We start from the raw sequence: 71,805 nt of genomic DNA, 5'->3' as shown, positions 1-71,805 counted from the left end.
ATGCCTCCTGGACAGCCATCAAGTCTCAAGTGCTAGCTGATTTCATTATTGAGTGCACTGAGGTCCAAATGCCACCAGCAGTCATCGACTAGGAGTACTAGATGATGTACTTCGATGGATCGCTGATGAAGAAAGGCGCCAGCGCAGGGCTGGTCTTTGTTTCGCCCCTTGGGGTACTCATGAGGTACATGGTTTGCATCCATTTCCCCTCCTCCAACAATGTGGCTGAATATGAGGTGCTCATCAATGGCCTACGCATCGCCATCGAGTTGGGTATCCGATGCCTCGACGTCCGGGGTGACTCCCAGCTAGTCATCGACCAAGTCAAGAAGGAGTCAAGCTGCCACAATGCCAAGATGGCTGCATACTATCGAGAAGTCTACCAGCTGGAGGAAAAGTTCGATGGTCTCAAGCTGAAAGTGCATCTAGCCCTTTAGTGGGTTTTGGATGATTGAATGACAACGTGATTAAAGGACTAACCCGTTTGCTAAGTGTGAATAGGTAATAGGTTATCTCACAGGTACTTAATGAAAGCCAAAATGATGTGTTGTTGTATAAACAATCTAGTTCAAGCACAAGACAACAATGCAAATGGAATTCATGTGAAGGCTTATTTCTTGTGGGATTTCCATGTACTATGTGAAAGCAAGCTCATGATTATTAGTTAATGAGACATAAGGGATTGCATATGGAATGGTCTCATATTTGAAGCTTGCTAAATTAAAATGAAAAAGATAACAATACATATGAATGGATGATTCAACACAAGATGTGACTTGATGGCTTGAGATGGTGAAGATAGCAAGGAAAGGCTTCGAGGTACTAAGCAAGGGTGAAGGGCAAGCGACGGCTTGGCGGCCGAAGAACCTAGCTAGGGTGAAGAAGAAAGTACTTGCATTTAGTTGAGGTACTAATCAAGCTAAGATGGTCATATTGATGTGAAGGATCAAATCTATAATGAAGTATTTGATGGAAGTGACTTGATACATTTGGGATTATTCAAACTTGATGAATGGAATCAAGTCACATGCTCAAGATGGCTATGCTCAAGTGAAAAGATCAACATCAACATGTTAGCACCCTTACTTGATGAAGATTGGAAGGGACGGCATCAATTCAAAAGAACAACTCAAGTGGTACAAATTCATATTTCCGTTTATCTTGAGTTTAATAGGTATGCCATACTATTAAGAGGGATGCATCATGTTGATAGATAATGTTTCATAAGTGCTCAAGCCAACCCATGTGAGTTTTGAGAATTTGAGCGACAAAAGAGCTAACTGATTTGTTGCTGGTCTGGCAATACTGGACGTGTCCGGTATTCATACCGGACGTGTTCGGTATTTGTCTAGCAGCTGTAAATTTGTTGTTCTCGGGTTGGTTAGTCGGGAGTTCCGACATAGATCGGGAGTTCTGATGGTCGGGAGTTCCGACGTGTCGCACTTCATCTAACTTGGAGGGTTCACTGTCCTGGTCATACCGGACGTGTCCAGTATGGATGACTAGAAGCCAACGGCTAGTTTTCAAAAGCCATGAGGGTTGGGAGTTCCGACGGTCGGGAGTTCCGACATATGTCGGGAGTTCCGACATATGTCGGGAGTTCCGACACCTCACTAACTTTAACTCGGTTACATATTTTTCAAAATTACTGAGGGTCGGGGGTTCCGACTTGTGTCAGAAGTTCCGACGGTCGGAAGTCCCGACGTTCTTTGGGAGTTCCGACGCCTCACAACTTCACTGTAACTTAGTTACCGTTGGCGCAGTATGAGTCATACCGGATGTGTCCGGTATGAATACCGGACGTGTCCGGTATTGCAACGACTATAAAATGGCTAGTTTTTCAAGGGGGCTATAAATACCCCCAAGCCTCCACCTTTGGAGGTTGCTGATTCTGCTGAGATAGACACACGTTTTTGAGCCTTGCCAACTCTCCTAAACCCTCTCTTAGTGAGTGTGTGATCCAAATTGCAAAATCAATTTGTGGGTTAAGAGAGAATTTGAAAAAGAGAGCAAGCCACCACTTGAGCACTTGTGCATATTGTCAATCTCGTGATTCGCATTTGTTACTCTTGGACTCTTTGGTCCTAGACGGCTAGGCGTCGCCGGAGAGCAACCGAGAGATTGTGGTTGCTTTGGAAAGTTTGTAACGGTCGATTCCGCCGCCTCAGAATCATTTAGTGGAAGGAGGAAAAGGAGTTGGAAAAGACTCTGGCTAGAGTGACCTTCGTGGTATCCTCTAGGGCTGACCTTCGCTGGGTCGCCCGCAGCCCCCTCAACGGAGAGTAGGACTCAAACGAGTCCGAACTTTGGTAAAACAAATATCGTGTCTCAATTCGCATTTCATTTGATATTTGTGTTGCTTTAGCTATTCTGCAGATACTCTGTGTGTATTACTATCTCTAATAGTTTCCTGCAGTTTGGATTGAAGATAGAAATCAAAAGGAGCAAATTCGGGGCTGTTCCACTGAAGTCGTGAATACCGGACACGTCCGGTATACCTACCGGACACGTTCGGTATTAGCCCCTGCGCCAAACTGAATAGTATTGTGTTCTAACTTTTGGTTGCAGGTGTTTGGCTCCTAGATTCTTTTAGTTTCTTTTATATACTTTGTGGCTAACTTGTGAGGGGTGGTAGTACTCTTAATTTGGAGTTTCCATTTTGGAAACTCCCCTTTCTAATTGTTTTCACTTTTAAAGGTGTTAATTTTCAGAAATGCCTATTCACCCCCCTCTAGGCGGCATCCTAGGTCCTTTCACAAGCTCAATCACATCTCGAGGAAGCCAACACGCTGGCGAAAGCGGTGTCCGACCGAGAGCCGGTGCCGACAGGTGTCTTCGCCAGCGATTAGTGCAAACCCTCAATCCCCAATGAGGAGCCAGAACAAGCTGATGATGGGCCACCTACCTTGGGCTCAGAGGCTAACTAGCCATCAGCTCCATCTGACCCTAAGGTCATGGAGCTTGACTAGGATCCAGCAATAGAGCCCGACCCTCTAGCCGACTGGAGGATGCCTTACCTCAACTACCTTCTCCATGAGGCACTACCGATGGACAAGACAGAGGCTCGGTGGCTCACGTGTTGCACCAAGTCTTTTGTCCTTGTTTAGGGATCCTACAGCACTACATCCCCATTGAACAAGGGAAGCGGTTGCTGAGCGATATCCATGGTGGGATCTGGGGTTGCCTTGATGCGTCTAGAACCCTAGTTGGAAACATATTTCGTCAAGGCTTCTACTAGCCAACCATAGTAGCCGATGCCAAATAGATTGTGCGCACCTACAAAGGGTGTCAGTACTACGCTCGGTAGACCCACCTACCGACCCAAGCACTCTAGATGATCCCCATCATATGGTCATTCATGGTCTAGGGGCTTGATCTGATTGGACCTCACAAAAGAGCGCCTAAGGGCTATACCCACTTACTTATCACTGTAGACAAGTTTACAAAGTGGATAGAGGCCCGACCGATCTCCGCGATCAAGTTTGAGCAAGCCATGTTGTTCTTCCTTGATATTATCCATCGCTTTGGAGTACCGAACTCCATTATCATGGACAATGGCATGTAGTTCACCGGGAAGAAGTTCTTCCAATTCTACGATGAATATCACATCCGCGTTGATTGGGCTGCCGTAGCGCACCCCCGCACAAATGGGTAGGTCGAGCGCGCAAATGGCCTGGTCCTATAGGGCCTCAAGCCTAGGATCTTCAACCATTTAAACAAGTTTGGCGGACGATGGGTCGCAGAGCTTCTCGTGGTGCTCTAGAGCCTGAGGATGACCCCCGGCTAGGCCATCGGCTACACACCATTCTTCATGGTCTATGGTTTCGTGGCTATCCTCCCGACCAACCTCGACTATGGAGCACCAAAGGTCAGGGCGTATGACGAATAGGGAGCTGACTATGGACCAGCTAGATGAAGTGTGCGATGTTGCCCTCCTCCACTCAGCCAAGTACCAGCAATCATTACGCCTGTACCATAGCCATCGAGTGTGGGGTCGGGCCTTCAACATCGAAGACCAGGTCCTTCGCCTAGTCCAGAGCAGCAAGGACCAGCACAAGCTCTCTTCACTGTGGAAGGGACCATACATCATCATGGAGGTGCTCTGACTGGGCGCCTACAAGCTCAAGACCATCGACGGTAGAGTCTTCATCAATGCCTAGAACATCGAGCAGCTATGTCGCTTTTATCCTTAATAAATGCACACTTTCTCTTATCAGTTTTGTTATCTAACTCCCTGACCTTTAGTGACACCCGACCCCAACAATGGTGGGGGGTCGGGCCTCACTCGAGGGCTAATAAGAGCGTACCTATACAACAGATATTCTCTATGCCCGACCCTTTCTCATGCTACGGCGCCTTTGCTGACCAGCTTGATCAGAGTTTTTTCCACACCCTAGGCTTTTTTGGCCTTAGTCATGAAAAGTGTCGGTGCGCATCTAAGAGTTTATCCACCTAGCCAACTTTCTCTGTGCCTGACCCCCTATCACATTAAGACCTAGGAGCTAGGGTTGCGGGAACAAGCTCTGAGGATAACTGGTTAGACTACGAGAAACTTACGCTCTAGTAGCTACGGCGCCTTTGCTCACCAGCGTGATCAGAATTTGCACACCCGCATCCCGAGCTTTATGACCTTAACAACGGAAAGGGTCAGAATGCACTAACCTTTTTATACAAAAAGGGGAGAAGGGCTAAAAAGTTGTTTGGCTGTAACAAAATTTAAGAGCTTAACCATTTATTTCAAGTTCACCACCTGGCTTATCTGCCTAACTAAATTCTTGCATGGGATATTCTCATCCTCTATCTCCACAGGTAAGTCCTATCCTAGTGGGGCAATACAAGTTGATCGGTAGGGAGCAGTAGGGTGCCCCACGTGGGTTATGCCGACCTCGTTATGAATGACGGACATGAATTCCGCTCGAATATATCCAGTAAGAGCTCCCTGAACCCGTCACTTGTGCCATTGAGGTAAGTCCTGTGCCAGCGGGCCACCCAAGTCAATCAAACAATTTGGGCCGCTGCCGAGAGATGGGTCACCCTTACTTTATGCGCATTAATTTCGCTATCAAGCCCCCGACCCCAGCAACGATAAGGGGTCGGGTCTTGCTCAGGGCTAGCAAGAGTGTCTATTTGGTAGACATTCTCGATGCCCGACCCCTTTCTCGCGCTAAAACCTAAGAGGCAAGGTGTGCAGAAACAAACTCTGAGTAAAACTGGTCGGACTGCTAGAAACCTACGCCCCAGCGGCTATGGTGTTTCTACTCATCAGCGTGATCAGAGTTTTTGTCCCCACATCCCAAGCTTTAGCCTTCGCCTTCCTTGGAATTATTTAGAGGGACCCACTGGTGGAATCTCCATCGAGGAGAGGCCGACAGGTCACCTAGGTTGGTCGGATGGCTTGGTCCACTACCGAGAGACGGGTACAGAGAAGTGGGATGCCCATGTAGGTTATGCTGGCTCCATCATGAATGTCAGACCCAGACCCCACATAACATATCCGGTAAGAGCTCCCCAAACCTGTCACTTGAGCCATCGAGGTAACTTTACCGACCCCCACTTTTCTTTTCCATTGCATGATCATTCATTCATCCATTCTCATGCATGCAGTCATACATTCATTCATTCATTCATCCATACATTCATCCCATATCCAAGCATTGCATATGCAATTGTTGCATCATAATGCTTCGCGTCGCGTCATAAAGTGGTAGTCATCTCGCATCAAACAGAGCTAGGGGAGAACAATTTAGATGAGCCCTAGCGGCCTTGCTTGACCCCGCTCAGAAGCAGACAAGGACATCTAGACCTTTCTTGTTCGATCCTAACCTCGAGCAAGCCCATAGAATCTCCATCGAGGAGAGGCCAGTAGGCCACCTGAGTCGCTCTCTAGAGTGACACAAGCATCTACCAGGAGGCGGGTTAAGGAGCAGTGGAATGCCATATGAGGGCTATCCTGACCCCATCAGCGAATAATGGACCCGAATTCCACTTGGACATGCCCATCAGCGAGCTCGCCGAGCACAACACTCAAGCCATCAAGGCAAGTGTCATTAGCTTAGCCCCTCCGGTTGCAAAAACCATGGATGGGCTGACGCATGAAACACGGCCGACCCCCACTAAGCCCCATAGGGCTCAGGGGTTCGAGCCACCCGACCCGAACTCGGGAATCCACATGACCGGGGTTTGAAGGCCAGCCCACGAAGGGATCGAGGCTACCTCGCATCAAACAGAGCTAAGGGAGAAAATGTAGATGAGCCCCAGCAGCCTTTGCCCGACCAGCTTAGAAGCGAACAGGGTCATCTCGACCTTCTCGTTCGATCCTTCCCTCGAGCCAAGCCCACAGAATCTCCATCGAGGAGAGGCCAGCGGGCCACCTTAGTCGCTCTCTAGAGTGACACGAGCATCTATTGAGAAGCGGGTTAAAGTATAGTGGAATGCCACATGAGGGCTATGCCAACCCTATCATGAATGATGGACCCGGATTCTACTCGAACATGCCCGATAGCGAGCTCACCGAGCGTGTCACTCGAGCCATCGAGGCAAGTGACGTTAGCTCAACCCCTCTAGTTGTGAAAACCACGGACGGGGCAACAATCACAAAGGCAAGCTGACCCTCGACCAGACCACTGCTACATGTGGGGGCTCGAGGAAAGTTGGACTCACAATGAGACCGAATGTGTGGTCGCAGAATGATGGCTCAGATCCTAGGGAGGGGTACGCACAAAAACAAGAGATGCTTTCTCCTACTAGTTTTGCTATCCTCTCCTTGATCTTTAGTGACACCCGACCCTAGCAATGGTAAGGGTCAGGTCTCACTTGGGGGCAGATAAGGGTATACATACACCCTTTTTTAAATAGTCACCGTGCCCGACACCCTTCCTCATGTTAAACCTAGTAGCAAGGTCTATGGAAATGAACGACTAAGCAAAGCTGGTTGGACTATGAGAAACCTATGCCCTAGCGGCTACGACACTCTTGCTTACCAGCATGATCAGAGTTTCTCTCCTACTCCTCAAGCTCTATGGTCTTAATAAATGGAAGGGTCAGAATGCATGAACCCCTTTTCACACATAAAAAGGGAGAAAAAACAAATCCGTTCGCACCAAAACAAAAGAACAGACTTGATCAAACAAAACAAAATAACAAGTTTGTTTAAATGATACACAAGGGTCGGCACTTGTCCACTGATTATAAGAATAATTGACTGACCTATTGAACTAACTAACCCCTCTAGGGGAGAACTATGCCTTCGATCTTGTCCGCTAGGTCCTACGAAAGGGGAGCCACCACCACTTCCATCTCCTAGAGCCATGGACTTCATAGCCAGACGCGAAGCCATGGCTCATCATCTCTAGATCGATGTTGTCCCCATAGTGAGAATGAGCAATCACGAAGGATTGATTGACTCTAGCGCGAAGGGCATTCCTCTTGAGCTAGCGCACCCGCGCCGTGATCTCGACAGCATATGCCACGAGTGAACAGGTCCCCTTTGATCATACCACCTCAAGGTCATCATAGACCACTCCAAGGGCAGCACTTAGGATACTGAGCTCGTTGCTCTCTGCCTGAAGATTCTTGCTTGCCTCGGCGAGGTCCATGGCTAGCCCAATAGAAACACTTTTGGCCTCTAGCTTCTGGGTTGTCACGTTTCTAAGCTTGGCCTGGTAGGAGCTGACCTTCTATTGTGCGTCGTCGCACTCTAGGTAGGCCTGATCATGCTCTTGGAAGGCCTGGTCACACTCCTTATGAGCCACACCGCGTTCCTAGTAGAGCCTCTCCATGGATTGGAGCATCTCATCCCACTCCTTGCGTAGCCAAGTGATCGCCATGGCATCTAGGCTCGCCTTCTTCTCTAGGGTCGTGAGCTTCTCCTTAGCCTCTAGCTTTAGCTCCCTTTCCTTCTCAACCTTGGCCAGAAGGTCGAGGATCCGCTAGTGGGTCTCAGCGTCCTTATGGAGTACCTCATCCTGCTCCTTCCTGACCTTGGCAGCTTTCTTGTCGTCCCTCTGTGACCTCGTCGATAAGGCCTCGAATGCCTTCTCGGCCTCGTCAGTGTCCCGATGGACCTCGGCCACCTGTGATTGAAGACTGTATGCTTCCTTGGTGAGGAGAGTTAGCTCAGCCACCCTCTTTTGGGCGACAACAAGCTAAGCGGTCGCGTCCCTATGTAGCCGCGCCTCCTCAACGAGGCGGTCCGACATCTCCTTCTATTGACGAAGGAACCAAGATTTCTCTGGGCTGAGAGCTATGAGGGACTGCATGGGAACAATGGTTAGAATACAAAAAGTATATAGAGAAATAAAAGGGTAAGAAGCATGATTAGGTAAATACCTAGCTAGAGGGAATGACAACGTCATGCAAGGCACCCCTGGTGTGGTCCAAGGCTTCCAGCACAGACATGATCCCCACATCGAGGCTCTCCTACTCCATGCTCTCTGCGTCATCGTTGAGGGTGAAGAGCATTGATGCCGGATCCTATATACTTGTCTATCAAAGCTAGGGCTAACCCCGCTCGAGTGAGTTGCTGCCTATCGATGTCAGGGCTAGGGACGACTCCCCACCAGTCCCAAGCACCACTGACCCCTCTCAATGTGACGTCCCCACCGAGGGACCCCTTTCGGTGATCGAAGGGGTTAACGGTGTGGACATCAACCTCGCTGCCACCACCATGACTCCCGGGGACCCCTCGGCCGTGTCTCCCTCCATCTGGCCCAAGCCAGGCGCCATTGCTTGGGCCACCGATGGTGTACGTCGCATCGATGCCTCAGGCACCACTGTGGTTACGCCTGGTTGTGACCTGTCTGTCATAGCCGCTGCCACCTCCACCTGCGTTGGTGAGGCTAAGACCAGCTGCATCATGCCCGCCATGGTCGACGCCACGAGCGCGGTCGGCAGCTCCGTCCACCCCATCGTCGATAGCAATATCGCAACCATCACTGGCTGCTCCACGACCTCCAAAGGCACCCTTTGAGCTCCCAGGTCTACCTATCCCACCGAGGGCGCACCACCATGGGTAACATCTGATCGACCGATGATGCGGTCACACTGGTGCCACTCCCACCCAAAATAGGTGCGACACCTACCGACGGTTGCCACCTCAACTGGAGGGTGACACTATTCTTCGGCGCCAGTGCCAAAGGATTGCATTGCCTGCCGATGCTAAAAGTGACAAAAAGCATAAGTCACAACGAAATCTAACTAAAATAGGAAAAAAACAGAGGAACTGATAACTCACCTCCGCTCCATTGGGTGGTAGATACATTTTGGGGACAAACCCCCCAACCTCTGCTCCAACTCATTGGGGCGAGGCCATTTCAAGCCTGCCCCCTACTCTTGGGCAGAGGGGCTGGCTCCCCTTGACTCTTAGGGCATGACAGCGGAGCCGCCCGCCTACGCCAACATCTTAGGCACGGTAGCAGAGCCACCCACCCCCATTGACTTCTGAGGGAGGCCGACGGTACGTCCTACCTCCGTCGACTCCCTAGATGTACCCTCCCCTTCATGGAACGGGAAGGTTCCCGACTCCTACAAGGACGAACCAATACCTATCAGCGCATCCTCATTCTCTAGGATGCCCCAATCAACATCATCGGCTACCTTATCGTCATCACCATCATCATCGTCGTCGTCGCTATCGGTGTCCTCCTCCCATTCCCACACCTATAGCTTCTACGGCCTCTTTCTCTTCTTGTCCTCCTTTGCCTTCCTTAGTCGCTCACCCTCGGCACGATTCGCTGCCCTCACGGATGAATCCCTCGGCAATGGTGTTGGGTGATCCATGAAGATGAGGTCCCTCGGTTGATCCTTCCCTCTCAAAGTTAGTATCAAGAGGTTAGGAAATCTATTGAAGAGAAGGCATGAGAAGGGTAAACTTATGAAGACGACGTGGCCTAGTTCTGACCACATCGAAGGATGTCCTAGCATCGGGTAGACAAAATCGAGGGAGGCGCCTATGTCATTCCATGAGAAATCCATTGCCTCCTTGATGCGTTGCGTGATCTCGGAGTTGGGGAGCACCCCCTCGGTGAGCGCCGTTCCATCCACCGATGCCTTAGGCGCCATTGTGTACAGCGGGAGCATGTGCGTCATCAACGCCACCACCCTCCTTACATGGTAGGCCCCGATGATGCCCGACCCCTTTAAGCCGTTCTCCTTGAGGCTATGGATGGCGGTGATGTGGTCCCAGATCTTCTTATTGTCCTTCTCTAGGACGCTCCACTTCCTCTATGACTCTAGGGCCTCTTCAATCAGGCACCCAGTGAACTCCGACAGAGGGGCGGTGGTGTCATTCTTTAGGTAGAACCACTGCGAATGCCGCCCCTTGTTGGACGTTGATAACTACATCGATGGGTATTCACCGACCCGATTGTTCTAGAGCTAGATGTCGATGCACCCCATCGGCATGTGCAACTCTTGCCTGCCACTCTTCTTCTCTTCTTCTAGAGGGTGACGGCAAAGAAGTATCTCCACAAATCGAAGTGGGGGCTGATAGCTAGGAACCCCTCGCACAGGACGACGAACTCTGCCATGTGCTGGATCCTATTGGGATTGAGATGTTGTACTTCGATCTTGTAGTAGTGTAGTAGCCCCCAAAGAAATCTATGGGCGGGGGTTGTAAACCCACGCTCGTGGAAGTGGGTGAACGACACCACATAGCCATCGGGCTGCAACGGCACGTCCACCTCTTCAGGCAACAACCACTCCTCGACCGCGATCTGCACGCGAAGAAGACCATGATAGATGAGGCCCTCCATGCACTGGAAGGTGATGTCAGAGTGGCTCCATGGATCCATTGGTGGTGGGGGTGGGTGGATGCGAGCTCGATGGTGGCGGGGATGCGGAGACAGAAAACCTGAGTGATTGGCGGTGGCGGTCGTGGCTGCGAAGGCAATGATGTAAGGTATGGAATCCGGGGGGCAAACCCTTTGGTTTTATAGGGGTGAGGGATGTGAGGAAACCAACTACCCACCTAGATCTCCACGCCTACCATGATATGTCGCAACACCTCGCCGTGGGACATGCGCATGCAATCTCTGTTCGTTCTATTAGAAAACTCACCGGACGTTTTGCCTCTCCGGACGGGCCACGACTCGTCACGAGTAAGACAAATACGGATCTAAAAGCACCTCTACGGCCTGACAGGGCCCAGGAGTTCATAGGTCAACCATCGATGGGTTTGACAACCGCTCCGGGCACCTTTAGGGTGAGAGGTAGAAAGGGATGGGCCCGCTAGTGGCCAGTACCTAGGTGCACGAGCGCCGTGGGCACTCCAGCCCATGTTCAAGTCTTGGGCGGTTATGATCCATGGTTTTTTCAAAGAAAGGTACATGGCCCTCTGGACCAGTCGAACGGACCCGAAAACTATATGGATTGACCACTGAGAATCTAGGGTCAGTCACCAAGCTGACCCAAGCCGGATCCCCGTGAACGGGGTGCCAGGGGCCCCACTTAGACTAGCCCTTTGACAACTCACTGGGTGCCATGATTCATCCTTAGAGGAAAATCGTGTCATGGCTCGGCCCCTCCATTTTTATCAGAACAAAACGCTTGAGGGAAGATAATCGCAAAGATGAACCGATCCTCGACTAGGCCCCTGCTATAGGAGGGGCTCGAGGAAAGGGAATCACCGCCCCCAAGTCACATTGTGGGAAACAAAAGAAGGCCGAGGTCCTTGGAGTCCTTCCATTTAGAAAAGCCTCTGAAGGAGTATTCTACTCCTCCATAGGCTCGAGGGCTACTGTCGGGGACCAATACTAGGATACCTGAAGAGGAGGAGCTAATAACCATCAATATTGATTCATCTAAGTAGTTAAGAGCATGACTACAGCTCCAACCGACCCCTAGGTGCACAAGCTCTGCCTCGCCCAGCCTCTAGGGGCGGGCTCCGCCTCGCCCAACACCGAGGCCACGAGCTCTACCTCGCCCGACCTATGAGGGCTAGCTCCACCTCGTCCGGCCTTTGAGGGTAGGCTATGCCTCGCCCGACCTCTGAGGATGGGCTCTGCCTCGATCGACCTCTGAGGGCAGGCTCTGCCTCGCCCGACCTCTGAGGGTTGGCTCCACCTTATCGGGACTCTAAGGGCGGGCTCTACCTCGCCTAACCCTTGGGTTTGCGTTCTACCTTGCCCGGTCTCTAAGGGTAGGCTTCACCTCACCCGACCCTTAGGGGCGGGCTCTGCCTCTCCTGACACTATGGTCGCGGGCTTTGCCTCGCCCAACACCGAGGTCGCGAGCTCCACCTCGCCTGACCTTTGAGGGTAGGTTCTCTCTCGCCTGGCCTCTAAGGCCTGGCTCCACCTTACTCGGCCTCTAAGGGCATGCTCTACCTCACCTAACATCGAGACCACGGGCTCTACCTCGTCTGACCTCTGAGGGCTGGCTCCACCTCACCCGACCTCTGAGGGTGGGCTTCGCCTCACCCGACCTCTAGGGGCAGGCTCCGCCTCGCCCTACCCTTAGGTTTGTGCTCTGCCTCGCCCAGCCTCTGAGGGCGAGGGGGGCAGGCTCCGCCTAACCCGACCTTTGAGGGCAGGCTTCGCCTTGCCCGACACCGAGGCCATGGGCTTCGCCTTGCCTGACCCCTAGGGGTGGGCTCTGCCTCACCCGACACTGAGGTCGTGGGCTCCGCCTCACCTGACCTCTAAGGGCTGGCTCCATCTCGCTCAGCCTCTGAGGGCTGGCTCTGCCTCATCCGATCCTTGGGTTTATGCTCTGCCTCGCCCGGCCTCTATGGGGGACTCCACCTCGACCGACCCTGAGGCCGGGGGATCCGTCACGCCCAATAGAGACCTATACTGCCGCCAACCACTCCAAGTCTATGCGAATGGGTCTAGATCAAAGCTCTAACACCAGGGAGGTGACCGGGATGCCCCGATATAACCCGTGGCTGTGATGGGCCATACCTGGGGATTCACATCAGGAACAGTGTGGTAGAACCGCTTGAAATAACATGCTTATGGAGGTGCTCGCCTTCCACCAAACACTAAGCACCCCAACAACAGGCTACAACGGGCGGTATCCGTCGGGCACACCCTAAGGGAGAACTCAAAAGATCCACATTTTTCCCAAGGATCCAATAATGAGAATGAGTTACAATACTGGTCCATTTCATACATCAGAGTTTCTTAAAAAGTACATTATTACATTACCAAATGTCAGAGTGCGGAATAATAAACAACGAAATTTAAAAATAACATATAGCGATAAGGGACGAGGATCCGTTTGAGCCCACCAAAAGAATCCTCCACATAAAGGTACTTCTCATGTGTTACCTGCAACAGGGGTAAATAAACCCTGAGTACACAATGTACTCGCAAGACTTATCCAACTAGTGGGAATAAGTTCCTGGCTCCAAAGAATATGATAAGCTTTATGGTTTGCTAGTTTCTTTTGGCAAAAAGCAATACTAATAGTGTGTCCTTATTGTTATTATTAGCAGCCATATTAAGTTATTACCTATCCAGTCTATATAAGCACCTATTCTACTTTTAAGCAAGAGTTGAGCAATCAGTTCCATTTCATCATCTTTCATCTTTCAGTTCTTACTATGATGCTAGAGTTAAGACAAGCCGTACCGACTCGGCGGCGATTCATGAATCAATGTCCCTAGCTGGGTGCCTCAAAAACACACGCCCCGCTTGTACCCCCAGCACAAGCAGGACTAACCCATCACCCTCCTATCCTGGGTGTCTAGGTCCCCATCCAAACTTGGACTCCAAGCCCCCACTCCTAAGTCCCGGACTCAGTGCGGTGCAAGGACCTCCACCATCTCTGCCTCTAATCAGTCGGTCAGGAAAGAGCCGGATCCACGATAAGAGAGCAACAAGTATTCCCTGCGCCCATATCCAAGTATGCGCTCAGGACAATAGATCTGTGACTTGCCTAGTGTCCGTTGCAACGATCGGTTCTTAATTGACACAGACAGGGAAAAAGTATAACTGAGTTATGCCCTGTTGGCCATAGGACACAACCCTTTACACCCACTAGTACCCAAACCATATCCCTACCCAGTCACCATTTTATCATGAGTGATCATATTTATCAACTATTTGCGAGTAACGGCAGGTTACTCATGCTACCGATATCCTGAGCATAGCAACTACTAGACCTATACTAGTAGGATTCATGGGTAGATATATTTATGCATGTAGTTTTCATAAAATGCCTATAACTTAAATGCACATCATATATATTTAGTGATCATAAAATAGGGGTTATGCATCGGGGCTTGCCTTAGGCAGGTGACGGGTCAGTAAGGTCAACTCCAAAAGGCTCCGGGGCTCCCTCCTACACAAGGATCTCCTCCTCGTACTCCTCAATGACTTCGTCGTACTCCTGTTCGTCGACAGGCACGAATTCTACCAGCTCATGATCTACATACATGAAATGATGATGCAATGCTTAGTAATATAGCAAGAACAACTCTTAAAATAAAAGTACATATGCCTAACTACTAAGCTAGTGCTACCGACTATGGTACTAAATTATCTATTGTTACCAATAACAAGTATGAAGTAGGGCAGACATTATTAGAGCAACTACAGGTATTCTTACTCCTAATGCTGATTTACGCTATATATGATAAATCAAGTATAATAGCTACTCTATTTATCAACTTACTCTAGGGCAACAAAATTTACAGCAAGTACATAATAATTTAGTGAGACTACTGTAAAAATTTCATAACTATAGCTATCACCAATCTACCAAAAAAATTCCTACAATTATTAATCTACATAATACTAAGCTCTTTAGTTTGAATTTATGAACCTACCATTGTCACAGCTAACTGTAATCCAACTACACCAACAAGTAGATGGTATTTTTGCGAACCTAACAAACTTGGTTTCACTATTTTAGGACAACTACATAATTTACTACAATTTATCAAAGTTCATCTAGAATTTATATTGAATAAACATTGGTAATTCGCTGGAGAATTGAAAAAGGAATTCTACCACGCGGCCCAACTCTTCGGCTTGGCCCAAACCGGCACGACGCGTGCATGTACACGTAGCGCATGGTGCGGCCAAGCCTAGAGCGCTGATGGCCTGCAGCGGGGAGGACCCACGTGCGTCGGCGAATATGCCAAAGAAACCCTGAATTTTCGCTAAATGACTCCGTTGTCCCTCCTACTATTCTACTCTTTCACTAACACTCGCATTTATCTCCCTGCCTCGTCTCAAATTTACATTCCAACAACCTTAGCTGGATTTAACAGACGCCGCGGCGCTTTTGGCCAACACCGGCGAGCACCGACCCTCTCGGCCACAGTACTTGCCAGTGAGACACTCCTCGATGCAACCCCAGTTGAATGAGGTATCTAGCACCGCGATTGGTGGCGTACAGAGGCATGGCCATGCACCACGGTGAGGTTTGGCCATGGTGACGCTGACGCCGACTAAACGTCCTGCCTAGCTCTACCACTACCCCTAGCCTCCATACCTAGAGTACCCATAACCCCTTAGAGGTTCTAGACATGGCCATCCTTCTCCCAATTCAATCGGCCACGGACATAGTGATGACACAGCATCCGCCGACGGTGGCCACGCACTTCGGTGAGCCTCGGCACCAGTTGACTCACCCAGCTATCCTAGGAGTAGGAGGGCCTTACCAGCGACGTGTAGGATGGCTTGGACGAGGTCGCAGGGCACAGCAAGGCAACCGGTCACATGCACGGGGTTGCTCTGGTTCCTGGCGAGAGCAGCGACAACGTTCCTAGTGACCCGCGGCTCCGCCAGCGAAACCACTGCACGAGCGCGATCACCAAATCAATCACTACACAATGCACAGCCTAATTGAAACCACGAAGCACTACACGACGCCCTAGCCATGTGCCCGCTCCGGCGGCCATGGCGGATCGCCGCAAGGCGAACGCCCCGCCTCACCTCACTGTAGGCCGAACGAACGTCGGGACGACTTCACTCAAAAGCTAACTATCCAAGCTCGTAGTGTGCACAGTTAATTAGAAAACGGTGGTGTGTTGCGAGGCCAATTTGTAGGGCGACGCCTACGGACTTATGGCAGTCGACGACGGCAAAAATTCAAATTGGCGCCCCTCCCTTGTACCACCGCAACAGTGGCCGGTTAGGCCCGACGCTGTCCTTCCACACGACCACCAAACGTGCTCGATACAAAGAAAAGGGGCCAACGCATCGGTTAGGCTTTGGCACGGCTCGGTCGGCCGGTGACCTCCTAGGCGACGTGACGGGAGCCTTTGGCGTGGCCTCGCATGCAAGCGTGAGAACGAAGCAAGCAGGGCAAGCCCACGCGCGCGCACAGCCAACGTCAACGGGAGCAGTGGCAGGACGACAGCGCCTGACGGTGCGCAATGCGAGCGACGCGACGCGACAGCGAGCAGCAGCCTCGAGCAGACGCGCTGGAGGAGGGGCAGAGCAGCCAGGCATGGCCGGGCCTAGCGAGCGCGCGTGCCGTGTGCCAGAGCACGACAGCAAGAGACCTTGGCCGGCAGCGCGGAGCCATGCGCGGGTGTGCGCGCGCAGGCGCGACGGTGACCGGCGCGGCAGTGCCGAGAGCCATGCGGTGACCGCACCCCGGGCGTTGGCATGGCTCAACCCGTGGCTTGCATGCTTTTTAAAGTCATTCAAAAACTCAAACCTAATGATTCAAGAGTCAAACCAGCTATTCAACACTGAAGAGGGTACCTAGGGCTATCGAACTAAACCAAAGCATCATGCCACCTCTTAACCCGATCGCTCTTCAAAAATTGCCGAACATGGCTTCGTCGACCTATTCATAGACTTACGCGAAATGACTAAACTTCGAACGGTTTCGCGTCAAACTCCATTTCCGAGCCACTTGATATACTAGCTAACGAACCTCATCCTCGACCGCACGTATTTCATCGTTGCCTACGAAGTTCGTACTATAAACTTTATCAAAGTTCGCATAAACGCTCTATAGCATTTTTGTTCGATAAAAATTCACTTAGAACCCTAAACGATATAAAGAGACATGAAATGTAACATTTGTTTCTTGTTTTAAATGAACATTTCAAGTTCCGAAAATCGATGTATACCCTATATTACACACATTTACACACGCGTTTGATGCCCATGCAGTGTTTTAGCAAAAACCGTATAGTGTAACACCGAGGGTGTTACAAACAGCGCCGGGTGTACCGGTGTTGTTCTGCCTAACCCTCGTACGAGCACTGATAGGCGCGTCAGTCCACCACGACGTCCGCCAGGACGGAGTGGAGCGCCACGACCGGGAAACGACGCCTGCACAAGGTGCCAGTGACGGACAGGGCCACGACGTGGAGCTGTCTCTGTTGACGTCTAAGGGGTCAGCGGGACCTGCGTGAAGGAAAAGAAGGACCCATTGATCCTAGAGGACTTCTCCTTCTCTTTCTCCTCTTTTCCCTCCACTATAACCTGTGCTTTTCCTTGGCCTATAAAAGGGAAAGCAGAGTGTCTCATAAGGGGCATCGCAAGACATCGCATCAATTCGGACTCGAACCCCGAACCGATCAGAACACACAAGCATACAGCCGGGAAGCGACCGAGCCCTCGGCACCCGTTCGCTCCTCTTGCCAAAGATTTGAGACCTATCCCTCTCTCGACCGTTTGTAACCCCTACTACAAACTTTCAGTGCTAGTAACACGAGCAGCAGCAACGAACTAGACGTATGGACATTCTATCCGAACCAGTATAAACCTCGTGTTCTCTTAGCACATCATCCAAGTCCAACACGTAATATTAAAAATTTACTAGTCAGTGACAACTCGAAACACCGACGCTAAGCTAACCAAACCAAAGGTAGCCAAACTTGCGCTTTGCTTGCGCAGCGGAGAGAGGAATATAGCAGTAGACTAGAAAAGGCCAAAAGAGGGAGGGGAGTGGGAATGGCGTGAGCCGTAAGCGAAGCCGAAAGCTTCGCCATCTCCAGAGTCCACTCCACTAGGGTCCATGGACCAGGGCCGTCTCCGTCTGTATGCATTTGGCCATTTGCCGATCGGCTGTCAAGCAGGGTCGCGACGGCGGCGCGCCTGCAGCCCGATCGCGATCAGTTTGCTCCGGGCGGGCCTGGCTGGATGGGACCGCGTGCCGCGCCCATGCGCCGCCGCCCCGACGTGCCACTTGGTACGTGGGAAATGCCATGCAGATACAATGCAGCTCGAGCTCGACCGCTCTCCACCGGCCCGGCGGCCCCGTCGCTTTGCGTGCGCTGTTCCGCCCGGAAGCCGGAAGAGGACGTGCGCCTCGGCTCCACGGCACCGGCACGCCCCACCGACCGATCGTGCGAGATGGGCGCCGCCGCCGCTGCGCCCCGCCGATATACGGAAACAAGGCCCCATGACAAACCGAAGCTGCCAAACCATGCATGCAAGCTGCGTGCGATGCACATGCACCGCACCGCGCTTTATTATTATTTTTACACGGGTGAACTGCAGCGTACCCGAGTATCGTCACGTACTACTCATCACACACACACATCACCACCAACAGGCAGCACGGCACACGTACCGGACCAGAATGGCGAGGTAGGCCTACCGCTGTCCCAGCTCTTCCCTGCTGCTTTTCCTTTCCTTTCCTCTTTACTCCAGCTCTTTGACTTTGCCGACCAAACGACCCAGATGAGCTCACTACACTACTGCAGCTGCAGCCCACCTAAAATTCTGCATCGCTCATAAAAGACCACCAATGCGAGCGAAGCGAATCCAAGGTCTTGTTTAGAATGCAAGTTTTTTCGCTCTCTCTCCATTACATTAAATCTTTGGACACATGCATAGAGTATTAAATGTAGATAAAAAAATAACTAATTACACAGTTTAATTATAAATTACGAGATGAATCTTTTGAGCCTAGCTAAGCCATGATTGAACAATAATTATCAAATACAAATGAAAGTGCTACAGTGCTCCCCAATCTAAACAAGGCCCAAGAGAGAGGGGACTTCAGCATAACATGGTGCATGCAGAGGTCCACGTCACAGTGCCCAAACAGGCCTGTACGAGTACTGCATCTGCTTCTACAGCGATGGAGTCGTACCGGACCTGCCGTGCCGTGCCGTCCACACCAACGTCAGCAATTAGTATTCGTTTAAGAATAACATGATTTTAAGTATAGCATCTTGAGTTTGACTATTTTTTTAAAAAAATGTATCAATATTTATGATTATGATGTACTCTAAATAAGTGGAGATAGATTTACTAGTAGACATATTTTTTCTATAAATATAGTAATTTATGCTATAAGTTCTAATATTATGTCCTATAAATTGGTCAAACTAGTAAAACAAGAATCGCAGGCTTTTATTTCATTATTAGTTATAGCGAGCTTTCACTCCTAACTAATAATTATTCAATTTCTATATATACACCATTATATTCACATTGAAAGCTACTTATTTAGGGTTAAACTTCTGTATCATCACAAAATAAGCATATAATAAAATAACCATTAGTACCTCTCTAATAACTATATTGGCAAAAGGCTTGTCGTAACGAAATAAAATACATCTTCCATTAGTAGACAGAGAGTTAGTATTGGCCGGCAATCTAATCACGAACTGCCAATTTTACTTTACTTTAGTGTCTTATGCAATACCAAACCATAGCCTTACTGGTGTTTAAGGATCTGTTTGGTTCACTACAGCTAATAGTTAGCTGCTAACTATTATCTGAAGATCTTTTTAGATCCTCAATCAACGAGCTCAACTAATGTTTAATCTATCAGCCAGCTGGCTATTTGGCTATTAGATGCAGATCTATTTACATCCTCAACTAATAAACCCAACTAATGTCTTACCTTTTCCTAAAAAAAAACTAATATCTTACCTATCATCCAGCAAGCAATTAGCTATTACCTGAGGATATGTTGAAATCCTTAGCTAAAAAACTCAGCTCAACTTATGATTTACCTATTATCTAGCTAGCAACTGATTTTTTCCGGCTAACACAACTAATAGTTAGCTGGTGGACAAAGAGGGCCTTAAATAACTATTGCGTATCATAATCGATAGTTTTCAGGTACTCTCTCCATCTGGGAAAAAAACACAAATGAAACTACTACCGAATGAAATTATTTTTATTTTTTTAGCAAAATTATATAAAACCCAATATTTATATAATACTATATATAGCCATATAGGTATATCATTAGATTCATCAAGAACATATTTTTATAGTATATCTGTTTTGTTTATTATAAATTTTTAATCTATTGTATAAATTTGTTTAATTTTTAAGTATTTCGACTAGATTGGGTTATATCTTTCTCATTTACTAAAGGCCCGTTTAGTTTCGAAAATTTTTGGCTTTTGACTATGGTAGCACTTTCGTTTTTATTTAGCAAAAATTGTCCAATTATGAACTATTTAGGCTTAAAAGATTCGTCTCACGATTTCTCGGCTAACTGTGTAATTAGTTTTTTTTCGTTTACATTTAATACTCCATGCATATGCTACAAGATTTGATGTGACGGGGAATCTTGAAAATTTTTTGTTTTTGGCTCGGAACTAAACGGAGCCTAACACAATCTTGAAGAACACTCTGGATATAATCGCTGATGAAAAACTGCGGTGTAGTACTCGCACGTCTGTCGCCGTCGCCTTGACTCCACCTCTGTGGCTCTGTGGCGTCACTCTCCGTCCAAACTCCAAACAACCGCCCACCACTGGGGCGCCAGGAGCATTTATTATTTTCAGCACGCTCCGTTTGATCCGCGTCTGCCCACCCATTCCGTCCACTGGTTTAAACGCCTGCCTCTTATTAATTGCAGCCGAATCAAACGCACAACTAGAACCGGTGCGTCTACCATGTCCGTCGATGTCTGTCTCGATGAGAGAGAGAGAGAGAGAGAGAGAGAGAGAGAGAGAGAGGAGAGCACGAGAAAGTATGAGAGAGAGAGAGGTGTGTGTGGAGAGGAACAGAAATTGGATCTCTCTGAATAAAGAAACGCAAGCGAGCAGAGGGAAAGATAAACAAATCCGATCCGCACTGCTGAGCGCATCGGAGTCAAATCCAACCGTCCCTGTCTTTCCTCTGACTTTCCCCACCACTTCTTCCCTGTGATGTCGTCGTCCTCTTTCGGCGCCTCTCAATCCAGCGCGGACCAAGCACAGCAGGGATGACGAGGTCGACGAGATCCTCCTCCATGCAGCGCTGCTTGCGCTTGTTTCTCCTCCTCTGAGCCTGCCACCTGTCCTCTTCTTGGGAGCTTCTGCGACGACTGCTGTTCTGCTCTCGTCGTCATCGCCGCTCCTGTTCTTGGTGCTCGGTCGATGCATGCAGCGGCAGCGTAGCAAGGTGGTGTGAGTGAGCTCCAGCGAGAATTGCCTGCTTCCCTTGCGGCGCTCGCCGTGGTTCATGCCCTGCGGGAAAAGAGCCTCCTTCCCGGATCCCGCCGCCGCCGCTTGTCGCCGGAGATGGGAGGCTCCCGCTGGCTGCTCAACTTCCTGCTCGTCTCCGCGCTGCTCCACGTCGTCCATTCCGGCCGGTCCCTGGAGTCCCAGGCGTGCGACCCCGCCGACCTGAAGGCGCTCCTCGACTTCTCCGACGCCTTGGACAGCAAGCCCGCCGGGCTCGTCGGGTGGGGCCCCGGCGACGCCGCTGCCTGCTGTTCCTGGACGGGCGTCGCCTGCGAACTCGGGCGGGTGGTCACGCTGGATCTCTCCAACAAGAGCCTCCACGGCGGCATCTCCTCCGCGGTCGCCTCCCTCGACGGCCTCGCCACGCTCAACCTCTCCCGGAACGCGCTCCGCGGCGCCGCGCCGGAGGAGCTGGCCGGGCTGCCGAAGCTGCGGGTGCTCGACCTCAGCGCGAACGCGCTCTCCGGCCCGTTCCCGGCCGCTGCTGCCGCTGCCGGCGGCGGCGGCTTCCCGGCAATCGAGCAGGTCAACATCTCCTTCAACAGCTTCGACGGGCCGCACCCCGCGTTCCCCGCCGCGGCGAACCTGACGGCGCTTGATATCTCCGGCAATAACTTCTCCGGCGGCATCAACTCGTCCGCGCTCTGTCTTGCGCCGCTCGAGGTCCTCCGCTTCTCGGGGAATGCCTTCTCCGGCGAGATACCCAGCGGGTTGAGCCGGTGCAGGGCGCTCACGGAGCTCTCTCTCGACGGCAACTGTTTCACGGGGAACATCCCCGGCGACCTGTACACGCTGCCCAACCTGAGGAGGCTGAGCTTACAGGAAAATCAGCTCACCGGCAACCTCGGCAATGACCTTGGTACCCTCTCTCAGATCGTGCAGCTTGACTTGTCCTATAACAAGTTCACAGGCTCCATCCCTGATGTCTTTGGAAAGATGAGGTGGCTAGAGTCCGTAAACTTGGCCACCAATAAGTTGGATGGTGAATTGCCTGCTTCCCTGTCCAGTTGTCCACTGTTGAGGGTAATCAGCCTGAGGAACAACTCGCTGTCTGGTGAGATTGCTATCGACTTCAACTTGCTTCCGAAGCTGAATACTTTTGATATTGGAACCAACAATCTGAGTGGTGTTATACCTCCTGGCATCACCGTGTGCACCAAGCTGAGGACGCTGAATCTTGCAAGGAACAAGCTCGTGGGGGAGATACCAAAGAGCTTCAAGGAGTTGAGATCCCTGTCGTACCTCTCATTGACAGGGAATAGCTTCACGAACCTCGCATCGGCATTGCAGGTCTTGCAACACCTGCCCAACCTCACAAGCTTGGTGCTCACCAGGAATTTCCGTGGTGGCGAGACAATGCCAGTGCATGGCATCAGTGGGTTCAAGAGCATGCAGGTGCTCGTCCTGGCAAACTGTTTACTGACAGGCGTAATTCCACCTTGGCTGCAGAGCTTGGGAAGCCTCAATGTGCTGGACATTTCATGGAACAAGTTAAATGGGAATATCCCACCGTGGCTAGGGAAGCTGGACAATCTCTTCTATATTGACCTGTCAAACAATTCTTTCAGTGGTGAGCTTCCTATGAGCTTCACACAGATGAGGAGTTTGATTTCAACTAATGGCTCGAGTGAGCAGTCACCAACAGAGGACTTCCCGTTATTCATCAAGAGGAATTCAACTGGCCAAGGTTTGCAGTACAACCAAGTCAGCAGCTTCCCACCATCACTTATACTCTCAAACAATCTGCTTGTTGGGCCGATCTTGTCAAGTTTTGGTTATCTTGTGAAGCTTCATGTCCTGGACCTGAGCTGGAACAACTTCTCAGGGCCAATCCCTGACGAGCTGTCAAACATGTCGAGCTTGGAAGTGCTGAATTTGGCCCACAACAATCTCAATGGGACAATACCTTCGTCTCTAACAAAGCTGAATTTTCTCTCCAAGTTTGATGTGTCGTACAACAATTTGACTGGAGATATCCCTGCCGGTGGGCAATTCTCCACATTCTCACCTGAGGATTTTGATGGTAACCCTACACTCTGCCTTCGGAATTCTTCATGCGCCGCGAAGGATTCATCTGTGGGAGCTGCGCACAGTAAGAAAAGCAAAGCCGCCCTTGTTGCCCTTGGACTGGGAACTGCAGTTGGGGTTCTCCTCGTCTTGTTCTGTGCTTATGTGATCATGTCAAGGACTGTTCATTCAAGAATGCAGGAGCGCAATCCAAAGGCTGTAGCAAATGCTGAAGACTCCGAGTCTAACTCTTGCCTGGTGCTGCTTTTCCAAAACAACAAAGAATTCAGCATTGAGGACATCTTGAAGTCCACCAACAACTTTGATCAAGCTTATATAGTTGGATGTGGTGGTTTTGGCCTTGTCTACAAGTCGACACTGCCAGATGGGAGGAGAGTTGCAATCAAAAGGCTTTCAGGTGACTACTCTCAGATCGAACGGGAATTCCAAGCCGAGGTGGAGACACTTTCACGGGCTCAGCATGAAAACCTTGTCTTGCTGCAAGGTTATTGCAAGGTCGGCAATGACAGGCTGTTGATCTACTCATATATGGAGAATGGTAGCTTGGATTACTGGCTTCACGAGAGGGCTGATAGTGGGATGCTGCTGGATTGGCAGAAGAGGCTACTGATTGCACAGGGTTCTGCAAGGGGGCTGGCATACCTGCATATGTCTTGTGATCCCCACATACTGCATCGAGATATAAAATCAAGCAATATCCTTCTAGATGAGAACTTTGAGGCCCATCTGGCCGACTTTGGCTTAGCAAGACTCATCTGCGCATACGAGACACATGTCACAACAGATGTGGTGGGAACCTTGGGGTACATTCCTCCTGAATATGGGCAATCACCAGTGGCGACTTACAAGGGTGACATATACAGCTTTGGCATTGTTCTGCTCGAGCTACTCACTGGTCGGAGGCCTGTGGACATGTGCAGGCCGAAAGGGACCAGGGATGTGGTGTCATGGGTGCTTCAGATGAAGGAGGAGGGCAGGGAAACCGAAGTTTTCCATCCAAGCATACATCACAAGGGCAATGAAAGCCAGTTGATGAGAATCCTTGACATAGCGTGCCTTTGTGTGACTGCTGCTCCGAAATCAAGACCAACATCGCAGCAGCTAGTCGCATGGCTCGACAACATCGCAGAGGGCGGAGGTATACTGCAATCCTAGTTCCCAGTGGCTTTAGTTTGCTTGCTTGAGCAGGATCAGCCTGATAGCTTCTTAAGAATGATTAGTTGTGTACATAATATTTTACATAGAGTGATATGCCGAGAGTAATCTTGTCTTGCTATGAACATCTTCTTTTACTTCATAAGGTGGTTGCAAGATCACCAGAGTGTAAAAATGCTTTGTAGGCTTACCCTAATAATCTAGCGTTGATATGAGCAGCTTTCCTACAGGTTTGTGGCATGCCTTGTAACTTCAGTTATTCGTATGGGACAGATTTTGCAGTTGCAGCAATTTTCTTGTATGGTCCATTAACCCTGCATCTCTTCGTGTTCATGCACGTCTTCTTTGAATCTTTATTGTTTGCTAAGCATGTTCCATTAGCACTGCAAATAGTAGCTCTAGAATATTGTTCAATGAGAATGATGAGTTTGTACAGCGAACACTGGCCCAAAAAGTCTACAGAATTGTATCACCTACTGACTTCTTGCGTTTTATTGTTGGGCTTAGGGTGCTGGTGTGTGTTTTGTTTTGTTTTTAGGGAAAGGGCGCTGGTGTGGTTGATGCAGGGAACCAGTGGTGCAAATATGTTTTTTTCTTTTTCGCTCTGCACTCTACAGGGCTGTATTTGTTTTTCTTTTTCACTCTGCACTCTACAGGGTTGTACTTTGCTTGTAGTTTGATGGTCTGATCCTGATCCTCACCGAGTTGCCTGACGTTCTCTAGCAGAATAACATTCATAAATACACATGTGAAGGCTTGAAGGCACCAGCCAACATGCTCATTATCCCCTTTTTTAGAAAGAAAAGTAGTTTGTTGGTCTGATCCTGATCCTCTCCGAGTTGCCTGACGTTCTCTAGCAGAATAACATTCATAAATACACATGTGGAGGCTTGAAGGCACCAGCCAACATGCTCATTATCCCCTTTTTAGAAAGAAAAATAGTTTGATGGTCTGATCCTGATCCTCACCGAGTTGCCTGACGTTCTCTAGCAGAATACCATTCATAAATACACATGTGAAGGCTTGAAGGCACCAGCCAACATGCTCATTATCCCCTTTTTTAGAAAGAAAAATAAGGGCCCGTTCGCTTGCTCCGGAATGGTCTCCCGGAAGAATTCCTAGCAGAAATTATTAGTTAATTTACATTAGTTTTCATTAGCTGGAATATTTCCTGGTATGATGCTGCGTTAAACGAACGGGCCCTATAGGTCGCTCGATCATGATGGCATTGACTGGTAGTATAGTATCATCATCACTCCCCGAATCCATAGGCCCAAAAGCCAGGCCAGGTTTTCTCTCCTTTTTTCTTTAACTTGTGTGACATAGGAGCTGAAACATGTTTACCTAGAAAAGCACGTGATTTGGAATAGCAAATAATATTTGAGCAGCCAATGACAATAACGAACCAACTGTTTGAAAGAGGAGCTGCAGGTAAGTCGTGGATCCACATAAATAAAATTTGAACATCAACAAATGCTAGTAGCACATCTTTGGATAATTCAGGTTACAAAATTCAATGAACTTCAAAGGAAAAAATAGTTTACAAGAATCACATTATTACAGCACTTGTTTGTAATTCCTAATGTTCATTGGTTTCTTCAGGTGCAGCTCTCTATCACAAAGGCAAAGCATATCCTATATCACCAAATATAAGAGCAAGTCAGGCCAGGAATACAAGATGTAATATCATATGCTGCCATTATATCAAACGGAGTAATTGTGCACACCTAAAGAAAAACCGAGGCATTTTTATTAAGTAATAAGTACTAGAGTAACTCTGAAAGGCACATCGAATAAATTCATTATTCATCACTGCATACATAAAGCAGTGGCGGATCTAGGATTTCGATCATGGGGGTACGGACCTAATTGATGTAAAACTCTAACGATATATAATACAACGACCTGATGCCAATAAAATGGTTAGTGTATGGATCTAAGAATACAATTTGCCAATATTCATCCGTGAGTACACAAAAGTAGTCGTCGCCAAGGTCTTAATAGCACATGAGTTTCTTGCTTCTTTGGCATTCTTAATGAGTTGATTCAGAGTAGATGATCTTTTGTGCTTTATTGAGCAGTCCATAAAAAAGATATATCCTTATTGTTCTTAATGTCATGACGATGTACAAAAAGTGAAATTAACTATTTATTGAGATACATATGGGTGATTTTTCCCAAAATTGACTGATTATTAAAAGTCAAGACTCAAACTTCACAAATTTGAAACTACAATGATTGTTTAGAAGAGAAAAAAGAGAGTCAACTTTACATATTTACTTTTCCGAACTCATTTCGTTATTTTTATATTGTACTTGTGCACTGATTTACTTTGTCTCCTATACTTTATTAGAAGAAAGTGTGGTAGCATGGGATTGTAACGCTATTTTTCCTCACGGATGAGCACTTTTTCTTAAGAGATTGCTATTTGATAAGGGGTTCTAAATATATAATGTATTATATGTATACAAACTTAGTATTTGTACATAAATTTTGGGGGTACAGCTGTACCCCCAATGCACCAACACTACATCCGCCCCTGACATAAAGATCCCTGTAGATCAATTTTTATTAATATTGCAAGAAACAAAAGGTTATACAAAATCTAAGCCACTATGGGAGTTCATAAGTTTCCAAATAGACATGCGCCATTTAACACTGACAGCCAATAAGTAAAAGAATGAACACACTTACACAGATAACTTTGGTAGTGGACCAGTTAAAACAGCTTCTTTCACAACCATACACATCCACAGTATCCGAAGTTCGAAAAGGCTAATGGCTTACTGCTAAAACAGTGGGCAATTGGACATAGATGTAAAACTAGCTCTGTATATGAACAATCGAGCACAATTGAAACTAATTGTTACTAAACCCAAAATAGAAAGGAAACATGAACTTTGGGAATTTCATCAGGACAGCATGCTATTCATATGTATTCATCAGTCATTTGCTTTGGGGATTGAACTCATAGGTGCAAAGCACAGCTGGAAGGCACACTCGTTTCTAAACTAGGAAGTTCAACTCACATGACTCCTTCTGTAACTCGGTTTATATGGGTATATAAGTAGAACAAACCAACGAGTACTGTGTAATGAGCTCAGTTGAAGAATTGATTGGTCCACTGAGGAATTGATTCGAGAATGGTGGCAAATGCTTAAATTAGCGATCTGACAGGGCTTGGACCTTTTATTTCCCTCGTTCCGAAAATGCACAATCACACGAAAATGTTGCAGAGCATGCAGCACCAGACAACTGATCAAAATATTTGACAGCAAGCCGTTATCTCCTCAAATGACAACAGCCAGAACAAACGGTCACCTTGTGAGAGCGAGCACCAGCAGGAGGAGTCAACGGCGATGCAGGACCTAAGCCGCGCGGCCGCCACCGCGCTGTGCAGCGGCATGAGCGTCTCCAGCCCCGCCGACGCCGCAGCCGCCGACCTGCACCGAAACCAAACCGCCGACGTGAGCGGATGCGCCGAATCCCAGACGGACCAATCGCCAGGGAATCGGTTGGCTACCTGCGGAGGATTCGGGCGGACCGGGCAGCGGAAGGCGAGGCAAGAGAAGGCAATGGCGCGCTGAGGACGCGGCTGGTAAGGGGCGCGGAGCGGGCCGCCGACCTCACGGCAACGACGGCGGCGGCGGTGGTGCGGGACAAAGATGCCACTTCCTCTCCCCCTGCCTTCTCGCGTCTGTGTCGAAGCAAAACCTCGTGGAGTTGGAGACACTAAACCCTAGACGCTACTTGGTTTGGGCCGACCGGCCTTAATCAGGAAGACTTTCTATGGGCCGGAGGAGAGAGAAATTTGGGTAGCCCATGGATGGATTAGGGCCTTGTTTAGTTGGCGAAAAATTTGGGGAAATGATATTGTAGCACTTTCATTGTTATTTGGCAATTAGTGTCCAATCATAGTCTAATTAGGCTTAAAAGATTCGTCTCATGAATTTCGTCTAAACTGTGTAATTAGTTTTATTTTTTATTTATATTTAATGCTTCATGCATGCGTCCAAAGATTCGATGTGACGGGGAATCTTGAAAAATTTTGCAAAATGAAGTGGAACTAAACGGTACCTAGCGAGAGGTGACAACAGATTTGTTCTCTTTAGGGTGGCTAAAAACCACCTTTCAAACTACCCAAAACCTAAAAAATATGGGAAATACTAGCGTTCGGACTTCCGGATATAAACAATTGATCCGGACACTTTCGCTCTACCCATCCCACCCCGACGCTTCTTCCCCTTCAGATCCAGAGGCTTCCACTACGTTCCTTCCCTTTCAGGTCTAGAGGCTTTCGCTCTACCCGTCCCACCCCAGCGCTCATCCTCTTTCGGTTCCCTCCTTTCTCCTTTGATGCAATAGTAAACCACGGTAATGGTGGTTGCGCTTCCTATAGCGCTGGTAGACACTGCACCATGCCATAGGTGAGTGAGAGAGATGAAAAGAGAAACAAATGGATCAGATGTTAATCATTGCTTGTAATATTCAAGAACAAAGGTATGCAACTATCGGCACGAAAACGTGTCGCGTCGACACACGAGCAAGCCGGGAGGGTTTGCTCGATGGAGCCAGGGATCCATCTGACTTCAACGCAGAGATGATCGGTCCTGCGTATCTTTCGAGACGTGTCAGTCAATTTAACCCTACAATTGACAAGGAGAGAAAGTTTATCAGTAATTTAAGGTGGAACATGCCGGCCTGTGCCCAGACAGTTCCAAGTGTGCCACTTCGGGAGCAGCCATATGGGAAAAGCGACTGAACAGCCGATCCGCACAGAAATCGGCGTTACGGACTGTAAAGCTCATGAGTAGCAATTAATTTCATGTTGATAGATACAATACTCATGGATGTAAATGAGATCATCAGCTAGATAGATATTGCCAGTGTAAAGTCTTGAGCCGATTAATCTAGTCAGGAAAAGATATAGCACACGAACGAATCGACTATCTGATGCGAACGGATCTACAAACGCTCTGAATCTAATCTATTACCACCAATAGTGAGGTTCGACCGGATCGATGGCAGCTATGATGATAGTAACAAACTAAAATCGAAGAATCTGTAAAAACATCCGTACTTCGACAGGCTTTTCGAAAGACATGCTATACGTGAAGGCTCGGATGAATCGGCTAAATAGCCGATTCAGATGAAAAGGACTACATCATGTGAACAATCGACTATTTCACATGAACAAATCTATGGACTCCTCAGACTCAACCTGCTATCTCTAACAGTGGGGTTCGACCGGATCATTACAGTCGTGAAAAAACAACGAATCAAACCCTTAAAGTTCACAGATCTATTTATGATTAACAGAATCATGAACGCACACCGTAGGCGTTAACGCACGAGCGATCGGCTATTTAGCCAATGTAGGCATAGCAAATAGCTAAGGTCGCGCCTAACTAGGAACAAATCCACTAACTAGCGTCCTCCAATCTACAGTACCATCAGTGAGGATCGACCGGATCGTTACAGCCATAATGGTGAACTATAAACTAGATTCAACTAGCCAGCAAACCACTTCTAGATTATTTATGCCTTAACCGCGTACTATGCACGATTAAGATCGAAATAAAAACAGCCGATGAAGCGTAATCCGTCACTCAGAGTAAGAAACATCATGTTATAGTAAAGTGAACGACGGACTGAAAGGATATAAGGCCGATCTAATTTGATCTCAGCCAAACGGATTGATGTTGCTGTAAACTAATAACAATGAAAAGATCGGCAAGATCGGTAACTTAATGAATCTACCTGAAGGACGCCACCCTTAGATAGAGCCGATAACTTGACCTTGATCTAGTTCGAGTAGTGGAGGTCGACCGGATCGATGCGGCCATACTTGAACTAGACAAGAGTCGATAACTAGCTTATACTAGAGTCACAATGAAGGTCGACTGGATCGATGCAGCCGTACGAATAGAAGTATAAGCCATGATGGTACTTACAGACAAGCCGGAGGTCGACCGGACCGATGCAGCCCTACTCGCTGAACAACTCGCTGAGATCTTCTCTACTTCTACTCCTACTCCTAAGGGTTGGCTAGAGCCAAAAAAATAAATGACTTATATTTGATTGATTGTGTGTCCTGATACAATGGTCGGGGGTTTATATTTATACCCTGGGCTCATGACTCCTAACCCGTACAAACAAACATTAAAAAGAAACATTAGGATACATGGACTCTAGCTTCCTTCACGTGGAGTCCTCGTTGATGAGTTGAATGCGTGTGTATCCTTGCTTGCCAAGCAAACGTATTATAATATTCCTATTTGATCGGCCATGTAAAAATATATATAAGATACTTTCCAAAGTCCATGCAAGCACAACTTGTTTTTTCCTTGACTGGCTGAGCCTAGAAACTTGTTTTCTCCATATTAGGCTGGTATACGTGTACGCATGCTTCCTCAATAAGTCGGCAATACGAATCAATCAATTTTTTTCCCTTTAATTAATCATGTGCGTGCATGCCTTTACATTCCTTTAATCTTCTAGCTTCTCTTGCCTTTTCTTCTACTCACGTGATGCACACCTTTGTCGTTCCTTGCCGAGTATTTGAAATATTATAACCTTTCTTGCATGGCAACGAAAGACCGATTTAGCTTTTTCAACACTCATACACGCAATCAAAATAGCACGTTGAAAGGATTAAGATGCTCAAAAAGGGGGGTGAATTGGGCTAATTACAAATTTCTCTGCAATAATCAAATTATATGGTTAGCCCAATTAACCCCCTGTGCCTAGAAAGTGTTTCTATTGATCTAACGCATAAAAGTTTAGCACCCTACGTTCCAATCCTACTCTAGCATGGCAATTCTATGAATGTAAATGACAAGTATTGAATTGCTCAAAGTAAATGCTTAAAGTAAAGAGAGGAGAAGGAACGCGGCGATGTTTTGCCGAGGTATCGGAAAGTCGCCACTCCCCACTAGTCCTCATTGGAGCACCCGTGTAAGGGTATAGCTCCCCCTTGATCCACGCAAGGATCAAGTGCTCTCTATGGGTTGATTCTTTGACACTTCGTCGCGGTGAATCACCCACAACCACTCACAACTTGAGTTGGGTCACCCGCAAGCTCCGCCGGATGATCACCAAACTCCCAATCACCACCAAGCCATCTAGGTGATGGCGATCACCAAAAGTAACAAGCACGAACTCTCACTTGACCACGACAAGCCTAATGAGAAAGGGTGGATGCACACTTTGCTACTCTTGCTTCACTAATAAAGTCTCTCTTTAGGATTCTCAAATCTCAATCACCTCACTAGGACCTTGTCTTCTTGGCACTCTCAAATGTGTTTCTCAGCTGTTGGAATGAGCAAAAATACCCCCACACACGAATGGAGGTGGTATTTATAACAAGGGCTGAAAAACGAACCGTTATGTGCCTCTGCGGGGTGATCGGACGCTCCAGTCATGTTGACCGGACGCGCCGGTCAGTTTACCCCGAACTCCAGTGTTTACAGTATGACCGGACACTGGCCACGTCCGGTCGCAATTTACCCTCACTGGAACCTTATTGATGTCGACCGGACGCTGGCCCTCAGCGTCCGGTCACTTCGCTTCTCAGCGGCCGGTCACTTCCAGACGACTTCACATTGATCAAATGAACTGACCGGACTCTGAGCCAGCGTCCGGTCAGTATTTGACCCTCCATTCACTTCCAACTCTCAATCATATGTGAATAAAGTTTGCTCCATTGGATCTAAGGACTATTTTAGAGCTATCTAGCGCTAGTTTTAGCAAGTGTGCACCACACCTAACCCACTAGACTTACCTAGGTCAAGCTACCCATCCGTACCCCCCTTAATAGTACGGCCAAAGGAAAAAAATAAAGTCCTAAACTACTCTAGGTGTCACTACAACTCCAATTGATACTTAGAACTAGTCCATCCTTAACCTTGTCGTCCATCCTTTGAAAACCGAAACGATTTCCATCGTAGGGGCATGACCACCATGATAGCCCAATCGATCTCCATTACCGTAACCTAACTTAATTGCCTCTGCAAAATACACGTTAGTCACAGTAATCACGTATTGTCATTAATCACCGAAACCCAACAAGGGGCCTAGATGCTTTCACACGTCATGTCAGGTCTTCAGCCTATATAGGTGATGCTAGCTGATTCTTCATTATGGCCTGATATGGCTTACTGGGTAGTCCAGATAAATAAGTTGGAAGCTTCTTCACAAATATTCATCAAATTGTCGGTTTCCTTCCGCAAACTCCGTAGACAATAAAATTGCCAAATTTTGATGTAAACACAGCCCCCCTAGTTCGGAGTATGAATTTTCATGCTTCGAACTATTTTGATCTTATGATATTCTCTCTTGATCTCATCTGATTGCAAGAGTGAAGAGTGCATCGGCTATACTTGAAATATATAAAGGTCTATTGTCTTGATGCTTTAATCCCAACACATTAATTTTTTAGCCGATGCATTGCATGTTTCACCGACCTGTCTTGCTACCGCTTTAAGCTTGTACACCATGCAGATGTTTGCTTGCCATCTAAGCACCACCGATCAAGCTTTCTTTGCCACGACTCTAGCAGCGTGCCAGTACACAAGCAGCTATTGGCACCGCCACGTATGTTTGCGCAGGAGATAAATATCATAGCCGCTGCCCCGTTTTGTTTCTTGCTCGCCATGCTTTATTTTCTGCCCCAAGTACTCCATTCATGCTGTGAATCGGCCACCACAGTGCCATCTCTTGGCCGAATAAATTTACTGAGTACCAACCCGCAACCGTCATGTGTAAGCTGGACCAACTGATGGGCTCGGTCATCTCCTTTTGTTGCGTGCAGCTTGATTGGCCAGGCCTTCTTGCAGAATCTGCTTGCTGATACTCAGCATTTGATCACATACTTTCATTCTTGTCGTCGACCATTAATTGCTCATGACTAACCGATGATAAAAAGATATTCTTCACATGCTGAGTGTTGATCATGCTTCGAGTCATTTTACCTTATCCCAAGCTTTGCCCACACATATGAACTTTGAAGTGTCTATCACACCATTTGGGGTTAAGGAATAGAACAGATTAGAATACAGTCATCCTTACTTTTCTTGCTCAAAAAACTTAAGTTTTTGAAAGATTTTCAAATTAAAACATAGCTTTGCTCCTCAAATGATTCTCTTAGATCGCTCAATGTGTATAGTTCCCTATCAAAGCATTGTTTTGTCTCTCTTTATCCTACCTCTAAAAAGCTTATGTGGAGTTCAGGTAGGGATAAAATATGTATCGTACTTATCTTGTATATATTGTAAAGTCAAATCCCAGATCTAAGGAGAGAAGTGTCATACGCTTAGATCAAGATGTGCATGTGTGTGGAATATTTGGTGGCTAACATATTTCTACTATGCTCTCTGAAACATATTTCTCTCTTGTGGAATATTTTTGCGAGAATATGGGCTATCTTTTATTCTCATTTTACTTTGGACTTTTTTTTTGCATAACCCATGTCTCTTTTTACAACAAACTTTTGAGAGAAATATTATCAAGAACTCGGAGCATTTATTCTGATAAAACCTAACAAAAATATTTTTTTGTCTTCTCCCAGTGTAATAGCAGAACATTTTGAGATGGATGAAAAACATGTTTTTGCGTACTCCCAGTATAGAAGCAGCACATATATGTGGCGTGTACATGATCTTGATTTTGAGAGCATGATAAATCTCTCAACAAGGGTCAACAAGACTTGACAAAACTCAACACAGAGCAAGCAGCTTATGTGAAAGGTTTTTAATGAGACTAATATATGGCTCTGGTAGAAAATTCAACATCATTGAGGAGACAGGCTATTGATTTTGAATTTTTGTAAGAAAATATCCTAAGTACTTTGCAAAAGAAGCAAGGTTTCTTTCATCATGCCATATCTCATTCATTAACTACTTAGATAGCATGCTTTCCCTATAATAGATCGTTCAGAAATGACAGAAAAAGCAAGAAATAAAGAATATGCGAGTCAAGCATAGAAGATCATGTACCTCATATCTGTAAATGCCTCCACTCTGAGCCAATGAGCATCTCCACCTGAATTTGTTCTTGCGAATTTGGTCACATCGGCTGTCTCTAACGACTCAACAGATTCCATATGTTTTCATTGTCAGTGTGTATACAACTAGCCCCAGATTGCTCTTCATTTAATGCTTGCTACTATTCATCATGGCCGAACCATTTATATGGTAGCCTGTTCGGTTGGCTGGTTCGTATCATTGCTGGTTCGTGAAAAAGTACTGTTGGCTGTTCTGTGTGAAAGAAAAATACTGTTCCGGCTAAAAATTTACGATCGTTTACGACAAGCCACAACCAAACGAACAGGCCTTTCCTTCTTACCAACATGCCCGGATATTTTATTAATCATATTTCCTGTGATCGACTGTAATTTTATTTAGACGTGCTGCTGCTGTGCAATAGCCGATCACAATAGCCGATCGAGGAAAACTTAATCTGACTCCAATAAGTACATCGGCTTGATGCGTGATCACCACATAAAGGGCCTCATTGGCTTAATGTCCTGGCATTCCCATTATGAGCCGATGAGTAACCTTGTGACTTCCTCTTTTATTTTGGAATTGGCCATTATAAGCCAAGGCTTTGACCGGACGTAGCTTGATATCAGTGATGACTTTATCCTTCTCCTTTTACTGTTTGTATTCTTTCGTAGACGCAAGTACACGCAGAAGAACCTTCAATTGCTTTCCACGAGATGACAAGCACATCTTTCTAGTCAAATGTCGTGACAGACTTATGCGTGCCAAGCTTGGTAAACGTAATCGGCCCTGGGCCAGATTCATTGTTAGAAATAGAACCAATCAGCCTTGGCCAGATGCTCTAGCAATCATGTGCAGCTGGGCCGACTCCTACCGACTTCTGTATATCTGCTGCTATATCTTCTGGTATACATTAGCGTTGTAGACAACAAAGCCGAACTGGTTGAACTCCAACTGCACCTTCTCGAACACGGTCTGCTTGATCGACTCAGTGCCGCAGAAGATCTCTTTCATGGTCATGGATACCACCAGCATGCAAATCTTGCCCTCGAATAATGCCCTTGACCAGCTCGTTCACGTGGCGGCACAGCTTGAATGTGTAGTTGACAGGAAAAGATGTCAAAGCACATGCAACGCTGCCTGATGCGATCCTGCCATACCCTGTAATCGTCAGGTATTCAGACGGGATTGCAATCTGATAAATGAAACCCATCAATGTTGGTCCCTTGCTGTCTGTTCTCTTCTAGATATGGAAACATAGAGCCGAGCCGATGGAGGTGAAGGAGCAGCTTCCTGCTCTCCGGCTCTTCTCTCGTATAAACCATACACACAATCGGCCTCCAGGTCTCCTCCTTCAGCTGATTGAGTTCGACCAAATAAATTTCACACATTGGTCCATCGGCTTTTTGCTTGAGTCCATCAGTTGCTTAAAAATAACTCCATTAGCTAATACTCTATTGGCTCATTGCTTTCTATCTCGTCACTAGCTTTTTGATGAAATCAACTGACGCCTCTCCTGTTGCTTTTGAACCATTGATGCGTGTACGCATAACTGACACCAATTTGTTGCGGATGACATGAATATGTATGCATGCAGGGCCATCGACAAATCCAACTGTTTCTACTGGCACGACCACGGTACTAACCACAGTCAGAAAACGCACCACATAACCTGAGCATGGTGACGTCGAATCTTTTTGTGCCAATAGTCATATTAGCTTCAGAAAGGTTGACCAGCAGTCAGACTGCCCCATCGGCTGTGATGTAGCCGATAAACCTCGTCGTCTTATCTCGTCGCTTGCAACACCTTGTGAATGCCACCTTGGATTGTTCATCTGTCATAACATGATAAATGAGCCGATATCTTTGCTTGAGCCGATGTAATATACTTTATCATCGGCTTTTGTTGCGGCTTTGATATTTTTCTCTGGGTTGTTTCTCTATGTCTTAGCCGTTGAACCCTTTCCTTCTCTTTTGAGCTATTTAAGCCATCAGGACTGGACACCATTTATCATCGTCTTCTGAGCAATATAATAATTCTCTTCAAAATTGAGATAATCATGAGCGAGCTATTCTTCTTGGCTGGTCTATCCCTTTGCTTTACCGTCATGATTCCATCGGCGGCGGCGGTCACCTTACTGATAGCTAACTTCCTATCGTCTTCCATGTGCCGATAATAATCATCAACCGACGATCTTCCCTTATATTTGGCTTCTTACGGCTTTCAGCCGATTGGCTATATAGCTTGCTCAACTCCGTCAGTACACTGAACCTTCTTTTTGAACTCTTCTTCTGATATTTTTCGTACGTGGGTCAACTGCTCCCGACTCCTTTGCCCTCCTCAACCTGGGCGCTGGAGGTAAGATGGAACTGTTAATTGATTCAATGTTGGGTCGAATACACATGCTCTAATATTCAGTTGTTCAGTTATAATGTGAGCAATAAAATATTCCGGACACCAAACAAGATATTGGACATCACGTACGAGTTATCCTGCTATCTTCTTTGTCATCCTGATAAATTTGTTTAACCCCTTTATGCTTCCAGGAGGACATCCCCAGGTTGAAACGATATATGTATCATTGGTCCAGGTAATGAGTCATGAGCATATGCATCAGTGATCCAGGTTGAAACGGTATTGATTTATGGAAATCCTCTTGATGTGGATTTTATTAGAAGAACCCATGAGCCGATTCTATTTTTAGGAGAAATCCATCGGCTGTCTTCTAGCCGATTGGTCTCCTATCGGTTGTCAGGTCATCAGCTTGTTGTTTAAGTTTAGCCTTCAGCCGATCAGTTTCTAATTGGGTTGCAGCCTGTTGATTAGTTTGCCAATCGGCTATTCGCTTTCTCGCCTCTTGGACCTGGAAATAATGTGACTCAATAAAAGCCGTGGGAGTCGATACTGCTGTCAGGTCTTCAGACAATTGGGTCCGAATCTGCTTGTATAGCTTCTGGATCAGCTCGCCATCTTCTAGCAGGATAGATATGTATCTAGGCACAGTAACTGCAGAACAGCCGATAGGTGGTCCCAGATGTCTAGTTGATCTTGTGATGAGTGGCTTGAGATGATTTCTTCCTTATATGCGAATTCTTCTATACCGATGAGGATAAAGATGTCACTGTTGTTGTAAGTTGTCATGACGATTGTGGGGTCCCATTGAGTATGCCAGAACGCGTGTCGGCACGAAAATGTGTCGCGTCGACACACGAGCAAGTCGGAAGGATCTGCTCGATGGAGTCGGAGATCCGCCTAGCTTTAACGCAGTGATGATCGGTCCTGCGTATTCCTCCCGAAACATGCCAGTCAATTTGACCCTGCAATTGACAAGGAGAGAAAGTTTATTAGTAATTTAAGGTGTAACGAGCCGGTCTGTGCCCAGACAGTTCCTGCCACTTCGGGAGCAGCCATACGGGAAAAGCGACTGAACAGCCGATCCGCACAGAAATCGGCTGTTATGGATTGTAACGCTCATGGGTAGCGATTAATTTCATGTTGATAGGTACAGTACTCGTGGATGTAAATGAGATCATCAGCTAGATAGATATTGCCAGTGTAAAGTCTTGAGCCGATGAATCTAGTTAGGAAAAGATATAGCACACGAACGAATCGATTATCTGAAACAAACGGATCTACAAACGTTCTAAATCTAATATGTTACCACCAACAGTGAGGTTTGACTGGATCGAGACAGCTATGATGATAGTAACAAACTAAAATCGAAGAATCCGCAAAAATATCCGTACTTCGACAGGCTTTCCGAAAGACATGCTATACGTGAAGGCTCAGATGAATCGGCTAAAATAGTCAATTCAGATGAAAAGGACTACAGCGTGTGAACAATCAACTATTTCACATGAACAAACCTATGGACGCCTCAGACTCAACCTATTGTCTCTAACAGTGGGGTTCGACCGGATCGATGCAGCCGTGAAAAAAACAACAAATCAAACCTTTAAAGTACACATATCTATTCATAATTAACAGAATCATGAACGCACACCATAGGCGTTAACGCACGAGCGATCGGCTATTTAGTTGATGCAAGCATAACAAACAGCTAAGGTCACGCCTAACCAGAAACAAATCTACTAACTAGCATCCTCCAATCTACAGTGCCATAAGTGGAGATCGACCAGATCGTTACAGCCATAAAGGTGAACTATAAACTAGATTCAACTAGCCAGCAAACCTCTTCAAGATTATTCATGCCTTAATCGCGTACTATGCACGATCAAGATCGAAATAAAAACAGCCGATGAAGCGTAATCCGTCGCTCAGAGTAAGAAACATCGTGTTGTAGTAAAGCGAACGACACACTGAAAGGATATAAGGCCGATCTAATTCGATCTCGACCGGGCGGATTGATGTTGCTGTAAACTAATAACAATAAAAACATTAGTAAGATCGATAACTTAATGAATCTACAAGAAGGACGCCACCCTTAGATAGAGCCGATAACTTGACCTTGATCTAGTTCGAGCAGTGGAGATCGACCGGATCGATACAGCCATACATGAACTAGACAAGAGTCGATAACTAGTTTATACTAGAGTCGTTGTGGAGGTCGACCGGATCGATACAGCCGTATGAATAGAAGTATAAGCCATGACGGTACTTATAGACAAGCCAGAGGTCGGTTGGACCGATGCAGCCCTGCTCGCTGAAGAACTCGTCGGGATCTACTCTACTCCTACTCCTAAGGGTTGGCTGGAGCCAAAAAAGTAAATGACTTATATTTAATTGATTATGTGTCCTGATACAATGGCCGGGGATTTATATTTATACCCTGGGCTCATGACTCCTAACCCGTACAAACAAACATTAAAAAGAAACATTAGGATACATGGACTCTAGCTTCCTTCACGTGGAGTCTTCGTTGATGAGTTGAATACGTGTGCATCCTTGCTTGCCAAGCAAACGGATTATAATATTCCTATTTGATCGGCCATGTAAAAATATATATAAGATACTTTCCGAAGTCCATGCAAGCACAACTTGTTTTTCCTTAACTGGCCGAGCCTAGAAACCCTCTCCATATTAGGCTGGTATACGTGTATGCATGCATCATCAATACGTCGGCAATATGAATCAATCAATTTCTTTTTCCTTTAATTAATCATGTGCGTGCGTGCCTTTACTTTCCTTTAATCTTCTAGCTTCTCTTGCCTTTTCTTCTACTCACGTGATGCACACATTTGTCGTTCCTTGTCGAGTATTTGAAATATTATAACCTTTCTTGCATGGCAACGAAAGACTGATTTAGCTTTTTCAACACTCATACACGCAATCAAAATAGCACGTCATGTCGGGTCTTCAGCTTGTATAGGTGATGTTAACTGATTCTTCATTATGGCCCGATGTGGCTTAGTGGGTAGTCCAGATAAATCAGCTAGAAGCTTCTTCACAAATATTCATCAAATTGTCGGCTTCGTTCCACAAACTCCGTAGAAGATAAAATTGCCAAATTTCGGTGTAAACAACAACATTCTGAAACCTCATGTAACATCCAAAAAACATATTGCAACATCTTAAATCGATAGTTACAACATCCAAAAAAACATGTTGCAACATCTTAAATCGTTTGTTGCAACATTAAAAAAAAAACATGTTGCAACATCTCAAATCAATTGTTGCAACATAAAAGTGCAGCATCAGAAAAAAAAGTTGCAACATCTTAAATCAACTATTACAACATCAGAAAAATATGTTGCAACATCTCAAATCAACTGTTGCAATACCGTAAAATCTATATCACATACTACAACATAACCCACCGTAGAGTGCAGATTTAGTTGCGCTTGCCTGTGAAGGAGCCTGGCCATCATGGAGGAGCTTGTCGCCAGCGACGCCACACCTCCAGCGTGTAGTTCGTCGTTGAGAGACACTCAACCACGTAGGATTTCATAGCCGAGAAACACCTCACCATAGAGGTGTCCACTTAGATCCACTTTGCCGCCGTGGAGGTAAGGTAGGAAGGTGAGCCGGTGCAACGACGAGGGAAGAACAAGGGCGGGCGTGGGTAGGCGGGGTCATGAGGGAGGAAAGCAAGCAGTGAGGGAGTAAGGCGGTCAGCGGCGTCGGGGAGACGAGCAGCCGCATCGGGGCAACGAGCAGACGTGTCATTGTCAGGGAGACGAGAAACCATGTGAGGGAGACGAGCAGCGACGTGGAAGAGAAAGGTAAAGACTGTTGCGCCGTTGGTAGGCTGTATAGATTGTGGTCCAGTTTAAAAGCGTCTGACATGAAGGAAACAGGCCGAACGCCCGTCTTGGTGCATTTAGCGCCCGCACGTCCGAATATAAACAATTGATCCGGACGCTTCCGCTCTACCGTCCCAACCCAGCGCTCCTTCCCTTTCGGATCGAAGAGGCTTTCACTCTACCCATCCCACCCCAGCGCTCGTCCCCTTCCGGCTTCCTCCTTTCTCTTGTGATGCAATAATAAACCATAATAATGGTGGTTGCGCTTCCTATAACGCTTAGAGACACCGCACCTTGACATACTTGTGGGAAAGAGATGGAAAGAGAGACAAATGGATCAAATGTTAATCATTGCTTGCAACATTCAAGAACAAAGGTCTGCAACATACTAAAACCTCATGTAACATCAAAAAACATGTTGCAACATCTTAAATCGGCAGTTGCAACATCCAAAAAAAACATGTTGCAACATCTTAAATCGACTATTGCAACATTAAAAAAAACATGTTGCAACATCTCAAATCGACTGTTGCAACATCCATAAAAAATGTTGCAACATCTTAAATCGACTATTGCAACATCTAGGAAAACATGTTGCGACATCTCAAATCGACTGTTGAAACGCCTCAAATCGATTGTTGCAACACCGCAACATACATATCACATCACCCTGGGCATTCGGTTAACCGAAACCAATCGGTTTGGTTCTTCGGTTTCTTGACAAATTCGGTTCCTTAAGAAATAGTAACCGATCGGTTCTTTTGAAATCTGGGAACCGACCAAATTTGGGTTCGGTTAATTCGGTTCGGTTCTGGTTATGACTGAACTAACTGAGGTGCTAGGAATAGAGAGAAAAAATCACAAAATCGCACATCCAAGTTACAAGAGCAACATAAATCACTAATTCTAGCAGCGATGAAGAACAAAGCATCGGTTTCTAGGTTACAGATCGAAAAACACGTCTCCTTGCTCGCCCGCGCCTGCGGCTCTACATGGTGCGCACCACCTCGCCTGCGGGCCACGCCTCGCCCTGCTCGTCACTGCGCTGCTTGCCTAGCTCACCGTCGCACGGCTTGCCTCGCCCTGCTCGCCGTCGCACGGCTCCCTATCTCACGTGCTGTCGTCGTATGCAGGACGGAAGAGAGGGAGGCACGGGGCCATGTTGGAGCCACTGGATCTGAGAGTTGAGAGAAGGAGGGGAAGGGAGATTGGCTGCCGTCAGATGCTAGGACGGAGGAGAGGAAGATAGGGCCATGCCGGTGCCGCCGGATCGGAGAGTTGAGAGGATGGGAAGAGAGATTGGTCGACTCCTGAGTTGAGAGAAGGAAGGGGAAGACTGAAGAGAGATTGGTCGTCCAGGAGTCGACCAAGGGGTGAGGGGGCGGCGGGATGGGGGGCAGGGGGCTGAAGCCTGAATGAGGTGGCTTATGTACATAGGGTTTTATTATGGGCTATTGGGCTGTATATTTGTTGGTGGGCTTCTCTGTGTATCTCAGTCAATTCGGGTATTTCGGTTAACCGAGGGTTAGAACCGAATTGACCCAGTAAATTTCGGTTCCCAGGAAGCCAAAACCGAATTAGGGACCGAATTTTTTGGTTCCGATTATTTCGGTTTCGGTTATTTCGGTTTGGTTTTCGGTTCTCGGTTAATTTTGCCCAGGGTTAATATCACATACTACAACATAACCCATCGTAGAGTGCAGATCCTGTTGCGCATGGCTGTGAAGGAGCCCGACCACCATGGAGCTTGTTGCTAGCAAGGCCACACCTCCAGTGTGTAGTTCGTCGTCGAGAGACACCCAACCATAGAGGATTTCATAGCCGAGAAACACCTCACCATAGAGGCATCCACTTAGATCCACTTTGCCACCATGGAGGCAAGGTAGGAAGGCGAGCGGGTGCAGCGGTGAGGGAAGAACAAGGATGGGTGAAGGCGGGTGGTGCTGTGAGGCAGGAAAGCAAGCAGTGAGGGAGTGAGACGGTCATCATCGTCGAGGAGACAAGCAGCCGCATCGGGGCGACGAGCAGCCACGTCATAGACAGGGAGACAATAAACCGCGTGAGGGAGACAAGCGGCGGCGTGGGAGAGAAAGGTGAAGACTGTTGGGCCATTGGCAGGCTGTATAGATTATGGTCTAGTTAAAAAACGTCTGACACGAAGGAAACAAGCCGGACACCCGTGTAGGAGCATTTCCGGAAAAATATTGTTATTTGAACGGTTCCGAGAGTTCAGCGGGTAATATGTCTAGTTTTAAAGTTCGAGAAGCAAAATCAGAATACAACGATAATTCAATGAGCTAGAATAGAATTTTTTTGATTCGTGAAAGCTGGGAGCAGATTTGTTCTCTTTAGTATAGTAAAAAAAAGGACCTAGATGTGGACGAGCTACCACAGATTAACTGGAGCTGGAGCTGGAGGCACGCAAACTCCAGTTCCGGCACCTCAACCACTCATTACTCACTGGAGCGCGAGCGACAGAGCGTGCACGGGAAATGAGGCGTTTCAGCATCACCTTCTGCACTAAGGAAGAACCTTGCCCCTAATATAGCATCAATCACCTTTCTCATAGTAAACCTTATTAATGCCATATACACTAGTAAGGAAGAACCTTGTCCTTCATATAGCATCACTTTCTCATAGTAAGCCTTATTAATGTCATATATCACTTTCTCATAGTAGGGCCAGTTTGGTGGAGATCTAGATTTTCTGAGAAACGTTTTAGCTTCGGATTCTCCCAAGAAACGTTTCAAATAATGAATCGGAATCCCTTTATAAAACCGATTGGCATGTAGGCTGAATTCCGATTCCAAAAGAAAAAAATTCCATGAAAAAAATTATATAAAAAAAAACTCGATTCACGGTGGCGAGACAGGCCAATATGCTTGAAAAAATCAGAACTTTTTGTAGACGAAAAGTAACTTAAATACAATCTATTTTAATTTGTTGTACTAAAAAAGGATAGCAAGAAAAAAATACGGTTGTAACTGTATGAGAGAGGCAAGAAACGGAATCTAGAGAAACTAGTCCGGAGGCGTTTCACTCATCCGGGCAAAAAATCGTGGAATCGGGAGAAACGTTTCAGGCAGAAACATTTTTGCGGATATGGCGTTTGGTGCAGTTTCTGCCGATTCTGCTGAGAATCGGGACGGATTCCAGCATCAAACGGTGCCTAAACCTTTTTACTACCACACACAGTATATACACTAGTCTTGGCACCATGTTCACATCGCATAGCATCGGTGCAAGTAACTCGTTTCTTTGTCCACCATGCTAACTTTGCGTAGGTCCCGTTCGGCTTGCTGAATTTTAACTGAAACTGACTGAAAAACACTATTCTAACTAAATTATTGTGAGAGAAAAACACTATTTCGGCTAAAAAAAAAACCAAACAAGCCAGCTTCTATGTAAGCCGAACATCGCGTAGCATCGATGCTAGTAACTCGTTTCTCTGTCCTATGGCTCAGCACAATTGGATGTCGATGCTATGCGCGGCCGCGACACCGTGGCAACCACAGTTAGTACCATCGCCACATTGCAATCTATACAAGTCAAAAAGCAACTGCATTTCTGTGGTCACCAACTCACCATTCATAAAAATAGTTTCAGAGAACACCTGAAACGTCATAAGCTAGACGCGTCGCAGCAACCTTACAAACTGGCAGACACAAAACAGCATTACAAATTTCAAACAATCCTCCTGCATTCAAATTATTGCAGTTCATCGTCGAAAGCATGTCGAGGAATCCTCAAATACATAGATACCTTACGAATCACAATAACAGTTTCAACTAAGCATTTAGTCTGACGATTTTGATGCGACACAAGAACGAGTGCCGTGCGAGCTACAAACCAACTAGGATAGAGTTGCTGATACTGATTCCTAAGTGGAACCTACAAAATATCAGTCCAGAGCGGTGGCCTGCACCGGGGATACAAGTAACGGGGAGTTCTGAAGACGTGCACGGTGGACATGCTAGAGATGACACGGGCGAACATGCGAGCACAGTAGAGCAGGCCGTCATGAACAGCGCTACAGTATGCCGCAGAATAGTCATGGGAGCCTGTAATTGGTAACCGAGCCAAGATGTTAGGAACAAATCTCTTCTTCGATAAGTCAAGGATTAGAATCACCCCAACTAGTGTGCAGAACTAAATAAAATATTAGGATCACGTTGCAGTGTTAAGTCAAGAGCATGGCGGCACTTTTACCATTTTGTTCAAAGTATCTGATGACATAAAGTCAGCCACACACACACAAGTCAACAATTACCTTAGATAAAATAATGTATCTAGAAAAGTCGGGAGTAGTTCTAACCTGTTAGCTTTCATAACAAAGATGGAAGTCATCTGTCTAAAATGGCTTCCCGAGTACTAAAATTTCATCATTTGCTTAGCTACAAGAAATCATTGGCTTGAAATTTTTGGGAAAATCCAGACAAATTTTAGGTACTACTTCATCACAATGGCTTTATCTGCAACTCGGCATTGTGCAATAAAATACAATTTCTTATAGCAACTCCAGAAGGTTAAGGTTTAAGAATAGCACTACGCAAAAAAAAAAGGTTTAAGAATAGCATATAAGGAACACTCATCCTTTCATAAGTAATGGCCTAATCGGGGAACTGTTGCACCTAGACAGCTATACTTCCACTAGGAAGATATCATGGAAAGTCATCATATAATTCAGTTAGCTCTACAGTTTGCAAATTTAGGTTAACACCAAACAGACTGCTCCAGACAAGACCATTTAATTGGATAATTGTGTCATCCCTATACCTTACATAAACTTGCTGACATAATAACCCAGTAACTAAAATCATCACACAAAAATAACTGTATAAATAGAGAAACATCAAATCACAGACAGGGAAGCAGACGTGTGGACTATATTAAAATAAGAGGGTCACAAAGATTACCAGAAAGAGCTCCATGTATCAATTTAAGATAGGTAGCGTGGATCGTTTCCTGGCTTTCCCATCTTATGCACATCCTCCGGTGAAAGTATCTTGATGTACCATACACTATTCACAAATGACCTGCATTGAGTGAACAAGCTCAGTTTCATGCGATCTACAACTGGCATGCATAATGACGCACATATTAAGATTTATATGTTACATCCATCACTTTACATAAACAAGAAACATCAAATCCATATCACAAGTAAATTTATTTTGTATTTACACTAAGACGAACCAACTCATCCACTTGACAGAGATGACCCCCCGAACCCAGTTACCAGACTGAGACACTGATAGCCGTTGGCTAAAATGGCTTCCTGAGTATTGAAGTATCATAAATCAAGGGCTATAAATTCATCATTTTTGTAACCTGAATGCACATAATAGATGTATGGCAGAATCAAGCACATGTAGATCTGTTTGAGATCATGAGGAGCCATTGAACAATTTGAAAATAACATGTAGGTCCATTCAAATGCAAGCCACTATAGATATTGCCGAGGAGGCTAATAGGCAGTTGAGTAAGAAACTGCCTATGCAAATGAAGCAAAAAATTTCAACTTATATGAAAGCATAAACTATGATGTGTGATTTTTTCTAATACGTTGTAAAGATTGACAAAATTCAAATGTGTATACTACTGAGAAATCACAAATTGAAACTAGAATTCTAGTGATGGTTTCTTACTCCCACGGGTCGTCTCCAAGGAGAAGCACGTCGTTCTCCCTGTCGACAAATACAAGCTGCCAGCCTGATCTATCAGGGTCGTCCAACTGACCCTTAATGCCGAACATCTGACCCAGTTCCTCTCGAAGTTCAGCATAATTAGAGAACCGGGTGATGTCCAAGGATCTCCCCACTGATCCTGACTTGTAAACCTGAATTTAATAAAATGGTTACATGAGGTGGGGCTTACATTTGTTTTTAGTAGACTCAATTACACTCACCTTAACGAAAGTTCTAGTTGCTGGATCATTCTCTCCTGTATTTTGCAATAAACCAGAAGAGTCATCCAGACAACCATACATTGGACTCTGCAGATATGTTGATCCAGAGGGAATCGCTGACATATTATTAACAGCAACATTTGAGGTCAGATTAGGTACCATATTGTACAGTAGGGAGGAAGAGTCAACTTGAGGGCTAAAAAGGGACTGGTTCTGCACATCACGACCAATTTTGTTGTCAGCAGAACCATCTTTGCTAGTGGGTGAGTTAAGCGAAACCGAGCCCCCAAAAGACATCGATTGTGAGCCCATAAACTTCTGCTTCCATGCCTGTTGCTGCTGCTGCTGCTCGCTAACTACTGGTTGGTTGAATCTAGATAAATCCACAGATTTTGAACTTCCCTGAAGGAAGTTTGATTCCAGCATGTTTTCGTTGCTGCTAGAGCTGATGAAGCTGGAAGAGTTCACATTAGGATCAGAAAAGCCAAATTTTTCACGCAAATGGCTTGGTAATGATGTTGTACTCGGGAGAACCGCACTGCTAGGAACTTGATACGGTTGATCTGGTTGAATCTTCTGCTTCTGGTCATTATGAGCGTGCTGCATCTGCTGGAGTTGGTGGAGCTGCTGCTGAATAGCACTTGGGCTGAGCACGGACTGAATATTTTGAGCATCAGGACTAACCATCTGCTGTTGGCTCGCTTGCTGTAGTATTTGTTGCTGCAACAGCGGATTGAGATTGCACTGCTCCTGTGGGGACTGCATAGGCTGTTGAAGGTGTAGGAATTGCTGCTTCAGATAACCACCGGACTGGGAGGCAGCTGCGGCAGCAACCACTGCTTGATACTGATCATGGTCATTGCTAAGTAAGGATGGATGGAGCCTCTGTTGTCCCCAGGAAGCTATACCAGGTGACTGGAAGTTCAAAGACTGAAAGCCCCCTTCACCAGCAACTCCTCTCAGCCACATCAAAGCATTGCTGTCATCTTAAGTGTAATATGACAATCAATAAAGACATAATAATGAGAATGAAAGGCAATGACAATAATGAAACAAGTTGTCTAACACATAAATAAAAAGTTTCAGCAAATAAATGAAATAGCATGTTATATCATGGTGCCTCAATGCCGCCAATTTGGCATAAATGCTTAGAAGATATCCATATTTCAGTTGTACCACAGCTTTACTTCTAGTTTCCATGGAAGCAAGATGGAAAAAAAGAAAACCCCAGTCACTGAACTGCCAGGTTACTTCGGCTAAGGTCAATAACTTCTTTCCTAGTAGCTGATACGAACAGGCTTCTACCCTAAAAGACTATTGCTCTCACCGTCTGCTCTCCAGTGTAATCTGGCAGTGCTACGAATACCTAATTTGTACCACAAACAGCAATACAACAACAACAACAACAAAGCCTTTAAGTCCCAAACAAGTTGGGGTAGGCTAGAGTTGAATCCAACAGAAGCAATCAAGATTCAGGCACGTGAATAGCTGTTTTCCAAGCACTCCTATCTAAGGCTAAGTCTTGAGTTTTCCAACAAAGCTAGGCCCCCGCGTCGCTCTCCAGGAGGGCGGCTCGGGCGGCGACCCTTCCTCCGCCGCCAGCCCTTCCCCACGCCTTCACCGCCTGGCCGCTGCCGGAGCTCGACGGCGGAGATGGCCGAGAGCAAGGAAGGCGGCGGCTGGGACTTCTCTCCTCCCTCCCTCTCTCTCTCTCTCTCTCTCCCGGAGGAGCTCCCGTGCACAGCTGCCGGCTGCCGGTCCCCAGCGCCGGCACGCGCGGATCCGGCGCCCCTCGACCGGATCTACGACGGGGAGGGCGGCAGGTGCTAGGCGGTGTCCATGGCGGCAGCGCCGGCGACGGGGTGGCCGCGCGCCTGCAGGCGGCCGGGGCGGCGCCCAGGCGGAGACAACCTGCCTGTGCCCGCACGCCTGCTGCCTTGCCGGGGCAGCAGCCGGCCCGGGCCAGCCCACCTGCTCCGGTCCGCGGCAGGCGGATGCTGTTCCCCAGCGGCCGGATCCGGTCCCCTCTGCGCTCGATCTACATGCGCAGGGGCGGCTGACGGGCCTTTCGGCGGCAGCGGCTCAACGGCGGTCCTTGCCCCGCAAGGTCTCGCGGTGGCTGTGGCGGTGGCCCTTACGGCATACGACGGCGGTGGGTGGCAGAGAAGCCGGCGGTGGGGCACTGGATCTGGCGCCACGGCCACATCCGGTGCCCCCGGGGCAGGGGGCGGCGCCCGTGGTGGGGCATGCGCCTGACGGTGGCTGGCGGAGGTCGGCAGCGTCGACGGCGGGTGCTTGGGCCGGCGACGGTAGCTGGCGACGGCTTCGGCGTGCGGCAGGATGACGCGCGTGGCAGGGTAAGTCCAGTTCTGCATGTTGCCCGATCGGAGGGGGTGGCGGCCGACGCAGCTGTGTGGCTGCTGTGAGCAGCCGGCGCGTCGATGCCCCTCTGGAGAAGCTTCTGCGGGATGGCAGTGATGACGACGGTGGCGACAGGCTACGGTACAGCATCTTGGCTCGACGTATGTGCTAGGGGCACCTCGAGCGAAAGCCTTGGCGACGGCGACGCCTGTGGGCGCCGTTTTCCTTGTTGGGGGCGTCGTGTTCTTGTGCCCCCAGCCATGTCTTCCACGGGTGAAAACCCGGTCCTTTCCTGGACAAGCGATGGCGACGCATCCAGCGTCGTACCCTTCCTGAAGGCGTCGCTGTGGAAATTTGTCTCGGTTGTGATGTCTCCTTCGGCGGATGCCCTCCGCCTCTCGGCGCCCGGTTGATGCGAGACGGCGAGTTCTGCATCGCGAAGTCGGAGCTGCTGCATCAGGGGATGTAGCTCGGCAACGATGACGCGTGTCCAACCCTCCTCCGACGGCTGGGTTTTCAGCTTTAGAGGCTCGGCAATCGCCGCGGGCGGGGCGTGGGATCATGGTAGGAAGTCGGAGCTGCTCTTCGCGGGGCCGTTGAGCTCGGCAACGATGAACCTGCTGCAGCCTACTGCTTCGGGCCCGTTGGTCTGATATCTTATGATGGGTTGTCGGTGTGTACTCTGTCGCGTTGCGTGGGTGGGTAACCTTTCGTGGTGTTTGGCGCCACGCTTGGCTACCTTTTACTTGTATATAAACTTCATTCGTCTTAATTGAAAGGACAGAGCTCCTGCCATTGTTTCAAAAAAAAAGGCTAAGTCTTTAGGTATATTCCACCATTTCAAGTCTCCTTTTATTGCCTCTACCCAAGTCAACTTCGGTCTTCCTCTGCCTCTCTTCACGTTACTATCCTGGCTTAGGATTCCACTACACACCGGTGCCTCTGGAGGTCTCCAGTTGGACATGTCCAAACCATCTCAACCGGTGTTGAACAAGCTTTTCTTCAATTGGTGCTACCCCTAATCTATCACGTATATCATCGTTCCGAACTCGATCCCTTCTTGTATGACCGCAAATCCAACGCAACATACGCATTTCCGCGACACTTATCTGTTGAGCATGTCGTCTTTTTGTAGGCCAACATTCAGCACCATACAACATAGCAGGTATAATCGCCGTCCTATGAAACTTGTCTTTTAGCTTTTGTGGTACCTTTTGTCATATAAGACACCAGATGCTTGGCGCCACTTCATCCACCCTGCTTTGATTCTATGGCTAACATTTTCAACAATATCCCCATCTCTCTGTAGCATTGATCCTAAATATCGAAAGATATCATTCCTAGGCACTACTTGACCATCCAAACTAATATCTTCCTCCTCCCGAGTAGTAGTGCCAAAGTCACATCTCATATACTCCGTTTTAGTTCTACCGAGTCTAAAACCTTTGGACTCCAAAGTCTCCCGCCATAACTCCAGTTTCTAATTCACTCATGTCCGGCTTTCATCAACTAGCACTACATCGTCCGCAAAAAGCATACACCAAGGGATGTAGTCCTATCATAATCGGGAAGTCATCCGTGTCTCCATCACTTGTTCGAACACTAGTCACAACATTGTTTTATATGTCCTTAATGAGCCCGACGTACTTCGTTGGCACTTTATGTTTGTCTAAAGCCCACCATATAACATTCCTTGGTATTTTATCATAAGCCTTCTCCAAGTCAATAAAAACCATGTGTAGGTCCTTCTTCTTCTCCCTATACCGCTCCATAACTTGTCTTATTAAGAAAATGGCTTTCATGGTTGACCTTCCGGGCATGAAACCAAATTGGTTCATAGAGACCCGCGTTATGGCTCTCAAACGATGCTCGATAGCTCTCTCCCATAGCTTCATAATATGGCTCATCAACTTAATTCCATGGTATTTAGTACAACTTTGAATATCCCATTTATTCTTGTAGATCGGTACCAATATACTTCTCCACTCGTCAGGTATCTTGTTCGATCGAAAAATATGGCTGAACAGCTTGGTTAGCCATACTATAGCTATGTCCCCGAGGCATCTCCACACCTCGATTGGGATACCATCTGGTCTCATCGCCTTACCTCCTTTCATCAATTTCAATGCCTCTGACCTCAGATTCTTGGATTCTCCGCACAAAGCGCCTATTGGTGTCATCAAAAGAGTCATCCAACTGAAAGATTGTGTCCGTATTTTCACCATTGAACAATTTATCAAAATACTCTTGTCATCGATATCGGATCTCATCCTCTTTCACCAAGAGATGCTCTATTTCATCCTTAATGCACTTAACTTGGTTGAAGTCCCTTGTCTTTCTCTCATGAACCCTAACCATCCTATAAATGTACTTCTCTCCTACCTTCGTACTCAAATATTGATAAAGATCCTCGTACGCTCTACCCTTTGCCACACTTACAACTCACTTTGCAGTCTTCTTTGCCACCTTGTACTTCTCTATGTTGTCCACACTCCTGTCTTGATACAAGCGTCTATAGCATTCTTTCTTCTCCTTAACAACCCTTTGAACTTTCTCGTTCCACCACCAAGTATCTTTAGCCTCGTCTCAACTTCCTTTGGTTACTCCACGCACCTCTGAGGCCACCTTTCTAATGTTGGTTGCAATCTTCTCCCATATGTTGTTTATGTCCTCTCCTTCCTTCCAAGAGCCCTCTTTGATAACCCTTTCCCTGAATACCTCTTACGTCTCCACTTTCAGTTTCCACTACTTTGTTTTTCAATCTTAGCTTATTTATCCCTACGGGCACGCACCTAAAACGAAAGTCTACCACCAAAAGCTTATGTTGAGAAACAACGCACTCCCCTGGTATCACCTTGCAACCCAAGCATGCTCGTTTGTCCTTTCTTCTTGCGAGGACTAAGTCCATCTAGCTAGAGTGTTGTCCGCTACTGAAGGTCACTAGATGAGATTCTCTCTTTCTAAAGAAAGTGTTGGCTATCATCAGGTCAAAAGCTACCGCGAAGTCCAGAACTTCCTCCCCCTCCTGATTCCTACTACCATACCCAAAACCTCCATGAACTGCCTCGAAACCTGCGCTTGTAGTACCTACATGCCCATTAAGATCTCCTATAAAAAACTTCTCACTACTAGGTACATCTCCAATCAGGCCATCTAAGTCTTCCTAGAACTATATCTTAGCACTCTCGTCGAGGCCTACTTGGGGGGCATACGCACTAATTACGTTCAAGATATATCACCAACGACAAGCTTGACTAAGATAATCCTATCTCCTTGCCTTCTCACTCCGACCACACCATTCTTGAGGCTCCTATCAATCAAAACTCCTACTCCATTTCTATTCGCGACTGTCCCTGTGTACCAAAGCTTGAAACATGTATTGTCCACCTCCTTCGCCTTCTGACCCTTCCATTTAGTCTCTTGAACGCATAATATATTTACACACCTCCTAGTCGCGGTATCAACTAATTCTCTTAACTTATATGTAAGCAACCCTACATTCCAACTACCTAAACGGATCCTAGTTGGTTCAACTAGCTTCCTTACCCTTCGCACCCGTCGACTCATATGTGAAGACCCTTGCTCACTTGACACCATGCCCAGATCGCGACACGGCGTGTCACCAAGGGGGTGCCGACCCGGCCCTTGCCCATTTAACACCATACCCGGATTCCGATATGGCGCGTCGCTAAGAGGGTTACGCCCCTAACGGTTTTCTTTCGGGTTTCATCTCCATTAGAATGGCTAGATTTAACGTTGGCTCGCCACGCCTATCACAACCCTCCTCCTTTACTAGCACTAACAGCAATAATACAAGAAAATAGCCCCAACAGCAGAGATGTTGGACTCAATGTGATAGTAACAAGCATGAGTATTTGAAGCGTACCATGAAGAGCAGCAACTCCTGAATACCAAGGATGCTTAACTCGTAGTGGGAACAGGGATGGATACATAGGAAAGGTTGTCAGTGGCTCAATTTCCCACAGAGAAACTCTAGGCGGCCTTTCTCCTGCTGTTGATTCATCCCAACCAACCTGTGTTGATAATATCAGTGGCATAGTGGTTAGGGAGTACTTTGCGGTAACAAAATTATTCGGTATGATGGAATGGAGGGAGTAACCAAATATGTAAGATGGTTATTATAACTTTATGAGCTTATGACATAAAGGAGAACAAAGAGTTTTGTTGGAAAAAAAAAGAACAGAGATTCCACAATAGAAATTTATTCTCTTGCCAAAGAATGAAAATCTGGGTAGTGCAAAATATCTGAAAGTGGTAAACAAACAAAATTATTCGCTTGAGAACCAGAAGAGAGGATCAGAAGAAAATGAGAACAAATACATGAAACAGGATTTAAGAGAGTAGTTATTACCAAATTTGAAACGAGAACTACAAAACGCCATGCAAAAGAAGAGTAAAATCATATGCCCTGTTCGTTTGGGCTGGTTTGGCTTATAAGTCATGGCAGAAAGTACTGTTGACTGGTTTGGTGTGAGAGAAAAATATTGTTCGTTGGCTGATAAGCCATGGCCTATAAGCCAGATACCAGCAAGCGAACAGGAGACAGCTAACAAAAAAAATGAAGAAGAATAAACTCTTACCTTCACTGATCTCCAATAGGAACTAGGCCAACGCACTGGGTCAGCATCACTCACTTCTGTTATTGTCCCCATGTACCTGCAATTATTTAATACCTTATTTATGAGTTTCTTTCATAATTCTTGAGCATAAAATTGCAAGTCTCATGGACATATATTCTTTTGCCAAGAATCAGAAGGAAATTTTGGTACTGTTGCCTCACCTACGGACACTAGATTCCTCAGTCTCAAACAACATCCTGAATCGCATCCCAACTGATATCCGCGTGTGAAAAACAGCCTTGATGTATTTCGAAAGGGGTATAACAAATTCTGACGGACTTGCCCTGCAAGCACATTTTTCGAATCAAGCGGAACATAGGAAACATATAATTGTCATTTGCTAATCAAACAGTTCAAATTACCTAGGATTATAGAAAATTGTGAAGCGGCTGTTTGTTGCAGCAGCATGAGCTGCTGCTGCAAGGAGCCCAATGTGCATGCTGTCACTTGAAAGAACAGAAGAGGGCATCACAGTCTGTGGACGGCTGGGGCGTCTGATTCCAAGCAAAAGCTGGTTTTTCTCATTCCTAAATTAGTGGGGAAAGGGTGAGTCCTACTCATCAGAATTTTTTTAGTGGTGCAGCATTGAAACAATGGAACAAACCATATGAATAGCACAGAATCTCCAGCAACAAGTCTCTTAGCACTGACAAACACACTCCAGCCAGTAGTCAGCAGGTGTCTTTTGGGCTGGCCTGTGAAAAGAAGCCTATTTAGTGAAAAGATAGCAACATTGATGTTAAATCATTCAATCTGTCAGCAACAACTGAAGAGCTGGCCGGCAGCCCCATTTCACAATCAGTATAGCAGATGGGTCCTCATTCATGAATGCCACTGATGCTTGTAATCAAACTTTAGCATTTACTGGGATACTAAGTATGTTCTGGACTGATAAATCAACAGCAAACAAACGAAAATACTGTAGAAGGTTAGGCCTTTTAAGACATATAAGAAAAGAACCAAGGTGTGGTACACTTGTACTATACTGAGAAGTAATGCACGTCAGTACATCCAGAGGCCCATGTGCAATTTTGGAGCACAATAGAGAAAAAAAATCACAAAATCGCACATCCAAGTTACAAGAGCAACATAAATCACTAATTCTAGCAGCGATGAAGAACAAAGCATCGGTTTCTAGGTTACAGATCGAAAAACACGTCTCCTTGCTCGCCCACGCCTGCGGCTCTACATGGTGTGCACCACCTCGCCTGCGGGCCACGCCTCACCCTGCTCGTCACTGCGCTGCTTGCCTAGCTCACCGTCGCACGGCTTGCCTCGCCCTGCTCGCCGTCGCACGGCTCCCTATCTCACGTGCTGTCGTCGGATGCAGGACGGAAGAGAGGGAGGCACGGGGCCATGTTGGAGCCACCGGATCTGAGAGTTGAGAGAAGGAGGGGAAGGGAGATTGGCTGCCGTCAGATGCTAGGACGGAGGAGAGGAAGATAGGGCCATGCCGGTGCCGCCGGATCGGAGAGTTGAGAGGATGGGAAGAGAGATTGGTCGACTCCTGAGTTGAGAGAAGGAAGGGGAAGACTGAAGAGAGATTGGCCGTCCAGGAGTCGACCAAGGGGTGAGGGGGCGGCGGGATGGGGGGCAGGGGGCTGAAGCCTGAATGAGGTGGCTTATGTACATAGGGTTTTATTATGGGCTATTGGGCTGTATATTTGTTGGTGGGCTTCTCTGTGTATCTCAGTCAATTCGGGTATTTCGGTTAACCGAGGGTTAGAACCGAATTGACCCAGTAAATTTCGGTTCCCAGGAAGCCAAAACCGAATTAGGGACCGAATTTTTTGGTTCCGATTATTTCGGTTTCGGTTATTTCGGTTCGGTTTTTGGTTCTCGGTTAATTTTGCCCAGGGTTAATATCACATACTACAACATAACCCATCGTAGAGTGCAGATCCTGTTGCGCATGGCTGTGAAGGAGCCCGACCACCATGGAGCTTGTCGCTAGCAAGGCCACACCTCCAGTGTGTAGTTCGTCGTCGAGAGACACCCAACCATAGAGGATTTCATAGCCGAGAAACACCTCACCATAGAGGCATCCACTTAGATCCACTTTGCCACCATGGAGGCAAGGTAGGAAGGCGAGCGGGTGCAGCGGTGAGGGAAGAACAAGGATGGGTGAAGGCGGGTGGTGCTGTGAGGCAGGAAAGCAAGCAGTGAGGGAGTGAGACGGTCATCGTCGTCGAGGAGACAAGCAGCCGCATCGGGGCGACGAGCAGCCACGTCATAGACAGGGAGACGATAAACCGCGTGAAGGAGACAAGCGGCGGCGTGGGAGAGAAAGGTGAAGACTGTTGGGCCATTGGCAGGCGGTATAGATTATGGTCTAGTTAAAAAACGTCTGACACGAAGGAAACAGGCCGGACACCCGTGTAGGAGCATTTCCGGAAAAATATTGTTATTTGAACGGTTCCGAGAGTTCAGCGGGTAATATGTCTAGTTTTAAAGTTCGAGAAGCAAAATCAGAATACAACGATAATTCAATGAGCTAGAATAGAATTTTTTTTGATTCGTGAAAGCTGGGAGCAGATTTGTTCTCTTTAGTATAGTAAAAAAAAGGACCTAGATGTGGACGAGCTACCACAGATTAACTGGAGCTGGAGCTGGAGGCACGCAAACTCCAGTTCCGGCACCTCAACCACTCATTACTCACTGGAGCGCGAGCGACAGAGCGTGCACGGGAAATGAGGCGTTTCAGCATCACCTTCTGCACTAAGGAAGAACCTTGCCCCTAATATAGCATCAATCACCTTTCTCATAGTAAACCTTATTAATGCCATATACACTAGTAAGGAAGAACCTTGTCCTTCATATAGCATCACTTTCTCATAGTAAGCCTTATTAATGTCATATATCACTTTCTCATAGTAGGGCCAGTTTGGTGGAGATCTAGATTTTCTGAGAAACGTTTTAGCTTCGGATTCTCCCAAGAAACGTTTCAAATGATGAATCGGAATCCCTTTATAAAACCGATTGGCATGTAGGCTGAATTCCGATTCCAAAAGAAAAAAATTCCATGAAAAAAATTATATAAAAAAAAACTCGATTCACGGTGGCGAGACAGGCCAATATGCTTGAAAAAATCAGAACTTTTTGTAGACGAAAAGTAACTTAAATACAATCTATTTTAATTTGTTGTACTAAAAAAGGATAGCAAGAAAAAAATACGGTTGTAACTGTATGAGAGAGGCAAGAAACGGAATCTAGAGAAACTAGTCCGGAGGCGTTTCACTCATCCGGGCAAAAAATCGTGGAATCGGGAGAAACGTTTCAGGCAGAAACATTTTTGCGGATATGGCGTTTGGTGCAGTTTCTGCCGATTCTGCTGAGAATCGGGACGGATTCCAGCATCAAACGGTGCCTAAACCTTTTTACTACCACACACAGTATATACACTAGTCTTGGCACCATGTTCACATCGCATAGCATCGGTGCAAGTAACTCGTTTCTTTGTCCACCATGCTAACTTTGCGTAGGCCCCGTTCGGCTTGCTGAATTTTAACTGAAACTGACTGAAAAACACTATTCTAACTAAATTGTTGTGAGAGAAAAACACTGTTTCGGCTGAAAAAAAAAACCAAACAAGCCAGCTTTAGCTAAGCCGAACATCGCGTAGCATCGATGCTAGTAACTCGTTTCTCTGTCCTATGGCTCAGCACAATTGGATGTCGCTGCTATGCGCGGCCGCGACACCGTGGCAACCACAGTTAGTACCATCGCCACATTGCAATCTATACAAGTCAAAAAGCAACTGCATTTCTGTGGTCACCAACTCACCATTCATAAAAATAGTTTCAGAGAACACCTGAAACGTCATAAGCTAGACGCGTCGCAGCAACCTTACAAACTGGCAGACACAAAACAGCATTACAAATTTCAAACAATCCTCCTGCATTCAAATTATTGCAGTTCATCGTCGAAAGCATGTCGAGGAATCCTCAAATACATAGATACCTTACGAATCACAATAACAGTTTCAACTAAGCATTTAGTCTGAAGATTTTGATGCGACACAAGAACGAGTGCCGTGCGAGCTACAAACCAACTAGGATAGAGTTGCTGATACTGATTCCTAAGTGGAACCTACAAAATATCAGTCCAGAGCGGTGGCCTGCACCGGGGATACAAGTAACGGGGAGTTCTGAAGACGTGCACGGTGGACATGCTAGAGATGACACGGGCGAACATGCGAGCACAGTAGAGCAGGCCGTCATGAACAGCGCTACAGTATGCCGCAGAATAGTCATGGGAGCCTGTAATTGGTAACCGAGCCAAGATGTTAGGAACAAATCTCTTCTTCGATAAGTCAAGGATTAGAATCACCCCAACTAGTGTGCAGAACTAAATAAAATATTAGGATCACGTTGCAGTGTTAAGTCAAGAGCATGGCGGCACTTTTACCATTTTGTTCAAAGTATCTGATGACATAAAGTCAGCCACACACACACAAGTCAACAATTACCTTAGATAAAATAATGTATCTAGAAAAGTCGGGAGTAGTTCTAACCTGTTAGCTTTCATAACAAAGATGGAAGTCATCTGTCTAAAATGGCTTCCCGAGTACTAAAATTTCATCATTTGCTTAGCTACAAGAAATCATTGGCTTGAAATTTTTGGGAAAATCCAGACAAATTTTAGGTACTACTTCATCACAATGGCTTTATCTGCAACTCGGCATTGTGCAATAAAATACAATTTCTTATAGCAACTCCAGAAGGTTAAGGTTTAAGAATAGCACTACGCAAAAAAAAAAAGGTTTAAGAATAGCATATAAGGAACACTCATCCTTTCATAAGTAATGGCCTAATCGGGGAACTGTTGCACCTAGACAGCTATACTTCCACTAGGAAGATATCATGGAAAGTCATCATATAATTCAGTTAGCTCTACAGTTTGCAAATTTAGGTTAACACCAAACAGACTGCTCCAGACAAGACCATTTAATTGGATAATTGTGTCATCCCTATACCTTACATAAACTTGCTGACATAATAACCCAGTAACTAAAATCATCACACAAAAATAACTGTATAAATAGAGAAACATCAAATCACAGACAGGGAAGCAGACGTGTGGACTATATTAAAATAAGAGGGTCACAAAGATTACCAGAAAGAGCTCCATGTATCAATTTAAGATAGGTAGCGTGGATCGTTTCCTGGCTTTCCCATCTTATGCACATCCTCCGGTGAAAGTATCTTGATGTACCATACACTATTCACAAATGACCTGCATTGAGTGAACAAGCTCAGTTTCATGCGATCTACAACTGGCATGCATAATGACGCACATATTAAGATTTATATGTTACATCCATCACTTTACATAAACAAGAAACATCAAATCCATATCACAAGTAAATTTATTTTGTATTTACACTAAGACGAACCAACTCATCCACTTGACAGAGATGACCCCCCGAACCCAGTTACCAGACTGAGACACTGATAGCCGTTGGCTAAAATGGCTTCCTGAGTATTGAAGTATCATAAATCAAGGGCTATAAATTCATCATTTTTGTAACCTGAATGCACATAATAGATGTATGGCAGAATCAAGCACATGTAGATCTGTTTGAGATCATGAGGAGCCATTGAACAATTTGAAAATAACATGTAGGTCCATTCAAATGCAAGCCACTATAGATATTGCCGAGGAGGCTAATGGGCAGTTGAGTAAGAAACTGCCTATGCAAATGAAGCAAAAAATTTCAACTTATATGAAAGCATAAACTATGATGTGTGATTTTTTCTAATACGTTGTAAAGATTGACAAAATTCAAATGTGTATACTACTGAGAAATCACAAATTGAAACTAGAATTCTAGTGATGGTTTCTTACTCCCACGGATCGTCTCCAAGGAGAAGCACGTCGTTCTCCCTGTCGACAAATACAAGCTGCCAGCCTGATCTATCAGGGTCGTCCAACTGACCCTTAATGCCGAACATCTGACCCAGTTCCTCTCGAAGTTCAGCATAATTAGAGAACCGGGTGATGTCCAAGGATCTCCCCACTGATCCTGACTTGTAAACCTGAATTTAATAAAATGGTTACATGAGGTGGGGCTTACATTTGTTTTTAGTAGACTCAATTACACTCACCTTAACGAAAGTTCTAGTTGCTGGATCATTCTCTCCTGTATTTTGCAATAAACCAGAAGAGTCATCCAGACAACCATACATTGGACTCTGCAGATATGTTGATCCAGAGGGAATCGCTGACATATTATTAACAGCAGCATTTGAGGTCAGATTAGGTACCATATTGTACAGTAGGGAGGAAGAGTCAACTTGAGGGCTAAAAAGGGACTGGTTCTGCACATCACGACCAATTTTGTTGTCAGCAGAACCATCTTTGCTAGTGGGTGAGTTAAGCGAAACCGAGCCCCCAAAAGACATCGATTGTGAGCCCATAAACTTCTGCTTCCATGCCTGTTGCTGCTGCTGCTGCTCGCTAACTACTGGTTGGTTGAATCTAGATAAATCCACAGATTTTGAACTTCCCTGAAGGAAGTTTGATTCCAGCATGTTTTCGTTGCTGCTAGAGCTGATGAAGCTGGAAGAGTTCACATTTGGATCAGAAAAGCCAAATTTTTCACGCAAATGGCTTGGTAATGATGTTGTACTCGGGAGAACCGCACTGCTAGGAACTTGATACGGTTGATCTGGTTGAATCTTCTGCTTCTGGTCATTATGCGCGTGCTGCATCTGCTGGAGTTGGTGGAGCTGCTGCTGAATAGCACTTGGGCTGAGCACGGACTGAATATTTTGAGCATCAGGACTAACCATCTGCTGTTGGCTCGCTTGCTGTAGTATTTGTTGCTGCAACAGCGGATTGAGATTGCACTGCTCCTGTGGGGACTGCATAGGCTGTTGAAGGTGTAGGAATTGCTGCTTCAGATAACCACCGGACTGGGAGGCAGCTGCGGCAGCAACCACTGCTTGATACTGATCATGGTCATTGCTAAGTAAGGATGGATGGAGCCTCTGTTGTCCCCAGGAAGCTATACCAGGTGACTGGAAGTTCAAAGACTGAAAGCCCCCTTCACCAGCAACTCCTCTCAGCCACATCAAAGCATTGCTGTCATCTTAAGTGTAATATGACAATCAATAAAGACATAATAATGAGAATGAAAGGCAATGACAATAATGAAACAAGTTGTCTAACACATAAATAAAAAGTTTCAGCAAATAAATGAAATAGCATGTTATATCATGGTGCCTCAATGCCGCCAATTTGGCATAAATGCTTAGAAGATATCCATATTTCAGTTGTACCACAGCTTTACTTCTAGTTTCCATGGAAGCAAGATGGAAAAAAAGAAAACCCCAGTCACTGAACTGCCAGGTTACTTCGGCTAAGGTCAATAACTTCTTTCCTAGTAGCTGATACGAACAGGCTTCTACCCTAAAAGACTATTGCTCTCACCGTCTGCTCTCCAGTGTAATCTGGCAGTGCTACGAATACCTAATTTGTACCACAAACAGCAATACAACAACAACAACAACAAAGCCTTTAAGTCCCAAACAAGTTAGGGTAGGCTAGAGTTGAATCCAACAGAAGCAATCAAGATTCAGGCACGTGAATAGCTGTTTTCCGAGCACTCCTATCTAAGGCTAAGTCTTGAGTTTTCCAACAAAGCTAGGCCCCCGCGTCGCTCTCCAGGAGGGCGGCTCGGGCGGCGACCCTTCCTCCGCCGCCAGCCCTTCCCCACGCCTTCACCGCCTGGCCGCTGCCGGAGCTCGACGGCGGAGATGGCCGAGAGCAAGGAAGGCGGCGGCTGGGACTTCTCTCCTCCCTCCCTCTCTCTCTCTCTCTCTCCCGGAGGAGCTCCCGTGCACAGCTGCCGGCTGCCGGTCCCCAGCGCCGGCAGCGCGCGGATCCGGCGCCCCTCGACCGGATCTACGACGGGGAGGGCGGCAGGTGCTAGGCGGTGTCCATGGCGGCAGCGCCGGCGACGGGGTGGCCGCGCGCCTGCAGGCGGCCGGGGCGGCGCCCAGGCGGAGACAACCTGCCTGTGCCCGCACGCCTGCTGCCTTGCCGGGGCAGCAGCCGGCCCGGGCCAGCCCACCTGCTCCGGTCCGCGGCAGGCGGATGCTGTTCCCCAGCGGCCGGATCCGGTCCCCTCTGCGCTCGATCTACGTGCGCAGGGGCGGCTGACGGGCCTTTCGGCGGCAGCGGCTCAACAGGCGGTCCTTGCCCCGCAAGGTCTCGCGGTGGCTGTGGCGGTGGCCCTTACGGCATACGACGGCGGTGGGTGGCAGAGAAGCCGGCGGTGGGGCACTGGATCTGGCGCCACGGCCACATCCGGTGCCCCCGGGGCAGGGGGCGGCGCCCGTGGTGGGGCATGCGCCTGACGGTGGCTGGCGGAGGTCGGCAGCGTCGACGGCGGGTGCTTGGGCCGGCGACGGTAGCTGGCGACGGCTTCGGCGTGCGGCAGGATGACGCGCGTGGCAGGGTAAGTCCAGTTCTGCATGTTGCCCGATCGGAGGGGGTGGCGGCCGACGCAGCTGTGTGGCTGCTGTGAGCAGCCGGCGCGTCGATGCCCCTCTGGAGAAGCTTCTGCGGGATGGCAGTGATGACGACTGGTGGCGACAGGCTACGGTACAGCATCTTGGCTCGACGTATGTGCTAGGGGCACCTCGGGCGAAAGCCTTGGCGACGGCGACGCCTATGGGCGCCGTTTTCCTTGTTGGGGGCGTCGTGTTCTTGTGCCCCCAGCCATGTCTTCCACGGGTGAAAACCCGGTCCTTTCCTGGACAAGCGATGGCGACGCATCCGGCGTCGTACCCTTCCTGAAGGCGTCGCTGTGGAAATTTGTCTCGGTTGTGATGTCTCCTTCGGCGGATGCCCTCCGCCTCTCGGCGCCCGGTTGATGCGAGACGGCGAGTTCTGCATCGCGAAGTCGGAGCTGCTGCATCAGGGGATGTAGCTCGGCAACGATGACGCGTGTCCAACCCTCCTTCTCCGACGGCTGGGTTTTCAGCTTTAGAGGCTCGGCAATCGCCGCGGGCGGGGCGTGGGATCATGGCAGGAAGTCGGAGCTGCTCTTCGCGAGGCCGTTGAGCTCGGCAACGATAACCTGCTGCAGCCTACTGCTTCGGGCCCGTTGGTCTGATATCTTATGATGGGTTGTCGGTGTGTACTCTGTCGCGTTGCGTGGGTGGGTAACCTTTCGTGGTGTTTGGCGCCACGCTTGGCTACCTTTTGCTTGTATATAAACTTCATTTGTCTTAATTGAAAGACAGAGCTCCTGCCATTGTTTCAAAAAAAAAGGCTAAGTCTTTAGGTATATTCCACCATTTCAAGTCTCCTTTTATTGCCTCTACCCAAGTCAACTTCGGTCTTCCTCTGCCTCTCTTCACGTTACTATCCTGGCTTAGGATTCCACTACACACCGGTGCCTCTGGAGGTCTCCATTGGACATGTCCAAACCATCTCAACCGGTGTTGAACAAGCTTTTCTTCAATTGGTGCTACCCCTAATCTATCACGTATATCATCGTTCCGAACTCGATCCCTTCTTGTATGACCGCAAATCCAACGCAACATACGCATTTCCGCGACACTTATCTGTTGAGCATGTCGTCTTTTTGTAGGCCAACATTCAGCACCATACAACATAGCAGGTCTAATCGCCGTCCTATGAAACTTGTCTTTTAGCTTTTGTGGTACCTTTTGTCACATAAGACACCAGATGCTTGGCGCCACTTCATCCACCCTGCTTTGATTCTATGGCTAACATTTTCAACAATATCCCCATCTCTCTGTAGCATTGATCCTAAATATCGAAAGGTATCATTCCTAGGCACTACTTGATCTTCCAAACTAATATCTTCCTCCTCCCGAGTAGTAGTGCCAAAGTCACATCTCATATACTCCGTTTTAGTTCTACCGAGTCTAAAACCTTTGGACTCCAAAGTCTCCCGCCATAACTCCAGTTTCTAATTCACTCATGTCCGGCTTTCATCAACTAACACTACATCGTCCGCAAAAAGCATACACCAAGGGATGTAGTCCTATCATAATCGGGAAGTCATCCGTGTCTCCATCACTTGTTCGAACACTAGTCACAACATTGTTTTATATGTCCTTAATGAGCCCGACGTACTTCGTTGGCACTTTATGTTTGTCTAAAGCCCACCACATAACATTCCTTGGTATTTTATCATAAGCCTTCTCCAAGTCAATAAAAACCATGTGTAGGTCCTTCTTCTTCTCCCTATACCGCTCCATAACTTGTCTTATTAAGAAAATGGCTTTCATGGTTGACCTTCCGGACATGAAACCAAATTGGTTCATAGAGACCCGCGTTATGGCTCTCAAACGATGCTCGATAGCTCTCTCCCATAGCTTCATAATATGGCTCATCAACTTAATTCCATGGTATTTAGTACAACTTTGAATATCCCATTTATTCCTTGTAGATCGGTACCAATATACTTCTCCTCCACTCGTCAGGTATCTTGTTCGATCGAAAAATATGGTTGAACAGCTTGGTTAGCCATACTATAGCTATGTCCCCGAGGCATCTCCACACCTCGATTGGGATACCATCTGAGTCTCATCGCCTTACCTCCTTTCATCAATTTCAATGCCTCTCTGACCTCAGATTCTTGGATTCTCCGCACAAAAGCGTCTATTGGTGTCATCAAAAGAGTCATCCAACTGAAAGATTGTGTCCGTATTTTCACCATTGAACAATTTAGTCAAAATACTCTTGTCATCGATGTCGGATCTCATCCTCTTTCACCAAGAGATGCTCTATTTCATCCTTAATGCACTTAACTTGGTTGAAGTCCCTTGTCTTTCTCTCATGAACCCTAACCATCCTATAAATGTCCTTCTCTCCTACCTTCGTACTCAAATATTGATAAAGATCCTTGTACGCTCTACCATTTGCCACACTTACAACTCACTTTGCAGTCTTCTTTGCCACCTTGTACTTCTCTATGTTGTCCACACTCCTGTCTTGATACAAGCGTCTATAGCATTCTTTCTTCTCCTTAACAACCCTTTGAACTTTCTCGTTCCACCACCAAGTATCTTTAGCCTCGTCTCAACTTCCTTTGGTTACTCCACGCACCTCTGAGGCCACCTTTCGAATGTTGGTTGCAATCTTCTCCCATATGTTGTTTATGTCCTCTCCTTCCTTCCAAGAGCCCTCTTTGATAACCCTTTCCCTGAATACCTCTTACGTCTCCACTTTCAGTTTCCACTACTTTGTTTTTCAATCTTAGCTTATTTATCCCTACGGGCACGCACCTAAAACGAAAGTCTACCACCAAAAGCTTATGTTGAGAAACAACACACTCCCCTGGTATCACCTTGCAACCCAAGCATGCTCGTTTGTCCTTTCTTCTTGCGAGGACTAAGTCCATCTAGCTAGAGTGTTGTCCGCTACTGAAGGTCACTAGATGAGATTCTCTCTTTCTAAAGAAAGTGTTGGCTATCATCAGGTCAAAAGCTACCGCGAAGTCCAGAACTTCCTCCCCCTCCTGATTCCTACTACCATACCCAAAACCTCCATGAACTGCCTCGAAACCTGCGCTTGTAGTACCTACATGCCCATTAAGATCTCCTATAAAAAACTTCTCACTACTAGGTACATCTCCAATCAGGCCATCTAAGTCTTCCTAGAACTATATCTTAGCACTCTCATCGAGGCCTACTTGGGGGGCATACGCACTAATTACGTTCAAGACCTATATCACCAACGACAAGCTTGACTAAGATAATCCTATCTCCTTGCCTTCTCACTCCGACCACACCATTCTTGAGGCTCCTATCAATCAAAACTCCTACTCCATTTCTATTCGCGACTGTCCCTGTGTACCAAAGCTTGAAACATGTATTGTCCACCTCCTTCGCCTTCTGACCCTTCCATTTAGTCTCTTGAACGCATAATATATTTACACAGCCTCCTAGTCGCGGTATCAACTAATTCTCTTAACTTATATGTAAGTAACCCTACATTCCAACTACCTAAACGGATCCTAGTTGGTTCAACTAGCTTCCTTACCCTTCGCACCCGTCGACTCATATGTGAAGACCCTTGCTCACTTGACACCATGCCCAAATCGCGACACGGCGTGTCACCAAGGGGGTGCCGACCCGGCCCTTGCCCATTTAACACCATACCCGGATTCCGATATGGCGCGTCGCTAAGAGGGTTACGCCCCTAACGGTTTTCTTTCGGGTTTCATCTCCATTAGAATGGCTAAGATTTAACGTTGGCTCGCCACGCCTATCACAACCCTCCTCCTTTACCTAGCACTAACAGCAATAATACAAGAAAATAGCCCCAACAGCAGAGATGTTGGACTCAATGTGATAGTAACAAGCATGAGTATTTGAAGCGTACCATGAAGAGCAGCAACTCCTGAATACCAAGGATGCTTAACTCGTAGTGGGAATAGGGATGGATACATAGGAAAGGTTGTCAGTGGCTCAATTTCCCACAGAGAAACTCTAGGCGGCCTTTCTCCTGCTGTTGATTCATCCCAACCAACCTGTGTTGATAATATCAGTGGCATAGTGGTTAGGGAGTACTTTGCGGTAACAAAATTATTCGGTATGATGGAATGGAGGGAGTAACCAAATATGTAAGATGGTTATTATAACTTTATGAGCTTATGACATAAAGGAGAACAAAGAGTTTTGTTGGAAAAAAAAAGAACAGAGATTCCACAATAGAAATTTATTCTCTTGCCAAAGAATGAAAATCTGGGTAGTGCAAAATATCTGAAAGTGGTAAACAAACAAAATTATTCGCTTGAGAACCAGAAGAGAGGATCAGAAGAAAATGAGAACAAATACATGAAACAGGATTTAAGAGAGTAGTTATTACCAAATTTGAAACGAGAACTACAAAACGCCATGCAAAAGAAGAGTAAAATCATATGCCCTGTTCGTTTGGGCTGGTTTGGCTTATAAGTCATGGCAGAAAGTACTGTTGACTGGTTTGGTGTGAGAGAAAAATATTGTTCGTTGGCTGATAAGCCATGGCCTATAAGCCAGATACCAGCAAGCGAACAGGAGACAGCTAACAAAAAAAATGAAGAAGAATAAACTCTTACCTTCACTGATCTCCAATAGGAACTAGGCCAACGCACTGGGTCAGCATCACTCACTTCTGTTATTGTCCCCATGTACCTGCAATTATTTAATACCTTATTTATGAGTTTCTTTCATAATTCTTGAGCATAAAATTGCAAGTCTCATGGACATATATTCTTTTGCCAAGAATCAGAAGGAAATTTTGGTACTGTTGCCTCACCTACGGACACTAGATTCCTCAGTCTCAAACAACATCCTGAATCGCATCCCAACTGATATCCGCGTGTGAAAAACAGCCTTGATGTATTTCGAAAGGGGTATAACAAATTCTGACGGACTTGCCCTGCAAGCACATTTTTCGAATCAAGCGGAACATAGGAAACATATAATTGTCATTTGCTAATCAAACAGTTCAAATTACCTAGGATTATAGAAAATTGTGAAGCGGCTGTTTGTTGCAGCAGCATGAGCTGCTGCTGCAAGGAGCCCAATGTGCATGCTGTCACTTGAAAGAACAGAAGAGGGCATCACAGTCTGTGGACGGCTGGGGCGTCTGATTCCAAGCAAAAGCTGGTTTTTCTCATTCCTAAATTAGTGGGGAAAGGGTGAGTCCTACTCATCAGAATTTTTTTAGTGGTGCAGCATTGAAACAATGGAACAAACCATATGAATAGCACAGAATCTCCAGCAACAAGTCTCTTAGCACTGACAAACACACTCCAGCCAGTAGTCAGCAGGTGTCTTTTGGGCTGGCCTGTGAAAAGAAGCCTATTTAGTGAAAAGATAGCAACATTGATGTTAAATCATTCAATCTGTCAGCAACAACTGAAGAGCTGGCCGGCAGCCCCATTTCACAATCAGTATAGCAGATGGGTCCTCATTCATGAATGCCACTGATGCTTGTAATCAAACTTTAGCATTTACTGGGATACTAAGTATGTTCTGGACTGATAAATCAACAGCAAACAAACGAAAATACTGTAGAAGGTTAGGCCTTTTAAGACATATAAGAAAAGAACCAAGGTGTGGTACACTTGTACTATACTGAGAAGTAATGCACGTCAGTACATCCAGAGGCCCATGTGCAATTTTGGAGCACCTAACTCCTGCAGATTCAGAAACATCTGAGGAAATTATCCTGTCGATTGAAACTTGGCAACTTAAACTTAATCCAGTACTGCACTATCCTAGCATATTAAAACTGTAAAGGTTTCGATGTACTATCCAAATTAATGTCTTCGTTTTTGTAGTGTGTATGCCCTTGATTGTAATAAATAGTCGCATGGAGTGGTATTTTTCACTTAAACTGCAAGGAAATAGTCACACTAGGTAATATAATATCTTGAGAGTATGTTTTAATCAATCGAAAAGTAAAATGGCTAACAACTGATAACACATCAAATCAAGATTTTAAAGAAATAAAAAAGAAAAACAGAAGTTGAGAGAGTGACGTTTATGAATTTTGTCGAACTTGCCTCGGAAGATATGCCTGAACTTCCACTCGACATCATGAATATCCCGTGCAATAAGCTCCTGTGCTGGAGGCTGCTGTGTGAAATCCTACAAACCACACTATACCACCTGTTATTGGCAACAGCAAACAAAACAATCCATGCAGGCGAACAAAAGGAACACCACCCAAAATACACACTCATCACACCAGAGGGGGGAAGACGCGCTCGGCAGCACGACGGGGCACCGAGAAGCCGCCATGCGTGCTGGTGTCGCTCGCAGTCAGCGTCTTGCAGAAGTAATTCGTCGGCTGCTTGCTCATGATTCCCATCTCCGCAGGCAGGTACGCGTCGTTCTGCTCTTGCTGCACAGACGAGCACAGCCGACACACAGCATAATTAAGAACTCAACAAAACCGATAGACATCAGAGCACAGCACAGCGACGGAGAACTATCAAACCCCCCGGTGCCTTACTGGGTTGAGCGGCTGCAGCGTCATCTGCGCGTACACTTCGTCCGTCTCCACATCCGCCTGCACGTATATTAGAGCTCAGCTTAGCGCCCGCATGAGGTAGAGGAACGGAGCTGACGACGAATCGCCGCATCTAAGGAATTTTTGAGGGAGAAAATCGCGCACATGCATTGTGACATCATGGAGCTGGCAGATTAGCTGCGGCGGCAGGTTGGGGTAGTTGGGAATGTGCCCGTCCACCTCCTTGTTCGTCGACGCTGCCACCTTCACACGCGTCCACACGCATTAGCTTAGGCAGAAACGCAAGCGAGAGCGATCAAAGCAACCGCACCCGACGAGGCGAGGCAAAGCAAACAACACCTCGCACGCTAAGGCAACTCCCAGCGTATGCGTATGCGTATGCGTATGCGTATGCGTATGCGTATGCGTATGCGTATGCGTATGCAGGTGGTAGGGCTGATAGTCCATCACCAGCAGCAGCGAGGCCGAGCGAGTGAGACGGCACGAGGAGTTCCACTCACCTGCTCGCTGTGGCCCTGCGGAAAGTAGACGACGCGCGTGCCGACGGTGGGGAGGCAGACGAGCGGGCCGGCGCACGCGTGCCACAGCTCCGAGTTGAGGCACTTCTTCTCTGCACATCATACGGAGCGTGCCAACGTAAAGCAAAACCGAATCGATTCCGAAACCAACAGCACCGGACAGGAAGCGAAACCTAGCCAGGCACCGACGCGACGCACCTTCCTCCAGCGGCGGCGGCTGCCCGATGCTGGCCGCGGACGAGGAGCTCATCTCCCACGACCGGCCGGGCCGGGGGCACACCGAAACCTAACCTCTACAGCCTCCTCGCAAATCCTTCCGAACCCGCATCCATCGCGCCCTCCATCTTCCTCAAATCGGCCGCATTCTGCACCGAGCCGAGCCGACGCTCATTCACCAGAGGCAGGCAACGGTACTAGGTACGGGACGGTACGGGACGCCTACCTCGTCAGCTCACCCGAGCTCGCAGATCGCCATGGTGCGTGTGGGGAGAGGGAGAGAGAGGTGGGGTGGGGCTGGGAAGAGGGGGCACGGAGGGAGAGATGGGGGGAGGGAGGGAGGAGGGGTGGGGGGGACTGGTAGGAGGAGGAGGGGGTTGGGAATGATTAGGTCTGGGGCATTTAAGCGAGCGGGCGAAGGGGCGAAGAAGCGTCAGCGTGTGCCCGTGTGCGTCCGGCGAGACTGCGAGCTCGTCGCCACAGTGCCGCGCGGAGTGGACTGGCTGGCTGGAGACTCTGCCCGCCGTAGCAGCAATAATAAAAAAGAAAGCTGGAAAGCGAGCCGTGGGAGTAGCATTAAAAAAGCCGTATTTTATGGGCTCATGTAAGCGGCTGTCGGGGGCGCAAGCGACCCGATCCGGTCCGGTCCACTGAAGTCAGGGTAGCCACGGACGGACCACGGGCAGTCGGGCACGGCAGCCGGCCGTGATGGAGGAGGAGCTGGCCGGTGCTCGTTTATTATGAGAGAAAAATATTATTAATTGACTGATTTAGGTTAGTCAACGAACGAACAGGGTGACAGTGGGAGAGGAGACGCACCACCACCTCCACCACGGCGCCACCAGCAGTCCAATCCTCCGGATGGATGGATTGACTGGTCACTGGGACCGTGTGGGCCAACTCTGTTGCCGCCAGTGGCACTGGTAGTGGCAGCGCCCGCGCCATCCCGAACCATAGGTTTGCCCTCTGCCTCGGGCTGGCTCCTGCGACGTGTTTGTCCAGTTTTGCCCTCTAGATTCTGCGCCAAGGTTCAGAACCCGTCGGGGTTTAGCGTTTCGAGATAACGTAATTTATTCGCCTGGGTTTCAGGGGGCGATTAGCTGCTGCTTTGCTCTTTTTTTCTTTCACGTGGAAAACTGTGCTGTGCGCGGAATAGATTCTCAGCCTCTACGCTTGGTTTAGCCAGGACTTACAGCCTGTACGCTTGGTTTAGCCAGGACTTACAGTGAACCGATCATAAATTTTCAGTTAGAATAGTATTTTTTTCTTGTACCAAATCAGTCAGCAGTAATAATCCATGATCATATCAGCATCAGCCAAACAGACTGTTATTAGTCAACCAACCATGTTTTTTTTTCACAATAAACCAACACCTACCTAACTTATCAACTAAAAATCAACAGCGAGCAGGCCGTCAGTCCGCAAGCGCGAGCGAGCGATCCTCCTCTGTTGGTGCTGCTGTTATGTGCGCACAGTTTACGTGTAGGGACTACAGTAGGGGTATATGCTTGGTTGTGCGGAGACCGATGGAGCAGGATCTCGTGAGGCTTTCTTGGCACAATATCATCGGCGTGGTTCTGTTTGCCTTGCCTCGTCCCTGAAGCGGCAAAGCGCTCACCGTGTTTTCCGAGCACTCCGCAGGGCATAAATATCTCGTAGCCGAGCCCCGGTAGCTTTTCGATCTGTGATCGATCGATCCGGCCTACGCCTACCCGACCTTTTCTTCCCCAGCTGGGACCTCGTTTAGATGGTAAGTTTTTTCACTCTCTCTTTGTCACATCAAATCTTTGAACATATGTATGGAGTATTAAATATAGATAAAAAAATAACTAATTACACAGTTTGATTGTAAATTACAAGACGGGTCTTTTGAGCCTAGTTAAGCTATAATTGAACAATAATTATCAAATACAAATGAAAGTGCTACCGTATCAAATACTGATTCCTAACCTTAATCTAAACAAGGCCTGGGTTATCTAGCGAGTCAGCCGTTCCGGTAACAACGACGTGGATGTACTCCTAAACCCTAACTAGGGGGCAGCTAGTACCACTGCTGCTCTCGGAGACTCTTAGTTCAGTGTCAATGGCATCTTTGCTGCTGCCGTGCTGCAACGAGACCCTTGCTTTTAGCGGCGCGCCGTGCTTCTCGGTTTGGCCGCGCACTCACTCACCTTGCCGCTTTGGATCGAGCACCCGGGCATCACGTATCTACGCGTACAGGGTCGCGTTGCGTGGGCGGTGACGTTGGTGGTGCGTGGTGACCAACAACTAGAAGCTATAGGCACGTTCGGTACTGCTTAGAGCATACTACTGTAGCTGATAACGGCAGAGAAACTCTTCTTTCAGAGCAATTTCTCGAGTTTGCTTTTTCCAGAAAAACTCGATTTCTTGGAGCATACTGCAATTTCAGAGCGGCTCTATTTTTAAGATCCCA

The 71,805-nt window shown here is 47.1% G+C and overlaps 3 protein-coding genes across 4 annotated transcripts; 1 reads left to right on the top strand and 2 right to left on the bottom strand.

Moving 5' to 3' along the window:
- The first annotated feature begins 20,822 nt into the window (after nt 1–20,822).
- LOC136496447 (phytosulfokine receptor 1-like) lies at nt 20,823–24,729 on the top strand. Its single transcript, XM_066492116.1, has one exon. The coding sequence runs from the start codon at nt 21,389–21,391 to the stop codon at nt 24,512–24,514; it is 3,126 nt and encodes a 1,041-aa protein (XP_066348213.1). The 5' UTR covers nt 20,823–21,388; the 3' UTR covers nt 24,515–24,729.
- A 19,670-nt stretch (nt 24,730–44,399) lies between these two features.
- Nucleotides 44,400–54,655, bottom strand: LOC136497943 (auxin response factor 12-like). Its single transcript, XM_066493844.1, has 9 exons — nt 54,233–54,655; nt 53,991–54,155; nt 53,790–53,912; nt 53,590–53,665; nt 52,875–53,022; nt 46,628–47,613; nt 46,368–46,558; nt 45,636–45,755; nt 44,400–44,780 (listed from the first exon to the last, which is right to left on the bottom strand). Exons 2-8 carry the CDS (start codon nt 54,095–54,097, stop codon nt 45,659–45,661), a joined length of 1,728 nt encoding a protein of 575 aa, XP_066349941.1. The 5' UTR covers nt 54,098–54,155; nt 54,233–54,655; the 3' UTR covers nt 44,400–44,780; nt 45,636–45,658.
- A 2,851-nt stretch (nt 54,656–57,506) lies between these two features.
- LOC136497942 (auxin response factor 12) lies at nt 57,507–69,748 on the bottom strand. Of its 2 annotated transcripts, XM_066493841.1 has the most exons (16): nt 69,598–69,748; nt 69,354–69,520; nt 69,138–69,247; nt 68,782–68,880; nt 68,620–68,676; nt 68,353–68,508; nt 68,168–68,252; nt 67,356–67,446; nt 67,114–67,278; nt 66,913–67,035; nt 66,713–66,788; nt 65,998–66,145; nt 59,736–60,721; nt 59,476–59,666; nt 58,744–58,863; nt 57,507–57,887 (listed from the first exon to the last, which is right to left on the bottom strand). In XM_066493841.1, the coding sequence occupies exons 2-15, from the start codon at nt 69,403–69,405 to the stop codon at nt 58,767–58,769; spliced, it is 2,436 nt and encodes an 811-aa protein (XP_066349938.1). In that variant the 5' UTR covers nt 69,406–69,520; nt 69,598–69,748; the 3' UTR covers nt 57,507–57,887; nt 58,744–58,766. The 2 variants fall into 2 exon arrangements, with proteins under 2 accessions (XP_066349938.1, XP_066349939.1); XM_066493842.1 differs by lacking the exons at nt 69,138–69,247; nt 69,354–69,520; nt 69,598–69,748 and having other exon boundaries at nt 68,786–68,875.
- Nucleotides 69,749–71,805: the final 2,057 nt, after the last annotated feature.

Source organism: Miscanthus floridulus, chromosome 12, assembly GCF_019320115.1.
Source record: "Miscanthus floridulus cultivar M001 chromosome 12, ASM1932011v1, whole genome shotgun sequence".
Classification (NCBI taxonomy): domain Eukaryota; kingdom Viridiplantae; phylum Streptophyta; class Magnoliopsida; order Poales; family Poaceae; genus Miscanthus; species Miscanthus floridulus.
This window is presented reverse-complemented; position numbering and strand designations above follow the sequence as displayed.

Bases quoted from the DNA above. Each gene is read 5' to 3' on its own strand.
- LOC136497942 (XM_066493841.1), bottom strand. From the start codon at position 69,405: ATGAGCTCCTCGTCCGCGGCCAGCATCGGGCAGCCGCCGCCGCTGGAG. The intron at 60,722-65,997 runs GTACGCTTCAAA...ATTACACTTAAG, and splicing joins AGGAGTTGCTGCTCTTCATG to ATGACAGCAATGCTTTGATG. The intron at 59,667-59,735 runs GTGAGTGTAATT...TATTAAATTCAG, and splicing joins CAACTAGAACTTTCGTTAAG to GTTTACAAGTCAGGATCAGT.
- LOC136496447 (XM_066492116.1), top strand. From the start codon at position 21,389: ATGGGAGGCTCCCGCTGGCTGCTCAACTTCCTGCTCGTCTCCGCGCTG.
- LOC136497943 (XM_066493844.1), bottom strand. From the start codon at position 54,097: ATGCCCTCTTCTGTTCTTTCAAGTGACAGCATGCACATTGGGCTCCTT. The intron at 53,666-53,789 runs GTGAGGCAACAG...AAATAATTGCAG, and splicing joins GAGGAATCTAGTGTCCGTAG to GTACATGGGGACAATAACAG. The intron at 47,614-52,874 runs GTACGCTTCAAA...ATTACACTTAAG, and splicing joins AGGAGTTGCTGCTCTTCATG to ATGACAGCAATGCTTTGATG.